We start from the raw sequence: 56576 nt of genomic DNA, 5'->3' as shown, positions 1-56576 counted from the left end.
AAAGCACAGAGTTGTGCCCCCTTGTCGATCCGGGGGTCTTGAGAATGAAGACGGTGCACTGAAAAAGCGTCGGTAGGTAATCAATGCTGTTGGAGGAGAGCCTCCATCTCCCCATGAAGACGCGTCCTTTAAGCCGGAGGGCCGCGCGCATCGGATGGCCGGAGGGCCGCGCGCACCAAAGTTCTTGCAAGTTCAAGAGGCGTGCAAACCGTTGTGAAGGGCGGGTATCAAGTCAGCCGGAGGGCGCTTGTTTGCTCGGGGTGTCGCGGAGGCGGCATAACGTGGGGTTGCGTCCCGAAGAAGTGGGCGTCCCTTTAGCCCGAAACCCTATCATTGGGGGAGTGCAGCCAGGGGTTGTACAAGGAAGCGATGGTGGGCAGGCGAGCATACAACTTGGAGGAGACAGGCTTTGGAATGTTGGACGCAGCGGAGTCAGCGCCGCACTGCGACGAGGGCGTCGCAGGATTTGGGTGGGGGAGAATGTCACGATCCGATTCCTAACGACGCCATGAGCATAGAAGATACGCATGCTGGTTGGCTAAGAACATTCATTGACTGGGAATGGTTCCAGGGAAGGGGCGTGCAGGACCACAGGATGGTACCTCTTCAGAGTTCAGGCAGGTCGACTCGGTTCAGTTCGAGGTGCTTGTCGCTAGTCTTGGACTTGACTATGAAGAAGGGAGTTGGCCATCCCTGCACAAACTGGTCGGGAGCTGGAGCCGTTCCCCTGACGAGGCCATGGCAGGCCGAAACCAGTCAGCATGTATCCTTGGGAGGGCAGGTCGTGGTGGCTGACCAGGGCGCTTGCGCGAGCTGAAGTAACGCCTTGGTGCCGCACGGGCCGTGCCGCTGCGCCAAATCTCTAGGCCCGTGACACTAAGCCCACTAATTTTTTTTTAATTTTTATTACTATACCCAATTTTAGTTCAGTTCAAAAAAACAAATTATTATTAGTATTAGTCCATTCAAATATTAGCCCACCCAATTCATAATTATTGGATCGGTTCTTGATTCCACCAATAATTTTATTTTATGTTTTTTCAAACCCAATTCAGGGTGCCTGGCATCGGAATTTAAACCCGTCCCTGGATATTTTTTTTTTTTAAAAAAAAATTTCGAACTTAAAAAAATTTAAGATAAATCTTGTAAAACTTTTTATTTTATATTTTTTTATAGTAAAAAAATTAACAATCATAATAACAAAAATGTTAAAATTTTAAATTATCATAAAAAAATACAGAAAAAGAAAAAATATAACTAATAAGAAAATATGTATTTATATCTTAGATATTAATTTGGGCGAGATTGTGCCTTTATGCAAAAGGAAATAGGATAATTTTGGAACACGTTTGACAACTCATACACATAATATTATCTCTCTTAAAAAAAAAAAAAAACAGAAGAAAAGAATTGATACCACCAGTAAGGTTCTTCCAGCACAAAGAATATATATATATATATGATTCCACAGAAAATATGCAAAATATGACATAGAAGTGCAGCAAAAATAAACAGCTAACACACAACAAGATAGCACACCTTCAGCTAGTTCTAACAATTAAGTAGCCCTCTGGGCATTCTTGAATTTTGGCCTTAAAAGATGATCATCATATATGGCTCACATCATGAAGATTTTGTCTTGCAGTTCACCTATAATTTCACTTCGCATTTATCAAATTCATCATAGATGGGGATGTTAAAGTACAATTTTATTCACCTTGTGCTATTTTCGCGTTCCTCATTTCCTTCTTTTGTCTAGTTGCTGGTTAATCTTCAAGAAAGTTTCCGACATACAAAATCAATCCCTCAGAGCAACAATGCTTTGATCTGCAGGAAGAGAAATATCAATGATCTAAAATAAATTAAGCATAATTATCAAATCTGACGTGCACAATATATTTTTCCATGATTTTTTTTTTGATAATGTAGTCATTAAAGCAAGCAGAATATTAAGACTAAAGTGCCAAAAAAAAAACCCCTGAACTTTACTCTCTCCCAAAAAAACCCCTTAAAACTTTTTTTTTTTTTTTAAACAGAAAACCCCCTAAACTAATTCAATTGTTGCAAAAAAACCCAGATGACACTGTTCCGTTAAATTTTAGCCTTTAAAAAGTCACGTGACTTATGCCATAAATTAAAAATGACAATCCTACCCTTATATACAGTAGTACATATATATATATTATATATACACACATGTATCTTCCCCAATTGTGTACTCTGTAGAGATCCAAGGCAAAAACCAAAATCAATGAATTAATGTTGAGAAGGAAACCGGTACTGATGGATGGCAGTGGTTGGGACGGTTCAATTTGAATTATTTGAATTGATTTGGATCAGTATGAATTATTTGAATTTTCAAAATTTTGTTGTTCATTGCTTCAGCAATGATAGTGGTGGCAGTGGGTTGTAAGGTTGGATTGAGTAATTGGTTGAGTTCAGAAGTTTGTGGCTCGATTGGATGGCGTTATGGTGGCGGTAATGGTGGTTGCAGAAGTGGTGGGTGCTGGCAGTGGCTCGATTCAGTGCGTTTTGGGGTTCCATTGGGTTTGCCTATGTGTGATTTAATTGAGAAGATAGTGCATGGTTGAATTGCGAGTAGCATGAGAGCCCAACATCAGACTCCATGATTGCCGGCCCCAACGAGAAACTCTAAGCATCAACGAGCAGCAAACAGGTGAGAGACCAACCTTAAACTCCATGACCGCGGGCGAGAAGCTCTATGCATTAACGACACAATCGCAATCTCATTCCAGTGAACCACAAACTGATACAACAAACCCAGTTGACTAAACCGTGAGCATCTTTGAAGACCCAAACCAGCTGCTGGAGATTGCAATTGGCCTATGGAAAAAATAGAGCGTAGAGAGGCAAAGCCTCGTGTAAGGTCATGTTTGGCGAAAAAATTAGTAGTGTAATGTTGCAATGGAATGATAAGGTGATAAGGTAGTGATGCGTTGTCAAATTTCTATTGGATTGTTAAAGCAACTGAGGTTAAGATAGCACCAATACGGCGTAGTGCTACTAAAGGATAAAATTGTAATCCTTTTTTTCCGGTGCCTGAGGCCTCACATGCTGTCCTTAAATGCAACTTTATCATAGTTCAGGGGGCATTTGTTAATTCAAGGGGGGTTTTGTGCAATTGGCTAAAAGTTCAGGGGGTTTTTTTGCACTTTACCCTAATATTAATTATGATGTGCATGATATATTTTTGCCTAAATACCATTCTTTTTCATGAACCATCTTAGGAAATCCATAGAGTATTTTGAATATTTGTTTAACATAAAAGTTTAAATAATTCAAACACAGAGTTTTGTTCAATTAAAATTCTATAACTCAAATACACTCTACCATCTTTCTTCATATAAAACATAATAAAAGCAACAAAAGAGAGAAAATCCAACTCAACTCAACTCAAATATTTTTCCAATTTTTAAAGTCAGTTACATGAATTTTGTTTTGTCATTCCACTCTCATTCGAAACCACGCGCTAATTTTAAGGGCATACGTCAATCACACAAGGTGCCAGAAGTACTCATCCTGCTTTAATCAAATATTAACGTTGTCTCCAGTTTCTTCCTCGCCATGCATAATTGAGCCTAAGTAAAAAAAAAAAAAAAGTTCTCTTTTCAGTAGCTCTTGACCCTTGATCTTTACTGCATTCCTACTTGTAAATTTATTTTGGCTACTAGAACTAAATCTTTTTCATACCCGCAATCACCCAAAAACCACGGGTATCAAGTAAGCTCAGGTTGGAGGCTTGATAATCTTAGGAGTTGAAAAAAAACCTCTAGCTCATGCCCAGAGGCCTTACACCAACTCAGCTACCATGTGGGGGTTTGTAATTCTATTTTTCATGAAAGTTACATTTCAGAAATTCAGTTTTAGTCATACTTACCTTAAACCCTCTTGATTCTAGAGTTTCTGTCTAAACCTTGAGTGTAGCCCTTACACCTGCTCTAGTTTTCTCAATCTAAACGATGCCATCACAACTAGCATAAACCATAAAAACTCATTTGTGTGGTTATTGACCCACCAAAATATAGTTAAGACTTTTACACGACACACAGTCAACAGGTTGTTGAGGCCCACTCTTATCAATATGCTATAGCTAATAGAAGAAGATCCAAGAGATATGGTCCACCCCTGCTTGGATGGGCTACCAATTTTTTGGATAATAAGAATTCTGCATTCCTTGCAATTTGATGTATGAAAATTTTCCCATTTAAAAGGATAATCCTAACTATTAATATGCCTTTTATGGCCCCACTTTATTTTCTTATATCAGAACATCTTGATCTTCAGCCAACATCAGTATATAACTAGAATTCCCTATAATGGTTGAGCAGATCGTTTAACATTAGTGCATGAAATGTAAACTTTTAAATGACATCATGTCTGGTATCTCAAATCCATGACAAATGGTCATCAAACAACTGGTTAAAGCCTCATATCTTAAGAAAGCCTTAGAATAAACTGCTTCAGATGCCGGAACGGATTATGACTGTTGAAATATCTGTATTATTATTATTATTATTTATTAGCTGTTTTCAGCCTTTTATTAGGTGTTTTATGTAAGATCCCTATTATCATGAGATCACATAGATAACATCCCCGTAATAATGGGATCACGTAAATAAGATCCCCATAATCATGGGATCACGTAAATTTTGGCATATTTCCGGTTTTTCTTTGATTTTGTTTCCTTTCTTTATACTCTATTCTTGTATATAAATATAGCTCTCGGTTTGAGTAAACCAAAACCCAAAACTTTTTTTTGGTATCAGAGCAAAACAAAAACGTTCGCCTCCCCATCCTCCTCCCCAACTCCGCCACCTTCTCTCTCCCTCTCTCCATTTTCCCTCACCTCCGACGCACCTCCATTTCCTCCCAGCCCTTGCGCCGAACCCCTCGTGTAACCCTCTGTTATTTTACTCCTTTTTTAGGAGAATTCCCTTAGGTTTTTTATGAACTAAGGGTTCTTCTAGTGTTTTTTTCTTTGTGGGCTGCCTAGTGTTTGTTCGGCAGCATATTTGGAGGAAAGCACCGATTTTTCTGGCCTTATTTTTTTCTCTTTCCTCCTACTTTGATGTGTGGACCAGCCTTATTTTGGTACTATAACTAATTCTAGTAGCCAAAATGATACTTTATCCTCAGTCTAGCATACTTTATCTTCGACACATAAACTCCAGCATAGCGTGTTACTAGTGTGCTCTTGAATGGGCGCAACTTCGTATCTTGGTCCTGTTCTCTTCAACTCTATATTGGAGGGAAATGGAAAACTGGTTGGCTTTCGGGTCTAGTCAAGGAACCGGAAAAGGCGGATACTAAATATATTGCATAGGACATAAGTGCACCATTCTGGGTTAGATCTTCAACTCAATGGAGGAGTGTATCTATAATATGTTCATGTTTCACACTTTCGTTTTTCGTCTGTGGTAAGCCCTTAACAAGATGTATGCCCATTCCCGCAACGACGCTCGTATCTTTGAACTCTATCACGAGATTGCTCATGCATCTCAGGAGAGACTCAAGTTGTCAGTATCAGAGTATTTTGGGTACCTCCAGTCTATGAACCTCTCTCCGATTTCTCTGAAGAAGCTGCAACTCTTTTGGTCAAGAGACTGGACCGCCAACATACTTATCAGTTTTTAATGGATTTACAATCTGAGTATGATGCTCTTAGAACTCAAATCATAAACACCTCTCCTATGCCTAATTTATATGATATCTTCGTTATTATTGACCAAGAGGAGCATAGACGCCAGATCTCTCAGCGAGTAGCTTTACCAGAGACTCCGGTTAATCAGATGGCTTTTGCTGCTGATTCTAGACTTTCAGAGAGAAAAGTTATTTGTTAACATTGTGGAGCCACGTGTCATGTAAAGGATCGTAGCTTTAAGCTTCATCCGAAGCTAAAGCAAAAATTTTCTCGCAATCGTCCTTCTGGCCGTGACCGCATTGCCGCAGTAGCCGATACTATTGGTGAGTATACTACTCCACATATTGTTGTCCCTCCTGCTTCAATTCCTCCCAGACCATCTTTTCAGGACTTCAATCAGTTACAGTCCCAGGTTGGTTAGCTTCAGAAACAGTTTGGAACTTTATCTACCAGGGCTGGCTCTTCTATTACCACGACTACTATAGCTATAGGTACTCCTTTTGCTTTTCATGTTAAAGCGGGAAAACCTACTTAGATTCTAAATTTCGGGGCCAATGATTACATGACTGTGGGTTGTCATTATTTTCTACTCCCGTTACCCATGTTAATCAAGCTATTAGTCTAGTTGATGGGTCAACCACCATTATTCGTAGTAAAGGAGATGTTCATTTATCCCCTGATATTATTTTGCCATCTATTCTTCATGTTCCTAATTTTGCATTTAATTTTCTATCTGTTGGCAAACTTTCCAAATCACTAGACTATGCAGTGATTTTCTTTCCTCATTACTGTATTTTACAGGACTTATGTTCGAAGAGGATTTTTGGCAAGGGATATGAGCACGATAGCCTCTACTACTTTAGGGATCCTCCACCAACACCTCCTCCACTTGCTTCAAGCCTCTGTTTTCTAGTTTCTAGATCGTATGATTTTTCTTTTCAGACTTTAAATTTATGGTATGCTCGCCTTAGGCATGTAAACTTTCAGTATTTATGTCTGCTTTTTCCTTCATTAATAATGGCTTGTAAGGATAATAAGTTTCAATGTGAGATTTGTGAGCTTTCTAAACATACTAGAACCAGTTATGTTTCTCATATGCATCGTGCACCTAGTATGTTTGATGTCATACATTTTGATGTTGGGGGTCCTTCTCCTGTTATTGCTTTTTCAGGGCATCGTTATTATGTCACATTCATTGATGATTATTCCAGTTGCACATGGGTATATTTACTTAAAAAGAAATCTGAAGTTTTTCCCTTGTTCACTCAATTCCTCCAAATAATCAAAACTCAGTATAAAACTGTTGTTAGGAATATTAGGTCTGACAATGGTCGTGAATATGTTTCCAATGAGTTTCGGTCTCAACTTAACCAACATGGTATTCTTCATCAACTTACTTGTCCATATACCCCTGAACAGAATGGTGTGGCAGAGCGTAAAAACTGCCAACTAATGTCAGTTGTTCGATTTCTTTTAAATGGTATGAATGTGCCAAAGTCATACTGGCACATGACGGTTCTTACAGCTACTTTTCTCATTAATCGTACCCCTAGTAGAGTATTAAATGGTAAGGCCCCCTTATAAGTGCTTCAGCTTGACATTACTCTTTTTTCCATCATGCCTCAGGAGTTTGAATGTACATGTTTTGTTCAGAATCGTAGCCCTTCTCGTACTAAACTTGATGACAAGGCCATTAAATGTATCTTTTTAGGATACTCTTCAATGTCAAAAGGTTACCGGTATTATGATCCTGTACACAAACACATGTATCACTCTCTTGAGGTCACCTTTCATGAGCATACCCCTTTTTATGGTTCTAACACTATCTTGCAGGAAACTTCTACTCCCGATCAAGAGGCTTTTCCTCTTACTCGTCCTCTTCCTATTTTTCAAGAAGAGTCTTCTCTTGTGGTTTCCTTACCCCCTTTGCTGGTCTATTCTCGTCGCCTTCGTGCTCTGCCTCCACTGCCTTCATCCTCCTTAGATACAGGTTTAGGTACATCTCCTCTCTCTCCTTTACATTTCTTGAGACTCGGTATCCCACTCGGGACCTCAAACCCCTGCTCGATTTGGATTCACTTGTAGTACTGATCATCCTATTTCGCAGTATATCTCTTATGATGGTCTTTTAGGATCTTACCGAGCCTTTTTAAGCAAACTTGATTCCACTTCCATTCCCAGAAATGCCTCTGAGGCTCTCCGGAATCCCAATTGGATGTCTGGTATGGTGGTAGAATTGGATGCTTTGCAGCAAAATGAAACACGGGAGCTCGTATCTCTCCCTCTTGGTGAGAAGACTTTTGGCTGCAAATGGGTATTTAATGTTAAATATCTGGCCAATAACTCTATTGATCGGTATAAGGCCCGTTTGGTGGCCAAAGGGTTTACTCAGATTCCTGGTAAAGACTTTAATGATACCTTCACTCCAGTGGCTAAATTGACCTCAGTTAGTTTGCTGGTCTCCCTGGCTGCCTCTCACAATTGGCCTCTTCATTAGCTTGATGCGAAGAATGCTTTCCTTAACGATGTTCTTCTTGAGACTATTTATATGGATCCTCCACCCGATTTTTGGGTTGAGAGAGAGTATGCTGGAAATGTCTGTCGATTGTAAAAGTCTTTGTATAGGTTAAAACAATCTCCGAGAACTTGGTTTAGCCGCTTCAGTGATGTAATTCTATCCATGGAGTTTGTTAGATGCCATTCTATCATTCTTCTTGTCTATGTTGATGATATCATCATTACTGGCAATGGCATCCCTGGGATTGCTCAAGTAAAGCTTCAATTGGCTAAAGCTTTTGATGTGAAAGACCTTGGGCAGCTCAGATATTTCTTGGGAATTGAGATTGCTAATTCAAAGCAGGGTATCTCTTTTTTTTTTTGGAAGTTAAAGCAATAACACACACACCCTACCTCCACCGAGGTTCGAACCCTCGACCTCCCCTTTGGGAAGGAAGTGGTGATATCGTTGGGCCAATTGGTCCTTTGGTAGCAGGGTATCTCTTTATCGCAAAAGAAGTATGTCTTGGATCTTCTTCGAGACACGGGTATGCTTGGGTGTAAACCTACTTCCACTCCTACAGATCCTAATATAAAGATCTCGGCTAAGTCTGGAGATCTCCTTTCTGATCCCTCGCAGTATTAGCGCTTGGTAGGAAGATTGATTTATCTTACCAACACTCGTCCTAATTTGGCTTTTGCTATTAGTGTTGTGAGTCAGTTTATGCACGCTCCTCGTACAACTTATATGGATCCGGTATATCATATTTTTTGATATCTTAAGTCCTGTCCTAGACTTGGATTATTCTATTCTTCTAGCAGGCAGGTTGGGCTATCCTGTTTCAATGATGCACACTATGTTGGGTACAAGACTGACAAATGTTCCACATTTGGCTTCTGTACTTTCTATGAAGATCATCTTATATCCTAGAAACGTAAGAAGCAACCTGTAGTTTCGAGATCTTCAGCAGAGGCTGAGTATCATGCCATGGCTAGGGTACTTGTGAGATTCTCTGGCTTCGATCTTTCTTGGAGGAACTAGGTCTAAGTGAAAAACAGTCCTCAGACTTGTTTTCTGATAATAAGTCATCCATCATGCTTGCTTCAGATTCTGTTCTTCATGAGAGGGCTAAACATATAGAGGTGGACATTCATTTTATCAGAGAGAAGGTTCATTTAGGAATTATCAAGCCATGCTTTGTTCGGTCCTCTAATCAATGCGCAAATGTGTTCACCAAATCCGTTGGTCCATCTTTTCTTCATTCCTCGATTACCAAGTTGGGCTTGATTGATATCTTCACTCCAGCTTGAGGGGGAGTGTTGAAATATCTGTATTATTATTATTTTTATTTTTATTAACTGTTTTCAGCCTTTTATTAGGTGTTTTATGTAAGATCCCTATTATCATGGGATCACGTAGATGAGATCCCCGTAATCATGGGATCATGCAAATTTTGGCATATTTCCTATTTTTCTTTGATTTGATTTCCTTTCTTTGTACCCTATTCTTGTATATAAACATAGGTCTCGGCTCTCAGTTTGAGTAAAGCCAAAACCCAAAACTTCTTCTTTTATGACCTTGCAAACTTCATAAAAATCCACAACAGATACATACTTGAGCTCATATGGACTTGAAACTTATTGATCAACGCTTATGCATGAAAGTTTTGAAGTATGCACCGAGCTAAAATCTGAAACTACCTGTAAAGAATGTTATAGATTGTCTCATCTTCCTGGATTATGTATTCTGGATCCTGCTTTCTTGCAGTTCAGTACCGTCTGTAGGTCCCACCATCGAACTTCCAATTGATTGTTGTTGTTGTTCTCGTCCTTCTTGTTGTCGCTGCTGCCGCTGAAACTGGTTAGGGTGATGGTAGTGGGCTCGTTGCTGTTGTTGCTGCTGACGCTGCACTCCACCACTAACATGCTGATGGGGAGATTGTAGATCTCGGCTTGCTCTCCATCTCAAGTACTCAATGAGAAGTGAATTTGTGCTGATTGCAATCCCAAAACCAGTAAATGAGGAAAGTAGCACGGAGAGAATTGGGTTTACATTGAGCTGCATATTTTAGCAACTGCATAAGAAGTCTCCCATTTTTAATGGTGAAAAGAATTATAATAATCAAGTACCATAGTAAAAGAAGGAAGAAACCCCGCTTACTACAGTATAAAAAATGTGAGCGAACAGGATCACAATTGCAAACTGGAATGAAGCATAAGCCCATATGTAACTCTTGCTCACTGCCATGACCAAATTTTGTAAGGTCTCTAAGTTCATGATAATCAGTGGACTGAAGAATGATCCATCAAGTGACAAGCAAAAGGAGTAAAGAAATATACTAAAAACACAAAGCAAAATTCCAAAGAGAATTTGATAACACTATCCTCTGTAGATCCCGTAATAATTGCAATTGCCAAAGCTTCCTCCCTTTTTTTTTTTCTTCATTTTTTCTTCCTTTCCTTTCTAGGTAATTTTTAGCTTACATTTAGAACAGTTACATTATTCATTATAAATCCACCTAATACCAACTTCTTGTTGTTTTACTCCAAACCATAGAGAAAAACCCACAACTGATAATGAAGAAAGAATTAAGAAAGCAAACGCAATAGGTAAGAGTGGAAATAAAATGTTTCTTAGGCCCAATTAGGACATAGAATTTGCTCTCCATTATAGTTCAAATTCTTGTTCTTCATGATTTTACCATGTTCATGCTTTGTTTAATAGTCACTACTCTGCTCCTTGCTTTGATTGGTATTCATGAAGACTCTAAATTGATTCTTCAAAGCTCTCTCCAAAAATATAAAACATATCAATAGTGTATAGAGAATTAAAAAGATATCCCAGAACGACTATGGCCCTTCATTTATAGCCAATATAGGAGTCTTACGTGAAATAGGAAAGTGAAGCCACTTAAAATTCTGATTTGAGAGAGTTTCCACAATCAATAGATCAATGCATAGTTCGATTGAGTGAAATTGTTTCAGTCGTGTTCAAAGGATATGTTAACCTGGTTTGATCAAAGCTTACTACAATGATTTCTAGCAATGGAAGCTTCACTTGAAGCTCACTATTTCTCCAACAATTTTTGGTTATAAAACTCTGATTGATCCATCAATCTTTCAATCGATGAGCTAAATTTTTGAAACACATATTCAAACATCAATTTGAGCGTTCTAATGATCAAACCTAGGTCATTGAAGGTTCTTTTATCTAATTTGTCGGAAATCATATCTATAGGTTGACTCGATTGTGGCAGATTTATTGGGTCTTCATTATAGGCTTATGTTTAGGGATTTGATTTTTATTCTCGATTTGATTTTTATTCTCTTTCCATATTTGTAAATTCCCACTTGTATATAATGATAGTCAGGTTCTCAAATTGAGTACTCCAGTTTTACCAAATCACTTTGATCACATAATTGATGAGTTATCAGTTTTTTCTTCCAATTTCATACCCGTTACCCAATCTGTGTGTCTTGCGGATGGCTCTACATCTTACATTCACTATAAGGGTGATGTTTGTCTATCTCCTGATATTGCTCTTTCATCTATCATTCATGTACCTAAATTTGCCTTTAACCTTTTATCTGTTAGCCGGCTTGCAAAAAACCTTCAATGTGCTGTGATATTCTTACCAGATCATTGTCTTTTGCAGGACCTTCGTTCGAAAAGGATTTTTAGCAGGGGTTATGAGCGTGATGGGCTTTACTACTTTGGGGAACTACCAGGAATGGGTCTTCAAGCTTCTGTCCTACCTGTTTCTAGTGCTTATGATGTTTCTTTTCACACTTTTAGTCTACTACTTTGGGGAACCACCAGGAATGAGTCTTCAAGCTTCTGTCCTACCGGTTTCTAGTGCTTATGATGTTTCTTTATGCACTTTTAGTCTATGGCATGCCCGTTTGGGGCATGTAAACTTTTAGTATTTACGTTTATTGTTTTCTTCGTTAAATAAAGCATGTAAGGACCATAAGTTTCAATGTGAAGTTTATGACTTTCTAAACATACTAAAACTAGCTATATTTCTAATATGAGTTGTGCTCCTAGTATGTTTGATCTTATCCACTCTGATGTTTAGGCCCTTCCCCAATTACTGTTTTTTCTGGGCATCGATATTATGTGACATTTATTGATGATTATTCTCGTTGTACTTGGGTTTATTTATTGAAAAAGAAATCTGAAGTGCTTTTTTTATTTACCCAGTTTCTTCAAATGATCAAAACCCAGTATAACGTTGTTGTCTGTAATATTAGTTCTGATAATGGGCGTGAATATGTTTCGAATGAATTCTGGACTGAACTTAATAAAAAGGGAATTTTACATCAACTCACTTGCCCCTACACTCCTTAACAAAATGGCGTGGTTGAACGCAAAAACCGTCATCTTATGTCTATGGTCCGATGTCTTTTGAGTGGTATGCATGTGCCTAAATTCTATTGGCATATGGTTGTTCTTACAGCTGCTTTTCTGATTAATCGTACTCCCAGTCGAGTTTTGGGTGGTAAGGCCCCACTTCAGATTCTTTAGCCTGATTATACATTGTTTCACCTTCTGCCTCGTGTTTTCGGATGTACTTGTTTTGTTCATAACCGTAGTCCTTCTCGTCATAAACTTGATGATAAATTTATTAGGGGTATTTTCTTGGGGTATTCTGTTATGTCAAAGGGCTATCGTTGTTATGATCCTGTGGCCAAACATATTTACCATTCTCTTGATGTGACATTTCATAAAATTGTTCCTTTTTATAGTACTAATTTTGTGTTACAGGATTCTCTCTCTTGTGGTCTGGAGAAGGGGATCTCTCCTATTGCCCATCCTGTTCCTATCTTTGAAGATCACGTTGTCTTGGAATCTCCTTCTCCACCCATGTGGGGTTCCCCTCCGCCTTTGCAGGTCTACTCTCGTCGCCATCGCACTCAACCTCCCCTGCCCGAATCATCTTTCGAATTAGGTCCAGGTAACTCTCCTTCTCCTGTTGCTCCTACCATTCTCGAGCATACATCCCGTTATCCTATCTGTGTTCGTCACCCTCCTAATTGGTATGGTTTCTCTAGTAGCACTAACTACCCTATTTCCCAATATGTCTCCTATGATAGTCTTTCAAGTGCATATATATCCTTCCTAGACAAGATTGGGTCCGTTTAGATTCCTCAATCAGTGTCAGAGGCCCTCCAGGATCCCAATTGGGTGTCTACTATGACAGCAAGAATGGATGCTTTAGAGCATAATAATACATGGGAACTTGTTGCTTTACGTGCTGGGGAGAAAACGGTTAGCTGCAAATGGGTCTTAAGTGTGAAGTACTTAGCTGATGGTTCTATTGATCGGTATAAGGCTCAGTTGGTGGCGAAAGGCTTCACTCAGATTTCGGGCAAAGACTTTGGTGCTACCTTTGCTCCTGTGGCAAAGTCAACGTCTGTGTGACTATTTGTCTCCTTGGTTGCTGCTCATTCTTGGCCTTTGCATCACTTAGATGTCAAGAATGCATTTCTTAATGGAGATTTACTTGAGACCATATATATGGATCCACCCCCTGGATTTCAGGTTGAGAGGGAGTATGCTGGGAACGTTTGTTGGTTACGGAAGTCTCTTTATGGTCTGAAGCAATCCCCTAGAGCGTGGTTCAATCGTTTTAGTGATGTTGTTCTATCAATGGGCTTTGTGCACTGCCACTCAAACCATACTTGCTTTATTTGGCGTCGCTATGATGGTCGCTGCATTATGTTATTAGTATATGTGGATGATATCATTAACACATGTGATGATCCTTCAGGGATTTCTTAGGCAAAACTTCATCTTCAAAAGTCCTTTGATGTGAAGGATTTAGGTCCCTTTCGATACTTTCTTGGAATTAAGGTTGCTACATCCTGTAGTGGAATTTCCTTATCTCAAAGGAAATATGTTTTGGATCTTCTTTAAGATGATGGCATGCTTAGGTGTCGACCCGCTTCCACTCCTATGGACCCTAATATCAAACTCTCTGTTGAGTGAGGGAAATTACTTCCAGATCCATCCATGTATCAACGTTTCGTAAGTCGTCTTATCTACTTGACTAACACAAGGCCCGATTTGACCTTTGTTGTTAGTGTGGTTAGTCAATTCATGCATGCCCATCGCTCAACTCATATGGATGCAGTCTATCATATTTTAAGACATCTTAAGTCGTGCCCTGACCTTGGTCTGTTCTATGCCTCAGGAAATCAGTTCGGACTCTCATGCTTTGCTAATGCAGACTATGCTGGATGTAAGACAGTATAGACGGTCTACCTCTGGCTTCTGTACTTTCTATTGTAATCATCTCATATCATGGAAGAGTAAGAAGCAAGCTATTATCTCCAAATCCTCTGCTGAAGCTGAGTACCGCTCAAAACACTCGTGAGCTCCTTTGGCTTCAATCAATTTTGGGAGAGTTGGGTCTTGTAGAGAAAGGTTCTTCAAAGTTGTTTTGTGACAATAAATCAACCATTATGCTTGTTTCTGATTTTGTGTTACATGAAAGGTCGAAACATATTGAGGTAGACATTCACTTCATTCGAGAGAAGGTTCAATCAGGAATCATTAATCCTATTTTTGTTCCCTCTTCAGAACAAACTGCAGATGTGTTCAAGTTTGTTGGGCCTTCTCTTCTTCAGTCTTCCATAGTTAAGCTGGGCTTGGTTAACATATTTGCTCCAGCTTGAGGGGAGTGTTGGAAATCATATCTATAGGTTGACTCGATGATGTGGCAGATTTATTGGGTCTTCATTACAGGCTTATGTTTAGGGATTTGATTTTTATTCTCGATTTGATTTTTTATTCTCTTTCAATATTTGTAATTTCCCACTTGTATATAATGATAGTCAGGCTCTCAAATTGAGTACGCCAATTTTACCAAATCACTTTTTAATTCAATAATGTAGCCTAGATTCTAAGTCCGCTACGTTCTCATCTTATCTTAACCTCCGGTTGTGATTGAGCATAAGAGATTTTCGACATGTTCTTTGTAATTCTTCATCTACATTTTATCTTTTCTAGTTGTAGAAACAATTACTCAAGATATTTTGATCAACTTGTAACTTAGTTCTGAGTAGGAAATTTCCAAAACATGATTCAATAACCTAACCTAGTGAAACGATTACTTTCTCTAAAAACTTGAAAGGTCCCATGACTTCCCCTTAATTCCACACTAGTTCTAATAAATGTGAAGATATTAAAACCACTAACTAAGTGGATCGTAAGACGACATAATAACAAGCAAAAATAAAAATCCTGATAACAACTTACAATAGTGAACTTAAAAATGTAAACATAGAGAAGATAGATCGGATTACTGGGCCCTCTTGCCCTTGCCAAGCCTCTTAGTGCATCAAGTATCTTAGGACTAAAGAAAGAAGGTCATTATCCCGTGCTGAGTTTATATCCCGTGTTGTTCCGTGCTATTCCGAGCTAATGGAAAGAGTAGACTGAGTTTATGACTAAATTTGGGCATTATTTGCACGAACAGGTAAATGTTAATTCCAACACTCATTTTCATGCTTGTCAGTCCAAACTTTAATTATATACACCAAGCAATGGTCCAACTATCTTATGACTAAATGTTTTAATAAAGTAAACGATTAATATCATTAAAGTATGCTATGACAAACGCAACGAACCCAAGTTGAATCAAAAATCACGACAGAAAAATAAACACGCCACACAAAGAACACAAAGATTTATACGTGGTTCGGCAACAGCCTACGTCCACTGTTGGGATCCGGCGAAAATTTTCACTATGTGTTAAATCGGAGATTACAAGTTTTCAATCCCTCGCTCTGTTTCTGTATGAATTTCAGAGTCTCTCTCTTGCACCACTCCAAACCCCGAGCGCCCTTATATATTGGGCTACAAGAGACTAATTAAAGTCCATGACCCATAAGCAAAAAATGGGTCAAAAAATTTTACTCGGGGATTCGGGGGCGTAGCCCACACAAAGCTCATCCAACGAGGGTTATAAGCAGGTCGCAACGCGACCCGGCACTAAATTCGGGCCACAATATCACAAAGTATATGGTCACACTTGCTATAAAACTTAAAACGTGAGTGGGGCGTGCAGGAGCAATTTAGTTAAGTATTGATGTGTAGACCTAGAGAGAAGTAAATAGGTTTACTTCTCTTTCTGAATGAATAGGTACCCAAATCTTTGTTACATGGACTATCTTATATCCCTTCACGTACCATGTCAACATGACGGGACATGGGTAAGGGTATCTGATGGAGATCGTGAGGTGTTCCACACCTATGTCAGGCGTAGGCATAGGATATTTTATCAGGGATATTTTAGTATTTTTAATTTTAGTAGAAAGTGATTATTGTTAGCAATTATTTGGATTTTATTTTATTTTCTCTTATTATTGGGTTTGCCTATAAAAGGCCTTGATGTAATAGACTTTAGCAGTTTTTGGAAATTATTTATTATTGCTTTCTTTGAGTTCTCTCTATGTTTTGTTCCTTCTCCCTTTTCTGTTCTTGCTTTTCTCACCCATTCAGTCTGTCCTGCCTATCTATTCACTCTGTTCTCAGCGCCCCCCCCACCCACCCACCCCCCCCTCTCTCTATTTTCTCATCCCCTTCTTCTAGTATATCTATTCTTCTATTTTCTCATCCCTTTCTTTCTTTCTTTCTGGTTACTTGTCTTGCGACAAAATTGGATATGTTCCGACATACAAACCCAAATTGGACAACATCCTTGCCTCTCTCTTTTTTGATTATTTTCTATTACCAGTCAGTATTCAATTTTCTAAAATAATTTATGACAAATTCATCCTAAATTATTTTTAATGGCCTCTTTGTTCCTTACCATCTATGAAAACTAATATTCTTCTTCTTTCCGGTGCATCTATAAGTCTTCGTTGTATGTGTCCATACCTCCTGTCTGTTCTCTTTTATTTTTTCACTAATAGGCATCATCCTAATTTCTTCTTCACACTCTGATTACTCATCTTATCTCTTCTAGTCACTTCTACCATCCATCTTAACATTCTCATTTCAGCTACATGAATGTGTTGTTATTGTTTAGCTTTTAATGTCCAACACACGGCTCTGTATAAGATAGTTGGCCTGATAAATTTTCTGTAAAATTCCTTTTTAATTTATTTGATTTTGTTTTATCATATAAAACACTAGCATGTCTCCATTTTGTCCAACCTTATCCAATCCTGCTAATCATATCATCATCTATCTCTCCACATGTTGTATTGGTCACACTAAATAGCAAAAATGGTTATTTTGGGTCATCATTTGGCTTTGAATTGATATTGTTATATTGTCAATCCTTGACTATGTTAGCAACAAACAACATACATCATGGAATTTCTCCTTGTAAATCTTTTGTTATTCCATCTAAAATTATTGTGAACACATATGAGCTTAGTACTGACCCTTGGAGTAATCATACTTTTTATAAGAAACTCACTAGTATCTCCACGTGGAACGAACTTGAGTTTTTGTATTCATAAATATATCCTGAATAATCTTTATAAATTTCATATGGATTTGTTTCCTTTGTTAGTCCCACCAAGTAATATCTCTTAGTACTCTATTATATGTTTTTTTTTCTAAGTCTATGAAAAACATATGCAAATATTTCTATTTAATCCTACAATCCTACAATCTTTAACTAATTTCTTATTAAGTAAATGGCCTCCATTGCGGATCTTCCTTGCATAAATCTAAATTGATTATTAAATAATTTGAATTAGTTCCTTAATATTTGTTCTATTATCCTTCCCCATAGTTTCATTGTATAACTCATTAGTTTAATATCTCAATAATGGTTGCACTTTTGTATATCCAATTTATTTGTTTAAATTGGCACTATGATACATCTCCTCCAGTCATTAGGCATTCGTGCATTCTTTAAGAATGTTGAATAAATTTGTTAACTACTCAATTCCTACCTTTCCGAAAGTTCTCCATGCCTATATAGGTGTGTTAGCAGGTCCAACCTACACTCAATTCATTTAGTGCAGAACATAGTTCAAAGCTATCCATAACAAACCCAAGTACTAGGTCTTCAGATGTCCCTCTCTTACCAGTGCAGCTCGGCTTTTATCTCCAAATCTTCACTTGACCTCGGCAAATTGACCAGCGAACTAGACACCTAATAACATTTTGTTTATTTATTAGACTCTTTGTTGCGGAAATTGCCAACACTTCGTCATTTTCTATCAACCAACCCTAAGTAGCCCACAAGTAGCAAGTGCAACACTGGTAGTTCTTAGGTGTGCACACAGCACAAGTATTTGAATGATGGGTCAGAAAGATGGAAACAACCATAAAATGATGCTTGAAATGGCATTCAATACAGTCCTGTAGTCTTCCCTGGTGCAGATTATTGGATTTCAAGGTGGCTTCAGTGAAGTGATTAGATACACATGTTTGCAGGAAATTCATTTTAACTTTATGACACGACTTTTCATATATCTCAGTACAAAAATCAATAAAAAAAAATAGTAGGAACATACTAAGAATTACATTAGCTGTGTTAGATTCACAGAGACAAATATATGTAATATATAAAAAGATGAAAGAATTTGGTAAGTTTTACCCATGGTAGAAGCTATCATGGATGAAAGGAGGCCTAAAACACAAGAGAAAGGTAAAGAGATTGCAAGAGCACGAGGTCCCAGATCAGTCACCTGCTCCAATTAAATGCATTAATACCATATCATAGGTTAAATTTAGAAACATAATGAGATATAAATGGAAAATATATTTAAAAGGGAGAAGGAAAAAAGACAACATGATGCACATATATAAATAAAACAAAGAACCATGCACTTTGCAACTGCACGTTGTAACTTCTTAATTTAAAATGGTGGGTTTTTTCTTAGATTACCGTTTTGCTGCTTGCTTAGCTTCCAAAAGAGTTTGGCAGGATAATATAGTTACTATTACTAAAACAAGTTGATTTTGGAAGAGGAAATTAATGCTTCCGATCCCTCTCAAGTGAAGTCTAAATATTTCCTGTCTCATTATTCAGGCACTTGACCTTTACATATAGTGGTTAAACAGAAGAATTCTTGCCTAAGTTCATTAGGTACTTGTTCTCAGGATTTGGGATATGACCATCCAACTAATGGACAACCTAATGATCAGGAATAACTTGATCAAACAGAATGTATGCCAATTGGTCTTTCCCCTAAATGTCAAAAGGCGTGGCAATTTGTGTTGGTGGGTCGTGTTCACGTCGTGTCAAGACATGGGTATCATGTAAAATGGGTCGACACGAACACGACGCCATTATAATTCGTGTCAAGAAACCTTGACACGAACACAACATGACTATACACCGGTATCACGACACCACGCGTAACCCATTTAATAAGTGGGTCAAGACTCAAGAGTTGACACGACACGAAATGACACGATAAGACATGTTTAAGTCATTTCTAACATGAACACAACACGTTTATCCGAAAAATTTAGCTAAATGGGTCATTTTTAATATGAACATGACACGTTTAGTTAAACGAGTCATAAATGGGTTGGTGGGTCAAACACGAACACGACACGTTGATCTACAGTGTCATAAACGGATTGGTGGGTCAAACACGAACACGACACGTTGATCTACAGTGTCAATATGGATCTACCCAAACCCACTTATTCTGTGTCGTGTTTGAGTCGTGTTATTTACCCAATAGGTAGACAACCTGGATACATTGACATAAAATAGCAATAATAATAATAATAAATAAGGAAAGAGGATACCAGAAGTTGCTCAAGAAAGCAGAAATACGCGAGCATGCTGACCATGACAAGAACAGGTACATCCTGCCACACCCTGTCAAGCATGAAACAAGTAAAACATCTGACTTAGCACTCCAAATCAATTCACACAAGGCCATGCAATAAATCTGTAAAATAAGTAGGGGTATTGGAAATAAAAAATGCCACTTAATAGAGAAGGACGTACTGATTTTTCAGTTTTAGATAAGGAAACCGGAAACAATATTGTTAAGTCAAATTTCAGTAGATGTTACTCATGTTTACTATTATAGTTCAAAACTAATTTGTTACTGTTAACAGCCATTTACTATAATCCTTTAACAATTACGCATATAACCTCTAGATATACAACCTATGTGAAATTACCCAAAGACATAATCATCTTGGGAGCATTAATGGGGTGAGGATTTATGCAAGCCATATGAAACCATAACCATCTAGATTCGGCCAAAATTTAACTGTTGGTCCGTATTATGTCTTAGCAACATTGCTGGTGGGACAAGATGGGAGGATAGGGGGTCCCTTGATGCTTGATAATGTCATACAATGATAATACTAATGTATTTTGCTTTGGCACCTGAGACAAGAACATAGACATATGTCATGCATTCAGGAACATTATTCTAGGCTTACATAGATCATGCATTTAGATATGACAGTTTTAATTGTGATAATAGGAAATGATTGATGAGGCACTGTATTAACAAAACTTTGAAGTTTATTCATTATATCACCAAAATGTTGAAGTTTATTCACTGTATTACCAAAATGTAGAAGTTCATTTACTTTAGGAAGTTTCCTAAGTCAGAATATACATTTATCTTTTGAATCACTAAGCCATGTCCACTAATTCATTCATCTCCTCAAAAATCCCTCCATTTTATTATATCTTTTAGTCTTATTTTATATTTTGTTTCCTCAAAAAAAAAAAAAAAAAGAAGAAGAAGAAAGTTTTGGGATCACTAAATATGCTCTTTTGACTACATGTAACAAGTATTTCATAGTAACTTTAACGCCATGGAAAATCCAGGTAGATGACTATGCAGAGTTTTTTACAAATTTTCTAATATAAGCAATCTTCCAAACAATATTTTTCTTGTTAACAATACAGATTTTTTTAAACGAGATTGATTATCCATTAAAAACCAATGCAGCACAAGTCTTAAAACCTATTTGGCTGCTCTTATAATCTGGTTATTGGCAAATTTTGTTAACAAAACAGAGATAATTTTAAGCGTTTATTTTCTTCGAGTCAAAAGATAGGACAAAAATAAGTTCAAATATTTTTAAAACCCTCTTGGTTATTTGAAACATAGTTTTGAGTCATTTTGAAAATCCTAAAAACTGTATTGATTAAAATTGGAAAATCTGGAGCATAATAGAACTGCTCATACAAAATAATGCCCTAGCATTGATGATCAAGCTTCAAGCACCAATGCTCATCAGTCAGAGAGTCGAGCACCAATGCTCAACAGGTGAGCACTGGAGCTTGAATTAGGAACCACGGATATTTCAACTCTCCTATTGTGTCCATGTCAGATACTGATACTCCTCGAATACTCATGAATATGTGCCTGATACTTCCTAAATGTACCATCATTTTAAAAATATTTTTTTCTTATAAAAAAAATCATTTTAAAATGTATTTTTTTTTCTAAAACATATCCAATACTTCGACCACGTATCTGATACTTCTCACATACTTCAAAATACATATTCAAAATGTTTTGAACATTAAATGTAACTGTTGTAAAGCATAAAACGGAAGCAAAAAGATAAATAAAACAAGTAGAACACAAATAATACGTGATTCAGCCACTAGGGCCTATATCCACGGCACAAAGAGCCCAAAGGGCTACATCATTTTTATAATACTTTCTCAATTCATATACAATACAATGGCGGAGGCTCCTTTATATAGGAGAAGAAATTATGAGAATGGAAATAATTAGAAAATAGAAAACAATGAGGATTTTTCTCCACTGATTCATCTAATAACACCAAATCTTCAATAATAGGGAACAACATGAAAGATTTTTCTCCACTGATTCCTCCATTAAATCTTCAATACTCTCCCTCAAGTTGGAGCATGAATGCCTAATTTGTCATTGAGATGACGAGTAACAACAAGTGTGAATGATGAAGAGAGAAGAGAGAAGACGAAGAACAACGCTATCAACCACACTGACAACCCAAACAAGTCGATAAAAACTGCTGAAGACACAACAAAGATGAAGACAATGCTACCGAACATACCGGCAGCCCAAACAAGTCAACAAAAAACTGTCAGAGGCACGACAAAGGCGAAGACAATGCTACCGAACACACCAGCCCAAACAAGTCGATAAAAACAGCCGGAGACACGGCAAAGGTGAAGAATAATACTGCCGGACAAACCAGCAGCCTAAACAAGTCATAAATAGCACCGAGAAACCCTTAGCAACATTTCAGATGCTAAGGAAATACCCAAAAATAGGGTCCGAACCTAGGAAGAGAAATTAGGCTCTGATACCATGTTGTAAAGCATAAAACAGAAGCGAAGAGATAAATAAAACAAGTAAAACACACAAATATTACGTGGTTCAGCCACTAGGGCCTACATCCACAGCATAAAGAGCCCAAAGGACTACATCACTTTTATAATACTCTCTCAATTCATATACAATACAATGGTGGAGGCTCCTTTATATAGGAGAAAAATTATGAGAATGGAAATAATTAGAAAATAGAAAACAAGGAGGATTTTTCTCCACTGATTCCTCTAGCAACACCAAATCTTCAATAATAGGAAAGGTTTTTCTCCACTGATTCCTCTATTAAATATTCAAGAGTAACTCTTCCAATAATAATATCGTAATATAATTGTTAAGAGAAGTTTAATATTTATCTTTGTTTGAGAGATGGAGAGTTTTTATGTATTTGCATTTTTAATATTATTTTTCAGGTTTAAGGGACATACCCACTTAAGCCAACCCCTTGGGGCTGTATTTTTCATATTTGTTAAGGGTAGTCTTGTCTTTTCCCCTTTTTTAGTTAGGGCCTATTTTTTGTAATGTATATACATGTTCACGATTGAATAACTTAGATTAGACTTCATTTCTTACATGATTTCAAAGCAGCGCCAATTTTGCCCTCGCATCGCAACCAAGATCGCAGCCCCACGCAATCCTAATCGCATGGAACCAGCATTGCAGCCAAATTGCCCAAATTGCAATCTTGAACTTCAACGATTACATTAATTCCCTGTCCGACATCGTCACATTGCATCGCATCTCTGTTCAACCTTGGTTTGTGAATCGCAGCTCCCAATCAGTCACAAAACCCTATCTCTTTGCAGAAACAAATCTCCCTTTCTGGTTTGCATTGCATCAACAACCTTTCTTCTTCTCTTTCTGTTCGCATTGACTATATGCTTTATTCTCTATTGAAATTGAACAACTGTTGGGATTTGTGGGTCTTGGCGTAGCAAATTCTTACTTGAATTGTAGAGACATATGTTCCTTGTGTTATCTGAAATTTTATTTATGCTTTATACAATTGGTGAATGCAAATGTATTAGGTTTCGATTCATTATGGAATTGAATGTGTCCACTATGTGGTAGCGATCAATACAAAAGTATAAATAGCAATCACAAATAGTTCATGGTCGGTAATTAAGGATGGACTCTTAATTGACTAAGACTTGAACCGGATCCGCAATAGATTGAGATATATTGTGAGTGCCTTCGTATGCAATTACTCCCTATCATCTTCATGGCATTTGACTCTCAAGCATGAGAGAAGTATAAACTCTTTGACTGTTCCGCGGAGCCTACGAGATCCTATGACCGACACTTTGGGTAATTACATAATTAATAGTTAAAGGGTTATATTATCAATATTTGCATCCATTTTACTTGTATTTATTTTGTATTGATTATATGGCTTATCACAAAGTAAATTCAAAGGCCTTTGTTCGTTTTAGACAAAATAGTTTCTTTATGTATTTATTTACTAAATTATTATTTTTGCCAAACAAATGTTTTGTTGTGATCAAGCCAGGAAATAATCAAGGAACCAAAATAAATATATTAATTGGGTAAATGGATTGATGGCTTTAATTATCCGATAACTGATTATGAATAAAGTAGTCAAAGTGCAACATTGACTTCGTGGTTATTTACTATTCGATTGGAGGTCAATTAATTTCTTTTAGTGGAGTAGAAATTAATTTATGAATTAATTGAATTGGGTTCCTGGTTGACAAACCGGGTTAACAATTATTAATTCATTTAAGCCAAGAGAATAGTAAGCCCAAAGGATTCTCACCTATAGCCCAACTTGATATTGGAGGCCCTTAGAGATAGCACTTTAATTGTAAAGATTGAGAATTACTTTTGACACACCATGTGACTACAAATACATATATGATATGTACTGTTAGTAAGCTTTTGAGCATCACTAGTGTGTGAAGATAAAGACTCTCTCTCTAGAATTTTAGGGTTTGGTGTTCTCATCTAATGGAGGTTCCCAAAAGCCTATGCATCCAAGGTCATTCATGGAGGTTATACAGGTGATTTTCCAAAGGCAAGACAACCATGGTGAAGATGGTGACCTAAGGAGGAAGAAGGAGCTAAAGTGATCTTCATAAGGGAGAACATTCCCTTTGTGGATGGATTTGAGGCTTAGTCAAGCCTCTTTGTAAGTTTGCTAAACTTTATCTGACGAACAGCATCTTCTTCATGCATTAAATTAGCTTCTAGAGATGAATAAAGATCCAAAGATGAAAAGCACTCAAAAAGTTTTCTAAGAACTCCATTTCCCCAACAGCAGCAACATCTCATCGTAACAATAGATTAATTCTCACCATGCATCGACTTTGTTCAAAACGATGACTTTGTTCTACTTTGCATCGCACCAATGTCACTCTGTTTTTATTCAATTTGTCTACTGTTCACGCCACAACTGACAGATAAAATCAGTCGCGTATTAGACTGTGATAATTTACTTTTAAAAGATGGCCAATGGGAATTTTGACTGTCTCCATGCTATTAGTGTGAACTGTGAAATTGACTAGTAAATTATGTGTACTGGGCATACATAATGAAAAAATAATAATAATAATTGTGGGGCAAAAACATGTGGGTTAAGGTAATGTCACTGGGACTTGGACCATTCCAGCAGATACCAAAGCTGAGAAGTACACTGAATTGCTATCTGCTTGGGAAGTAAATAATGCGAAGATAATCACTTGGATAAATTATTCTATCGATCAGCCAATTGGTGTGCATTTGGCTAAGTTTTCCATAGCCAAAGAAATTTGAGATTATTTGTCCAAATTATATGTGCAATCTAATTTTGCCAAACAGTATCAGTTGGAGTAGGAGATTCGGACTGCTAGACAAGGTGATAACTGATAAGTCATTAGAGTATACAGGAGTTCTATTCAGTTACAATCAGGTATTGGGATCAGTTAGCCCTTAGGGATAACTTTGAGTTCCAAAGGCTGCGAGAGGAGCAGAGATTGGTGCATTTTTTTATGGCTCTTAGGGATAACTTTGAGTTCCAAAGGCTGAGACTTTCTGTCAAGTTTGAAGACTTTGAAAGTCGCATCTTGTATTCGTAATGTGGCAAATCTTGTTAATTTAAAGGAATTGTATGTGAATGGATTGGTCAAGCTGGATGAGGTCCCTGTTAGACTTGTTAGTGTTGGGAAGTTATCCAAATTGGAGACATTGAGCTTAAAAAATAGCAAAATTAGGGCCCTACCAAAAGAGGTTAGTGGCTTTTCTCAGCCAAAGGTGCTCATCATAGAATTGTGTGAATATTTTCAACCCATCTATGGGTTACCCTCAAGTTTGGTTGAATTATCCGTTCGAGCTTGTCAATCACTCAAAAGATTGCCAGATCTCTCATATTTGAATATTTTGTTCAAATTGTGGCTTAGACGGTGTGCAACCTGACAGACCTTCAAAGGCTTGGTGAAAAGTTGTACCATCACTCATTTTGTCCCTTATTTTCTTCTTGATCTGTGAATGTCTGGATATCATTTTTAATTTCATTGTCTTTAGTTTTACTTACTGGCAAGATCCAATGTAGGTCCAACTTTCAATTCACTTATGATATCCAGGTAGTCCAAGGGGATCACCACAACTGCTCTTCTTGGGAATTCATAACTTTAATGTGCATCACCTCATTCAAAACCCAAGAAAAGGGATCCCTTTCAGGGAAGGCTATATGCAGTTTGATTAGGATGTTGATGGGATGCAGAGTTTCTACCCTTTCCTTTTACCCTAAGTTCTAAGAAAATAAAATTTCCCCCTTCATGAATTAATTGTATGTTTGTACAGAAAAAAATGATCTGTCAAAAAGACAATGACAAAGAAAGATGTTAATATGTATTTAACTTTTCCAAGTTTAGTGGACTTGCCGGTACCGATTGACTTCTCTCTGCTGTAGTACAGTTGCCGGCCGTCTCATTTGAGTCTGAGGATTTTGTATTTTCAATAATGTCACTGGAAGATTCTGAACATCCTGCTTGCAAACATCACAGGTTTTGTTTCCTTTGATGCTAAACCACTTGATAGCACATTCTTGGTGAGCAAGTGCAAGATCTCCTTTGCAGCTGCACTCCATCTTAAGAGTTTCACCTCCTTCTGCTAGTTCAACCAAACAAATTCTGCAAACTGCTTCTTCCTCGGGAATGTCTTCAGCAGTATCTTCATTGACTGTAAAGAGAACAAGATACAATAAGTAGTTAACAAGAAATTCCAAAAATAAAATATGCAAGCGATTGATTGCTTATGTTTTATGAGTTGAGTGAAAAATAATCCATCGATATTTGCAGAGATGCATCACAAAAGATATCTAACTCATGCAATGCAAAGTTCAAGTTGGTGACTGCTTTACAACCGTACTTGATCAGAAATTCTTTGGAAGGTATGTCAAACTTGCCCATAACTAGAACTCAAATGATCCAGAGTAGAAACTTTAGATTTTGCTATCAGGTGGCATACCTATTACTATAAGAAATCGTGTAATATGGCCAAGAATTTTCAGCTACAAGTTGATTCGACCAATTTATGAACACATTATTATGCCGCAGGATTTTTTGGTTAACTTCACCCTCTAAATAAATTACAAGGTACAGTGCATTTTTATTGGTTTTTATTCAGCTACTGATGGGAGATACAACAGAATTTTCAGTTCTTTGTTCAGTCATATTAATGAAAATAAAATACCCTGGAGCAATTTTACACCAAGATTACATTATCAATCCTCAGATTTTTTTTTTTAAAGATTGTATTAGAAGGCGTTCAAACGGGGAATGCATCCCGCAAAAGCAGCACAATGGCCAAATGGGGCCCCTAAACTCTCAATATGTCCATAATATCTACTATCTATCCCGTTGCTTTACAATTTCTCCCAAGGACCCAACAAAAATGAGAACAAATAACGGAAAATTTCAGCACTCCAATAGGAGATTCCTCGCCATCAAAAGATCTCCTATTCCATTCCTTCCACAAACACCACCAAAAACACAAGGGTGCCCTCCAATAGTCACAGGCTTGGGATCCCACTATACAACCTCTCCAAGCCTCAATCATGTCGCTAGAGGACAAAGGCACAACCCATTGGACCCCAAACAACCCCAAAAGCAACTCTAAACAATCCCTCGCCATTGGACAATGAGCAAGAGAGGTGATCAATCGACTCACCGTCACTTTTGCACATGCAACACCAATTTACAACAATCTGTCTTCTCCTTAAATTGTCCAGCGTAAGAATCCTCCCCAGGACAGCTGTACAGGCAAAAAAAGGAAACCATAAGAGGGGCCTTAGGACACCATACGACCTTCCATAGGAAGGGAGGCCCCAAAGAATCTGACAAGCTTGTATAAAAAGTGCGGACATCAAACCTCACCTGTGAGGAAGGCACCCACACCAAGGAGTTGGGCCTACCACCATCCACCTCCTAGTGATAAAGAAGCTAAAGAAAACCAATTCCATCATCCAATTCCCAATTGTGAAAGTGTCTCGAGAAGTGCACATCCCAAGTCATCTTTCCACTATCAAGGCGATAACAGTCAACTGAGGCGAGTCTTTCCCAAGCAATCCGGAAAGCATAGGAAAGGTGCATGCCAACAAACGATCGCCACACCAAGATTCCTCCCCAAGCGAATGCTCCTACCATCTCCGACCTTGAACCTGATATTTAGAGAATCCATCCAACCCTTTTTGGATGAATTTCCAAAACACTACACCCCGAGGTATCCTCACCTCCAAATACCTCCAGCCTCCCATCTCCTCCCCATATCTATAACATGCTCTCCTCCAAAGTCTCTGTCTCTACTTCCCGAATCTCCACAGCTACTTCCCCAAAAGAGCCTTATTGAAAGGCATCAGCCTTCTAATTCCCAGCCCTCCCAACTGGATCGGCCTATAAATCTGCTCCCTGCAAACAAGATGGTACTTAAACTCTTCTCCCAAAGCTCCACAAAGGAAGTTTAGCTGGAGCCTCTCAATCCTCTCAGCGAGGATGGAATTTGAAAGAGAGATTGAAAGTAAGTAGGAAGACGTGACAAGGTTCTCTTCATGAGGGTGACTTTCCTGCCCTTCAAAAGATATGGCTTCTTCCACCCCGCTAGCCTTCTCTCGAACCTCTTAACCATGGGATCCCAACCTCCCACTCACCTCGAAGGCAACCCTTGTGGCGATCCCAAATAAGAAATAGGGAAGGACCCAACTACACACCCAAAAATGTTAACAGGGATGGAAATCTCCGCAACATCCCCTACTGGAACCAGTATACTCTTTCTCACATTGATTTCAAGGCAGAGAATGCCTGAAAACAAATCAATACACACCTCAGATATCTCATCTGAGACTCAACTGCATCGCAGAAGACTACGGTGTCGTCTGCAAACAAGTTGGAAATCTGCAAATAAGTGAGGAATCTTCAACTGACTAGAGGAATCTCTGCACACTCTGAAGCCTCTATTAAATCCCAACTCAACTGCCCTCCTCATCAATCTACTGAGCACCTCCAACACAATAATTTACAAAAAGGAAGAGAACGGATCCCCTTGCCTCATCTGCCTCAGCTGCCTCAGCTGCCTCAGCACCCGCTAACTAATGAAGAAACCAGATGGAGACCCATTCACAAGGACCAAGAAGCACACTGAGGAAACACAGAACTGCACCCACCTCCTTCACCTCTCCCCAAACCCCATCCTCTCCATCATGTAAAACAAGAAGCTCCAACTCACGTTGTCATACGCCTTCTCAATATCAAGCTTGCAAAGCATCCCAGGCTCAGGAACCACTGTTCAGTCTAGAATCCACAACCAGTGGCAATGAGAGATGAGTCCAGTATGTAGCACCCACAAACAAAAGCACTCCGAGACTCTAAAATAATGCCATCCATCACATCCCTCAAACCTCAGATATAATTTATATAAAAATCATTAATAAAAATACCAAAATGAACAAGAATCAAAATAAGTAATAAAGGCAGGGTTAGCTACTCGATATGCTAGAGAGCTTCACTCTCTTATCTTTCTCTCTCTAGGGTTTTCACTCTTTCTTATTTTCATTCTGTTTTTGGTCTAGCCGTCGCCAAAGATGATCGGTGACAGGTAATCCTGTTCCTCTTATGCTTCTGTCTGATTGGATTCTGGACGGCGGTGCTTTCCCGGCGTTCCATAGGATCAGGATTTTCTTTTGAGTTTTTAAAGCGGTTGTTCAGCATTTGGCTATCCATTTCTGTTGTGGATGGCAGGGGGTTTTGGTTATGGTTTTTGAGAAGGAATAAGGTGAGATTTGTCACGAAACTGAATTGTATGGGAAGGATCATTTCTCAATAGGAATAAGGCCTGCTTCCATCGATAGGCAGGTGATGGTTGCTCACACTATATCATATTAGAGTGTAAGGTAGCGATCTCACGAACTTACAGAGGGTAATAACAAATTCTAATGGCGAATGGCAACCCATGTTCGACAACCACAAGTATCATACCACATGTTCATCAACTGAATCATGCATATCCAAGCAACTTAAAAGCAATAAATTCCTAAATATGCAAGTACACACATATAAGTTCTTAGTTTATTTAACTTAATGAACAAAAAAAAAATGGGAAAACGAAAAGTGATTGGCAAACTTGATAAAATTTATCCTTCATTTTAGCTAGCTTGTCGATCTCTCAGAAGGATTTTGCTAAACTTTAAGTACTGACTAGAGAATATCTCTTCAATTCAGTGAACCAAAAATAAATCTTGGGATCCTCCATGTCTTTCCAATCGAATAGATTATGTTCCAATGAATTCAATCAAATAAAACTAATATATATACACTGATCCAACAAGTCAATTTCTCAAATGAGACATTCTGTTAGCCGAGATATCATAGGCGCAAATCATGAATTTGACACTATTTACGCATATGTCTAGGCATAGAATATGCAATGATTTTATTTAGTTTCCTTTATTGTAATATTAACATGTGCTCTTTTTAGTATATAAATATGAGAGTTGTGAATGAGTGTTTATACATCTCATTCAAACCTTTTACATATTTCTCTTCTCTTTCTTCTATATTGTATTTCTAATTGGTATCAGAGCCAGGGTGGTCCGACTGCAATGAGGGCATTGTGAGTTCGGCACCACCCATTCGGGAATGGTCTAATGGCCATCCGAGAGGTATCAGGTAGGCAGGGCGGTCCGACCTCGGCACCACCCATTCAGAAACGGTTTGAGGAGACAGTCGTTTCCTTTTTATGGTCTGAGGAGACATAGTTATTATTTTTTATGGTCTGAGGAGACATAGTTATTATTTTTTATGGTCTGAGGAGACATTATTGATTCTTTCATCTACATTGTTTAAACATATGTATGAAGGGGAATGGTCTGAAGAGACATTGTTGATTCTTTCATCTACATATTTTAAACATGTGAAGGGAAATGGTCTGAGGAGACATGGTTGGTTGTTTTGGGTCTGAGGAGACATTGTTGGTTGTTTTGGGTCTGAGGAGACATTGTTGGTTGTTTTGGGTCTGAGGAGACATTGTTGAATATTTATGGTCTAAGGAGACACTTTGATTTGTTGATCGGCACTTCATTTGACAGAAAAGCATCGCTAATCAATTTTGCACGTGTTGGCAAGATCGTGTTTAAGGATGCATTGTCTAAGTTGGGCGTCTCAGACATCCACGCACCAACTTGAGGGGGAGTGTTAGCCGAGATATGATAGGCGCAAATCATGAATTTGACTTTATTTACGCATATGTCTAGGCACAGAATATGCAATGATTTTATTTAGTTTCCTTTATTGTAATATTAACATGTGCTCTTTTTAGTGTATAAATATGAGAGTTGTGAATGAGTGTTTATACATCTCATTCAAACCTTTTACATATTTCTCTTATCTTTCTTCTATATTGTATTTCTACTCATTCATTGACCATTGTTGTGCAGATAAATTTCTGTCTGCTTCTATTTCCAACAGAGAATGGTGGTTTAGGCATTCAGCAGGCTGAATTGGATCAGATATCTATTAATTTAGCCAAAGACAATACAATTCCTAAACAAGGTGCAAGAAAATGATAGTCAATCATGAGATGAGATGAGATGCGATGAAAAGGCAAAAGAAGTAGAGCGTTCCATGTTATGGGAAGATTTAGAAAACGTCCAATGTGATACTGCACCTAGTAAGTACAAATCAAATTTATCATGTTCAATTTTTTTTACAAACAGTGGAAAGGAACACGTACCTCTTTCTGTCTCCAGAGATTTATTTGGTGAGGCACTTTCAACCATTGCAGGACGAGGGGTGGCCAGTATTACACGGATCAAACCTCCAGTTGAATCGGTCCGCCTTAAGCTTTTGGTTTTCACATTTACAGGAACCGAAAATGAGCGCATCATTTGCTGTTGACCTGCTGGTTTCTGTAAGAATACAAATTTAACTTTGCAGAGTACAAAGAAATGTATTAAGGACATTTGTAATCATCTGACGTAAGAAAAAAACCACCATACACAACTCTTGTTAATCCAATGAAAGACTAGCAAGAAGCACAATGATTTTTAATTTATTAAGTAATTAAAACAGGGAAAGAATGAATGAACAAATGAAACATACTGAAAAATCAGAATGGCCATCCAAATTCCTTTCCTGTGCAGACTCAGGACCTGAATTAGCAATCGGTGTCACCGGTAAAGAATGTGCTGATTTTGTTGTAGAGAAAAGAACCTTGTTGAGAGAAAACGACCTCGAAGTCGAGGGCTTATCTGATGACGGTTGCGTGTCTGGGAAGATGAGAACCGTCTTCTCACCATCCTTGGATAAATTTTTTACCCTGAAGCTTCTTTGAGGAAGAAGACTTCTTATTGACGATCTGAAACTCATGGCTGAACTTGGTCTAGGGGGCAGTCCGGATCTGCTAGAACTGGGACTTGGCACCAAAGGGATATCTATCCTTGTAAAATTAGAGAGTGTATTATCCAGGGACCTTGTGGGTATTTGCAGAGACGAGAGATTCGGCCGTCTTGAATGGTGCTGCGCTAACGAGGATTCTTCTCTTTCTTCTTTCTGATTCCATATACAGACAAAACTCAGAAGGTGTGCAGTTGATTTAAAAGATACAACTGTAACCATGACAATTATGGATGCACAGGCAAAAGAAAATGAGAGAATGAAATGTTCCATATACTTGGAAATACATATGATATATTTGACACCACAATCATTAACAACACTATACTCCATACTTTTGAAGAGTCCATGTAACATAGCTCTCCTCTAATATTTAATTTTTTTAAAATGTTTTTAATTACTTCATCCCATATTTTTTTGTCAGCCTCTTTGTCACAAACAACTTTTCCTCTTCTGACCAATGCATTTTTGGATCCACGATGTATATAATCATATCACCTAAATCTATTTTCTCTAATATATCAATAATAGGCGTTATTCCTAGTTTTCTTTAATTTCTAATCTTATTACTTCTAGTCAGTCCTATCATCATCTGTTATTGCATCCTCATTTCCGCTACATGAATTTGTTGTTCTTGTTTCTTTTTCAACGCCCAACACTATACTCCATACAATATAGTTGGCCTAAAAGCCATCGCATGATATTTTCCTTTTTATTTATTTGATATTCATTTGTGATTGTTGAAATATCTGTATTATTTTTATTTTTATTAGGTGTTTTATGTAAGATCCCTATTATCATGGGATCAAGTAGATAAGATTCCCATAATCATGGGATCATGTAGATTTTGACAATTTCCTGTTTTTCTTTGATTTGGTTTCCTTTCTTTGTACCCTATTATTGTATATAAATATAGCTCTTGGCTCTCAGTTTGACTAAGCCAAAACCCAAAACTTCTTTTTGGTATCAGAGCAAAACAAAAACCTTCGCCTCCCCAACGCCGCCACCTTCTCTCTCTCTCTCTCAATTTTCCCTCACCTCCGGCAAACCTCCATCTCCTGCCAGCCCTTGCGCCAGACCCCTTGGGTAACCCTCTGTTTTTTACTCCTTTTTAAGGAGAATTCCTGTTTGGATTCAAACCTCAAATTTGAGAGAATACTTTCTTACTTCTTCTACATAGATTGACAACATATATATACAGAAAGAAAGACAGCTAAACTAATATGGAAAAAGTCAACTAAATCCTAGATAGTCAATATTTACAGCTGGACATTTGTGTCAGCCTATACAGGCTGTACATCTTCTAGAAGTTGGCAGATCTGCGCCAGCCTGGAAGTCTTCTGGTAGATTTTCCAACACTCCCCCTCAAGCTGGTGAATACATATTACTCATTCCCAGCTTGCTTATAATTGCTTGAAATGACTCAGTTGAGAGTCCCTTCGTGAAGATATCAGCTCAGTCCTTTGTCAAGTTTTTCTTTTATAAAATGACGATCCACTTCCACATGCTCGGTCCGGTCATGCTGTACTGGATTATGAGCTATGCTCATTGCTGAATTGTTATCACATTAGAGTTTCATTGGCCCTTCCCATCTAATTCTAAGATCACTTAGTATTATTTTTATCCAAAGAAGTTCACATATCCCATGTGTCATAGCTCTAAATTTCGCCTCTGCACTAGACCTTGCCACTACAAATTGTTTCTTACTTCTCCAAGTTACTAAGTTTCCTCCCAAGAACGTACACTAGCCTGATGTTGACCTTCGATCTGTAACAAACCCTGCCCAATCAGCATCTGTATAGGCTTCTAGGACCATTCTTCCTGTTTTTCGAAACTGAATACCTCTGCCTGGTGATGATTTCAAATATCGTAGCACTTTAAAGATTGCTTCCATATGTATTTCCTTGAGATCATGCATGAACTGGCTTACCACACCAACCGTATAAGCTAAATCGGGTCTTGTGTGTGACAAATATATCAATTTTCCCACTAGGCATTGAGATCTCTCTTTATCTACTGGAATGTTTTCTCTTCCCTCATAAAGTTTCTGACATGGCTCTATTGGGGTCTCTGCTGGTCAGCATCCTATCATCCCTGTTTCCCTTAGTAAATCTAGGACGTATTTTTGCTGTGAAATTACAATCCCTTCTCTAGAGTGTGCAACCTCGATCCCTAGGAAGTATTTGAGTTTTCCTAGATCTTTAATTTCGAACTCTTTTGCTAGTTGCTCTTTTAGTATCTCCATTTCCTCAAAGTCATAACCTGTTACAACAATATCATCGACATACACTATAAGGGTTGTTACCATGTCCATCTTTGAATGTTTGATAAACAATGTATGATCCCCTTGGCTTTGGTTGTACCCCAAGTTCCTCATTGCTTTAGCAAATCTTCCAAACCAGGCCCTTGGTGACTGCTTAAGGCCATATAAAGCTTTCTTGAGTTTGCAAACTTTGTTCTCCTTGAATTTTTCCTCCAAACCTGGTGGCACTTCAATATAAACTTCTTCTTCCAAGCCTTCATGTAGAAAAGTATTCTTTACATCAAATTGCTGCAACGGCAAATTAAGATTAGTAGCTAAGGATAACAAGATACGAATAGTATTCATATTTGCAACAGGTGCAAAAGTCTCATGATAATCAATTCCATGAGTCTGAGTATAGCCGTTTGCTACTAATCTTGCCTTATACCTCTCTAGTGTTCCATCTGCCCTGAATTTAGTTGTGAACACTCATTTGCACCCCACCTTTTTTCCTACCGGAAGATCATCTTCCATGTATTATTTTTCATTAGTGCATTCATTTATTCCTTCATAGCTTTCCTCCAATTCTCATCTCTAAGTGCCTCTTGAACAGTTTTGGGTGTTTCTATAGAATTCAATTTTGAGACAAAGGCTTGATATGGAAAGGATAGATTGTCTAAAGAAACAAAGTTGGTCAAAGGACGCTGAGTACATTGTTTTTTTCCTTTCCAAAGGGCAACGGGCAGATCAAGATCATCAAGAACATTAGAGTTGGAAACAGTACCTTTTTCCGGTTCAATAACTGGAGCATGTAGAGATTCTGGTTCTGGTTGCATCCTCCTTGAGTATACTTTGAGTGGCACTGTATGATCCTCCCTCTCTCGCTTTTGTTGATAATATTCAAGGCCTGGTTGTTCTTGTGGATGTTTAGGTTCAATTTCAGGAGCTGTTTGAGGTATAAAATCTGATTTCTCAGGTTGGACCACAGCTTTTGTGTAGTCATTTAGGACAGGAAAAAATTCCTTATCTTCTGCAAAAGGCTCCCCTTGAAGATAAGGATTAGTGAAGAAAGGTGGTTGTTCATTAAAGGTTACATCCATAGTCACAAAAAACTTCCGAGAAGCCGGATGATAACACTTATAACCCTTCTTTGTAGAAGAATAGCCGACAAATACACACTTAAGAGCTCGAGGATTAAGTTTAGTTCGTTGGTGAGTATGAATATGAATAAAGGCTACACACCCAAACACTTTTGGAGGAATTCGGCTAAAACCATCAAAGTGTGGAAAGTAACTAGAGAGGAGATTCATGGGACTAATGTAGTTGAGAACTCAAGGGTAGCCTATTGATGAGGCAAGTAGCGGCTAAAACAGCCTCTCCCCAAAAAATCTTTGGAACATCCATTTGAAAAATTAGAGCCCTTGTAATTTCTAGTAAATGTCTATTTTTGCACTCGGCTACCCCATCTTGTTGTGGAGTATCATTACACGAAGAATAATGAATGATTGCTTCTTTTTGGAGATATGGTGTGAGGAATTAATTGAAATATTCGTTTCCATTGTCTGATCTCAATGTTTGGATTTTGGCATCGAACTGGGTTTTTACCATTTTGTGGAAAATGGGAAAGATAGTGCTAACATCCGATTTCTGTTTCATGAGGTATACCCGTGTAAACCTCGTTCAGTCATCAACAAATAAAACAAACCATCTTACCCCTGAAACACTGTGAACTCTGGTAGGTCCCCAAACATCGGTATGGATCAAACTAAAAGGAACAAAACTTTTCTTATTACTCAAAGGAAATGACGCACGATGATGTTTAGCATACTCACAAACATCATAGTGAAAGTTTTGAACATTTAGTTTTTCAAATAAAGCAGGAAACATTTTTTTCAACAATAAGAAACGTGGATGACCAAGACAAAAATGGGATAACCAAACTTGATCCTCATCAGATTTAGGGCCTTTTGACAGGTAGGATAGAGGATTAGAATCTACTGTGCCACTTTCAGCTTCAAGGAAGTATAGTCCCCCATTTTCTCTAGCATGCCCAATCAATTTCCCCGTAAGAAGGTCCTGAAAAACACATTTATGTGATGTAAATGTCACTGAACTGTTAAGATCCTTAGTAATCTGAGAAATGGACAATAAATTCACTGATAGTTTGGGAATATGTAAAACATTTTTTAAATTTAAGGACGGAGTTAAGGAGATATTCCCTCGACCGGCTATAGTGACTAACGTTCCATCAGCAATTTTTATTTTCTGATTTCCTGGACAGGGGCTGTAAGTTGAGAAAAAAATTGATGAATTGGTCATATGGTCTGAAGCCCTGAATCTATGATCCAAGGACTAGAAAACTGATTTTTAGTGGCACTTAGAGCTAGAGAATACTTACCTGTTTGTGCAAAATGGCTGTACCCCTCAGGTTTTTCTAGTCGTGAAATAAAATGTTTGAGTTTATCTATCTCCTCTTTATTGTACTCCATTTCTCGGCCAGCAGTCTCTTCCGGCTGTTTCCTTCCAGTTTCAGCATAGTTGGCTTGCGGTTTGTAGCCTGAATTTCCTCCTCTGCCTCCATTTCCTTTCCCAAAAAATTTGGAGGCTTACCATGAAGTTTCCAGCAAGTCTCCTTGGTGTTTCTATTCTTCCGGGAATAACTATACCAAAGGGAATCTTTATCAATCGGTTTCTTACCCTCAAATCTTCCAGAATTTGCAACATTGGCAGCCACGCCTCCATTTTATTTTGCTTGGAGATAGTTAGGCAGAACTATCTACAAATTTTCCTTTTTCTAACATGACACTTCTACGGCCTTCTTCTCCCCTTACAATTGCAAAGGCCTCATTCAAGGAAGGTAGTGGTTCTTTCCCTAGGATTTGAACCTTTACTTGATCTAACTCCATATTTAAACCCGCCAAGAAATCAAAAACTCTTTCTCTTTCAATAAACTCCTGATGCAATGTGGCATCTGTGCTACACTTCATTTTAAGATTCTGGTATTGATCTAACTCGAGCCGTAAGCCTTTTATAACATTATAGTACTCGGTAACAGAAAGATTACCTTGCTTTGTGTTATGGATCTTTGTCTTGAGATCGAAGATTTGTGCTGCATCTCTCAGTTTGGAGTAGGTTTGACATACAGATTCCCAAATTTCCTTTGTTGTTGGGAGAAACATAAAAGTGCGGCTTATTTCTGGCTGCATCGAGTTCCATAACCATGACATGATCTAAGAGTCTTCTTTATCCCAAGCAACAAACTTAGGATCATCCTTACTCACCATCGGTCCAATGAGATGACTCAATTTCCCTTTTCCCTTTTATATAGGTTTTTACCAACTGTGACCACTCTAAATAGTTCCCTCCATTGAGTTTGAAGATGGCTGATATATTCTGGAATTCACTAGGAGCAGACTGTTGGTTTGTGGACTGATTTGTAACAGAGGAGTTAACTTCTGATTTACCCAACATGATAAAGAGGTAGGGAAGACTTGAATCTAAAGAAATGAACGAAAATCACCCTAATCAACAGGATGAAGGATAGAAGGAAAGGCAATGAAGGCCGAATTAAGGAAATCTGTCTTGACAATGAAGGTCAATATTGATTTTAAATGAATCTGGAAAATATACCTTGGGCAATGAAGGCACAGAAGAAAGAAAGAAGACGATTAAAGTAGTAAATTTTCTAGTTCTGATACCATGTTTGCATTCAAACCTCAAATTTGAGAGAATACTTTCTTTCTTCTTCTACATAGAATGACAACATATATATACAGAATTTTACAATCTCCTAATTTTGACAGAACGAAAGACAACTAAACTAATATGGAAAAAGTCAACTAAATCCTAGATAGTCAATATTTACAACTGGACATTTGTGTCAGCCTATACAGGCTGTATATCTTCTAGAAGTTGGCAGATCTGTGCCAGCCTATATAAGCTGGAAGTCTTCTGGCAGATTTTTCAACAATTCCCTTAGGTTTTTTATGACCTAAGGGTCCTTCTGGTGTTTTTTTTTCTTTGTGGGCTGCCGATGTTTGTTCGACAACATATTTGGAGGAAAGTGCCGATTTTTCCGGCCTTATTTTGGTACTATGACTAATTCCAGTAGCCAAAAGGACACTTTATCCTCGGGCCAACATACTTTATCTTCGGCACATCATACACCGGCACAGCGGATTACTAGTGTGCTCTTGAATAGGCACAACTTCGTATCTTGGTCCCCATTCTCTTCAACTCTATATTGGAGGGAAAGGGAAAACTAGTTGGCTTTTGGGTCTAGTCAAGGAACCAGAAAAGAAAGATACTAAATATATTGCATGGGACATGGACAGGTGCACCATTTTGGGTTGGATCTTCAACTCAATGGAGGAGCATATATATAATATGTTCATGTTTCACACTTCCCTTTTTCGAATGTGGCAAGCCCTTTACAAGATGTATGCCCATTCCCGCAATGACACTCGTATCTTTGAACTCTATCAGGAGATTGCTCATGCATCTCAGGAGACCCTCAAGCTGTCAGTATCAGAGTATTTTGGGTACCTCCAGTCTAGGTGGGAAAAATTAGCACAATATAAACCTCTCTCCGATTTCTCTGAAGAAGTTGCAACTCTTTTGGTTAAGAGACTGGACTGCCAACATACCTACCAGTTTTTTATGGGTTTAAGATCTGAGTATGATGCTCTTAGAACCCAAATCTAAACATCTCTCCTATGCTTGATTTATATGATGCCTTCGCTACTGTTGACCATGAGGAGTACAGACGTCAGATCTCTCAGCCAATAGCTTTACCAGAGACTCCAGTTAATCAGATGGTTCTTGCTACTAATTCTAGACTTTCGGAGGGAAAGATTATTTGTCAACATTATGGAGCCACGGGTCATGTAAAGGATCGTTGCTTTAAGCTTCATCCCGAGCTAAAGCAGAAATTTTCTCCCAATCGTCTTTCTAGCCGTGGCCGCACTGCCACAGTAACTGATACTATTGGTGGGTATACTACTCCACAGATTGTTGTCCCTCCTGCTTCAACTCCTCCCAGACCATCTCTTCAAGACTTCAAATTAGTTACAGTCCCAGATTAGTCAGCTTCAGGAGCAATTCAGAGCTTTATCTACCAGGGCTGGCTCTTCTAATCCCACAGCTACTATAGCTACAGGTACTCCTTCTGCTTTTCATATTAAAGTGGTAAAACCTACTTGGGTTCTGGATTCCGGAGCCAATGATCACATGACTGGTGAGTTGTCATTATTTTCTACTCTTGTTACCCCTGTTAATCGGGTTGTTAGCCTAACCGAAGAGTCAACCACCATTATTCGTAATAAAGGAGATGTTCATCTATCCCCTGATATTATTTTGTCATTTGTTCTTCGTGTTTCTAACTTTGCATTTAATCTTCTATCTGTTAGCAAACTTGCCAAATCACTAAACTGTGATTTTCTTTCCTCATTACTGAGTTTTACATGATCTGTGTTCAAAGAGGATTTTTGGCAGGCGATATGAGCACGATGGCCTCTACTACTTTAGGGATCCTCCACTGACACCGCCTCCACTTGCTTCAAGCCTTCAAGCCTCTGTTCATCCAGTTTCTAGGTCTTATGATTTTTCTTTTTAGACTTCAAATTTATGGCATGCTCACCTTGGGCATGTAAACTTTCAGTATTTACGTCTGTTTTTCCCTTCATTAATAACGGCTTGTAAGGATAATAAGTTTCAATGTGAGATTTGTGAGCTTTCTAAACATACTATAACCAGTTATATTTCTTATATGTGTCGTGCACCTAGTATGTTTGATCTCGTACATCTTGATGTGTGGGGTCCTTCTCCTGCTACTGCTTTTTTGGGGCATCGTTATTATGTCACATTCATTGATGATTATTCCAACTGCACATGCGTATATTTACTTAAAAAGAAATCTGAAGTTTTTCCCTTGTTCACTCAATTCCTCCAAATAATCAAAACTCAATATAAAACTATTGTTAGAAATATTAGGTTTGACAATGGTCGTGAATATGTTTCCAATGAGTTTCGATCTCAACTTAACCAACAGGGTATTCTTCATCAACTTACTTGTCCATATACCCTGAACTTAATGGTGTGGCAGAGCGTAAAAACCGTCAACTAATGTCACTTGTTCGATATCTTTTAAGTGGTATGAATGTGCTGAAGTCATACAAGCACATGGCGGTTCTTACAGCTACTTTTCTCATTAATTGTACTCCTAGTAGAGCATTAAATGGGAAGGGCCCCTTACAACTGCTTCAGCCTAATATTACTCTTTTTTCCAACTAGTTTGCCAAAGACACAATAATGAATAGGCCTTCGCATTGCAATTAATTATGTATTTCACATCAACAACTTCTCTTGAGAAACCACCTCCCCACAGGCAAAAATCAGCCTACAACAGTTTTTTTTTTTTCCTTTTCCTCCTAAAATAAATATATATATATATATATATATAAAAATAAAAATAAAAATAAAAAGTCAAAACAAATGTAAAGCAGTGACTATGTCAATGTTTTTCTCTTCGGTGACCTATGCCTGCCAATTTTTGGTGGTCACAATAGTCAAGTCAATCTGCAGCTAAAGGTGAGTCCAAAACCCCACTAAATATCACAATAGAATTCACAAAAAAAAAATCTTTACAAGTACCCAAAAAAGAGTACACCGCTAGCACCAACAAAAATATATATTTCATTTCTATTTTCAGCTCCATAATAGAAGGAAAAAAAAAAGCTTAGTTACAATCAATTGACAGCACACATACACACACACGTATATAATTCTCTCACCTGATGACAGTGGTCGGGAGAATCTTCTTCATCTTGTTGACTTGTTTGTTCACCAACCCCAGAATTCTCCTCCATGTTTGGTTTTACACTTTCCGGAAGCAAACAACACTGAACGTGAAACCGAAGCTAAGAAATTAAAATTAAAACCCTAATTTCAACGCAAAATATGTCTATTGGTCTGCTGCCCGATCATACCCAAACTCTCCAGTCTCGACAGCTTAATTTGGATTGAATTCGAAAACCAACAAATCGAACTAACGAGTGAATTGAAGAGAGAAAACAAACGAATCGACGTTAGAGAGAGAGGATGAAAACAAGAAAAGCTTTTGCAAAAAGTGATCATATTTCCCTTTTATATATATATATATATATATATATTCTTTTATTCTTTCTAACCCGCCAATCCATTTTTTTCATTTTTGATTTTTGATTTTTTAATAGTAAACCCCCGCCAACTTGTTCATCATCTCTGTACTAAACATTTTATTCTCGACCATAATGGCAACAAAATAGGTTTTGGGGCCCACCTCTTGTCCACCACTAAAATTGTTTAGTTATAACTTATTTGTTGGTATTCCATCCCTGCTCTCGTTTGAAAATTAAAAAATAAAAAGTAATAATAATATCGGCTCTCATTTTAAAGTTTTTTTTTATTTAAATTGTCAAAATACTCAAATTTATAAAAAGGATTTTTTTTATTTATTTTGATAACGACCCACTATAAATTTACAAACTACGGTTCTTGCGTATTTAGTTCTTGATAATTTACTATTTAATCATCTATAACTTAATCAAATTTTACAATCAATTTATAAATTCTCAATTTAATTTGTTATCAAAATATTTGTATCACAATTAACTAATAGGATAAAGTATATTCCGGATAGCACTTTGACCCCTTTTTTAAAATATATATATTATTAATTCTCTTATTTTTTAAAAAAAAATGTGTGAAAATACACGTCAAATCATTTTCTTTTTTATAGGTTTTTGACATAAAGTAATGCTTTAATGTCAGTTTTGCCCTTTTAGCTTTTCGAAAATACCCTATAAGGTGTGTAATATATATTCTCATAATAAAGGGATGTTATGTGCATATCAACTATAATTAACCCACTTTTGAAGATTTTTTCTATATATATATATAAATTTAAATGAATTTATATCCTAGCTTTGTTGAAAATTACGACAACTCATCTTTCAAAAATTGAGGTTAATTAATTGTTTAATTGTCATGTTATCCTTAAGAAAATTGAGGTCATTTTTTGTTTAATTGTGTGATACCCCTCGATTCTAGAACCACGGGTGATCAAGTCCGGGCACAGATCCGAAGGATACCAGACAATCAATATATAAACAATCAAGAATAAAACTGAATTAAGAATAAAATAATTATACGCTGAAAAGAATTCTAATTGTAAAACCTCCAAAATAAAAGTTTTAATATAAATAAATTTCAAATCCGTACAACTTGGGAATCCATCTAGTGGACCCCTAATATTTCCAACCGGTAAAACATTTACAGAATTAAAATCCAAAACCAAAATAAGAAAGAAAATCCTATGTAGTCGGAAGAGTGAGTGACTGTATCTGCATCACCACGATCAAACCCTAAGCCTGGTACTCACGAACACCTGAAAAATAAAGGTGGGTCAGGCCCACATGCAAGTTCCATCCTACTACAATCCGTACATAAACCCGATACGCAGATACATCCTAGATAGCTCGGCAATATCTACAATAGTCCATAGATATATAAATACACACTATAGGATGCTCACTAGCCTATAACATAGTTCAGCCTGGGTAGAAGGTGACATATAAAATACGCTTTTCAGCGGCCAAGTACCTAGACCTACTAGGGAACATTTGCTATATCTAGCTACTCAACCTTTGCGATATACGCACCCTAACCGTGATCAGGAGACTCAAGCTCGTATCACAGTACCATAAATATATATATAAATTCCTTCCTAATGCCGAAAGATAAAACAAGTATCCATTATGTCGTTCAACTTTTTTAGTTGACAGGACATGTATCCATGTAGGAGTTAACTATTTTAGTTAATCCATTCCGTATGTAAGAAGGGGTAGGACTTAGCTTTTTGATCTAATCCATCCCTGATATGTCACCGTCCCATACCGGTACATATAATGCAAATGATCCATAAACGATGCACATTCATTAGAACATCAAATAAATCCAGAAACCAGCATAATAGAAAACAGATTTTATTAAGATCCTATTATGCATCCAGTATATGATTATAATCATTAATCCTCCAAATAAATTGTTAAAGTATTGATAAACAATTTATATTATCCACATCCATACAATTGATAAAACAGAAGTTAAACAGTTCATCAATTAACATCCATAACCTGTTATAATGATCAGTCAGAAATATGAACTAAATACATTATACTAGATATCCCAAACCCTCCTCTCATACTATATTATTTAAATTGCCAATACAAAGACGAGTAATTAAATCCTCCACAATCCTTAACAGCATGAAAGTTAGCATTTACACCACATGACGTCCCTTTGATCATCCACTCCAAAACCTGTGCCTGATATAATATGACACTCTAAATTCCAAACTGCTCATTATATGAAACCCCAACAGTATTCCCATACTAGTCCATTTAGTTCGCTAAACCAAAACTAGCAACTAAAATTCCTACTACTCCTGACAGCATACCATTTAATATCTAAGTTAATACTGTCTATGCCCATATCTTACACCGAACTTTCTAGCCTCCATTAAAGTATATAAATAATTTATATAACATCCCAAAAGTAATTCGATACCAGTCAGTTTAAGTTATTAAAACAAACTTATTAACTTAAACATTCATCCTTCCTTGACAGCATGCCTATTCTACGTTTCTGTTTCCTGATGCCCCTTAAGATTAGCACCCTAGCATAAACCAACTATTTAAGGGTCTTAATAGGTTAATTTTAACATATTTGAAACCCCCTTTAATTTTCAGTATTTGCGTTTAACCCCAGAACTCCGAAAAAATTGCAGAAAACACCCCGTAGGGGTTTTTGTCCCATGGGAGCCGGCTCCCCTTTATTGGAGCCGGCTCCTAGGCTTCTAGAGCCGGCTCTCCCTCATGGCGAGCCGGCTCTCTCTTCATGGGAGCCGGCTCCCACCATTTAGGAGCCGGCTCTCACCCCTGAGAGCCCCTCTCTGCTTCACTGCTTCGTCTTTGCTTCCGGCAGAAGTTCCAACTGTCTGTCCTAAGTTTCTTAAGGATTTTAAGAGTTCAATTTAAGCCCTAATACTCCTAGAAACTCCTTTGATTTCCCTAAGAATAGTTTGGCAAAAATTTAATTTGAAGACAAAAACAGTTTATGCAAACAACCAATTCAGTTCTTCTTCGCTTCCGGCGAAGTCCAGTGTCATATCCCAAACTTTTGTAGCATTCTTTGGATTCTATTTAAGTTTTTACAGTCCTAGAACCTCTCATACTCCAGTGTAAATCAAACGACAGAAATTAAACTCACAACAGAATAGTTTAAGCAACAACGGGTTTAAACTTTAAAAACAGAACAGATTTCAGAAATCATCTAGCAATGCATAAAATCCGTTTTTAATAGTTTAATTAAGTTCCTGGAGTTTATATAAGATGCACAGAACACAAGTTTATGGGGAAAGAGATAGTCTGAAACTTGCCTATGAGATTTTGAATTAAAACCTCTACGCCGTCTCTACGTTTCAGAATTCCCCAGATTGTTTTCCTCCTTTGATAAACCTTCTATTCCTCTGTTGTTTCTTAACTTACCCACGAGCAACTCCTCTGCTCGTCCTCTATCCTTCCTCCATTAGCCTCACAGATTCTCTCAAGAACCCTTTCTGTTTTCCTCTCAAAATACTATTCCGTGAATCGGGTTTTGTTTTTGTTTTTTGTTTCTCCAACCCTAGCAGACCATACAGTTTTATATATATATAGGCTATTATTTAACCTATGTTTAATTCAATTAAATTTAGCAGTCGGCTACACCATGAATAAATGAAACCCTAACTTAAATTAAAATAACCCTAAAATATAACCATATAAGTCATAAACAAGACACGTCAGTTAAAACTAATTAAATTAAAATAAATAAATAATTAATTTAAAATACCAATTCAATTAAACAATTAATTTAAAACCAATAAATAATTAAAATAAATCAATTAATCTAAAATAAATAATTCACACTTAATCAATTAAACAAACCAATTCACTATATAACAATTACATTAAATACACAAAAATAATAATAAATCAACTAATTTAACCAAATAACAAATAAGTCCAATAATTTAAATAAAAATGAAAAACAAACCAAAATATTCCCATTTTATCCTTTTGAAAACTAAGGGTATTACATTCTTCCCCACTAACAAAAGAAATTCCGTCCTCGGAATTCACGAAACTCTGAATTAATAACTTTACAGAATTCATTTCCGTTTTCGTGTGGCACAGCCGCTTATATGAGCTCCACCAAATTCCTAACATAATCAACAACATACCAAGTTTCTATGTAAAAGAAAAATAGTAAAAAAAATGTACAACTCCTAGGTTGTATCTAGCAACGATCCAATCTTACCCAATATTTAATGAAGGGTAACCATCCCTCGTCCTTCCAATTCCATAGAACTAACACATAAAAGTCCTATGCATCCAGCGCTAGTTATTTAGTAACGCTAAACAATAGGCTACATCCTAACTCGAGTGACAACATCCTGGAAAAGTCAGTGTAAGACACAAAACTGACCTTCCTCTCAAAACATTGTTTCCAATATGAAAGTCCTCCCAACAACCATTTCCTGATAGAAAACACTCATGTACGAGTTCAACTATCTACAAAATCCGACTGCCGCCTCCAAACCGTGCGCAATCATTACCAAAAGAGAGCATGGTTCTCTAATGTATCCTTACATAAAGTCAAGGTCTTATTAGATAACCTCGCTTCCATGTCGGACCAACCAGTAAGAGATCGACACAACCCGACTATCTAAAATCCCATACATTGTCGCACGAACCTCCTTGTGCCAACAATAGCACAGATAATATCTGAAACGGTAAGTAACGCTTTCAATTACCCATGCCAACCTAGGATATGTATCCTAAGCTTATATGCCATGATTAAATAGAATATCACGATCCCATTTCCCGTCTAGAGATGCGAAGCATAGTTGTTGCTCCAACACCTTCAAAAAGCTCCTTTGACATAGCACCGGTTATCTTCCATATTGAATAACCACATGCTATAACTCCGTTATCAGCACAATGTACCAAAATAAACTCCACTAAAGTGTAGTCCATAAGCGAACTTGCTCTATCCACTACTCTTAAACCATATGGAATTAAAATTCCAACAAATGTCAGTAATTTCTACCAACCATCCCCTCCAGTGATATCCATTTCGATTAGTCCTACTCCCATTTCGATATAAGAAAGGACTAAAACCTCCAGTGATATCCAAGTATCAATTTCCCACCTTACTAACAGATGATACTCTTGGAGACAGTTATGTACATGTCCTTATCCGTACCGCACCAAAACTAACATTGTATGTCGGGATGCAAACCATAACCAGTTGACTGCACCGTAAAATTTATGAATTTTACAGCTCAGTCACTCCAACCTTCCTAGAAGCAGAAAGATAACTACCAATCTTTCTTCAGTACCTTAAACTCATCCGAGTAAGGTACTACCTCCTGTGGGGTCAGCTCAAACATTCTAAGTTGACCACTTTTATTTCCCTGGTAATAGCAAGTGGTATTATTTTCACATGCTAAACCACAATGGATTGCGCAATAACCACCGAAGGTTCAATTACCACATCGGTTGATAAGATCACCTTCGTCCCTATTACTTTCACCAGACGAAGCTTAATGTAAAGTGTGAATCACCACATCTATCCAACTAAGCCGTCTCGTGATCCGTGCTATTCGTAGGAACTGATATCTTACTAGTTCCCAAACCAGACAAAATGAAGCTGATTTAATTTTATCAGCCAATGATATCCCAACCAAAATCCTGACCCTTTTATAGAATCGGCAATCTCTCATCTAGATCCATGGAAACTACTCTGTCAGTCCCGCTCTAGCATGAGAAGTGGCCGCAAGGATCTAATGATCTCTGACGGTCCATCTAGATTATTTACCAAACATCAGACTTTGAGACAGATATTAGATGTTCGGACTCATCTTCAAGTCTTTGACATCTTACTTTTCTAGCACAAGTAAGTGTCTATTAGACATCCCGTCTAACTGCAACCGTATATGGAAATCTTTTCATCCTCCAAATAGTCAACAATTTCCGAGCAACAACTACTTGTTGCGAACAGTAACCTAAAAAAAAAAATTTCCATATTATTTGTGCAAATGAGTGACTCTGCCTCCTCCTTGATATGCAACTCCAGCACCTCCTCCTAATGACACTCCCTGATGAAAATAAAATTCTTGATTCAGAATTGACTAGTAAATCCGTCTACTATCCTCAGTCGGTGTCATTCCAACAAGTACTTAAACCAGTACCAAAATCCCCCTGCTGACTTGGGACTACCTCTTCTAAAATCTCCAAGAAGATATTCAGCTAAATCAGTCCCTCCGGTAAAACATCATGGCGTTACAGTTTATCAAATGAATCTATATCATTTGACTCGAACTGCTGGTTTACCTATCCCATCCTGAAAACGTATTATAACTACGCATATTTAAGTTCACTAAATTGGCTAAGGGTAGGTATACTACCAAATCCTTGGACCCCATGCCCAAAATCCTAGTATAGTTATCGCTATTCCTCCAAAACGGCAATTAACTGATACTTGACGAAAAAGAAACACATAAAGTACACACAATAAAACACAATAAACTCCTACGTAAAACATCGTTCCTCCTAGCAAAGAAAATTTCTTTTAGAAATCAACTTTACTCGATTAGTTCACAATCTCCTTTCTATAGTTTTGGAGGTAATCACCCAACCTCGAAACATAGCTCAAAACCAACTCCATTTGCCTTAGCAAATGCCAAAGGCTTAACCTTCATCCTCCTTATACACAGGATACAAACCGTCTAATGTAGCTGTATAAAGCAACTTAGATCGTCCAAACCTAATCCCCATACTCCCCGGAACGTGCTATATAATCTTTGCTTCGTTCTGAGAAGAACTTCATCCGATTCCCAAACCCCTGAAGAGTTCCCTTTATCTACTTCATTTAAAGGTAATACACAAAGTTAACTATCCACCTCAACTTTATGAGTATCGTTCACTATACTATTAGCGAACAAGATCACTTTCACGTGATCCTTGATTTTCAACATCTAATACCCTTTTTCTTGGGTTTGTTGAAATCTCCTCCATTAGAATCCTCTTTGGACTCCTATTCCTCGGTTGTCTCCTTTATGAGAAAAACTAAAATCGTGTTAGTCCCTTTATACGGGGACCTAAAACACACTCCTATATCCCTCATTGGCTTATATTTCTAAAAGTAATGCCAACCGGAACTAAACCTTAAATCCCAAGTTCTGCTTCTGATAGAGAACTCGATAACGTACTCCTCTACTCCTTCGGTCTGATTTGCTGTCGCCGCAGACCCCATCCTCCTTCTAGTGTCAACCATTCCATAATTATGGAATATAATTGACACCAGGAGCTCCTCCTAATGAACCGTAAAAGAGTACAACGAATCCTAATATGGCTCTAACTGTTTAAGAGACGCAACGCGGAAGACTTCTAACGGAAGACACTCCTAAGGACACTAGAACCTGGAGTGCTCTGATACCAACTGTGATACCCCTCGATTCTAGAACCACGGGTGATCAAGTCCGGGCACAGATCCGAAGGATACCAGACAATCAATATATAAACAAGCAGGAATAAAACTGAATTAAGAATAAAATAATTATACGCTGAAAAGAATTCTAATTGTAAAACCTCCAAAATAAAAGTTTTAATATAAATAAATTTCAAATCCGTACAACTCGGGAATCCATCTAGTGGACCCCTAATATTTCCAACCGGTAAAACATTTACAGAATTAAAATCCAAAACCAAAATAAGAAAGAAAATCCTATGTAGTCGGAAGAGTGAGTGACTGTATCTGCATCACCACGATCAAACCCTAAGCCTGGTACTCACGAACACTTGAAAAATAAAGGTGGGTCAGGCCCACATGCAAGTTCCATCCTACTACAATCCGTACATAAACCCGATACGCAGATACATCCTAGATAGCTCGGCAATATCTACAATAGTCCATAGATATATAAATACACACTATAGGATGCTCACTAGCCTATAACATAGTTCAGCCTGGGTAGAAGGTGACATATAAAACACGCTTTTCAGCGGCCAAGTACCTAGACCTACCAGGGAACATTTGCTATATCGAGCTACTCAACCTTTGCGATATACGCACCCTAACCGTGATCAGGAGACTCAAGCTCGTATCACAGTACCATAAATATATATATAAATTCCTTCCTAATGCCGAAAGATAAAACAGGCATCCATTATGTCGTTCAACTGTTTTAGTTGACAGGACATGTATCCATGTAGGAGTTAACTATTTTAGTTAATCCATTCCGTATGTAAGAAGGGGTAGGACTTAGCTTTTTGATCTAATCCATCCCTGATATGTCACCGTCCCATACCGGTACATATAATGCAAATGATCCATAAACGATGCACATTCATTAGAACATCAAATAAATCCAGAAACCAGCATAATAGAAAACAGATTTTATTAAGATCCTATTATGCATCCAGTATATGATTATAATCATTAATCCTCCAAATAAATTGTTAAAGTATTGATAAACAATTTATATTATCCACATCCATACAATTGATAAAACAGAAGTTAAACAGTTCATCAATTAACATCCATAACCTGTTATAATGATCAGCCAGAAATATGAACTAAATACATTATACTAGATATCCCAAACCCTCATCTCATACGATATTATTTAAATTGCCAAAACAAAGACAAGTAATGAAATCCTCCACAATCCTTAACAGCATGAAAGTTAGCATTTACACCACATGACGTTCCTTTGATCATCCACTCCAAAACCTGTGCCTGATATAATATGACACTCTGAATTCCAAACTGCTCATTATATAAAACCCCAACAGTATTCCCATACTAGTCCATTTAGTTCGCTAAACCAAAACTAGCAACTAAAATTCTTACCACTCCTGACAGCATACCATTTAATATCTAAGTTAATACTGTCTATGCCCATATCTTACACCGAACTTTCTGGCCTCCATTAAAGTATATAAATAATTTATATAACATCCCAAAAGTAATTCGATACCAGTCAGTTTAAGTTATTAAAACAAACTTATTAACTTAAACATTCATCCTTCCTTGACAGCATGCCTATTCTACGTTTCTGTTTCCTGATGCCCCTTAAGATTAGCACCCTAGCATAAACCAACTATTTAAGGGTCTTAATAGGTTAATTTTAACATATTTGAAACCCCCTTTAATTTTTAGTATTTGCGTTTAACCCCAGAACTCCGGAAAAATTACAGAAAACACCCCGTAGGGGTTTTTTTCCCATGGGAGCCGGCTCCCCTTTATTGGAGCCTGCTCCTAGGCTTCTAGAGCCGGCTCTCCCTCATGGCGAGCCGGCTCTCTCTTCATGGGAGCCGGCTCCCACCATTTAGGAGCCGGCTCTCACCCCTGAGAGCCCCTCTCTGCTTCACTGCTTCGTCTTTGCTTCCGGCAGAAGTTCCAACTGTCTGTCCTAAGTTTCTTAAGGATTTTAAGAGTTCAATTTAAGCCCTAATACTCCTAGAAACTCCTTTGATTTCCCTAAGAATAGTTTGGCAAAAATTTAATTTGAAGACAAAAACAGTTTATGCAAACAACCAATTCAGTTCTTCTTCGCTTCCGGCGAAGTCCAGTGTCATATCCCAAACTTTTGTAGCATTCTTTGGATTCTATTTAAGTTTTTATAGTCCTAGAACCTCTCATACTCCAGTGTAAATCAAACGACAGAAATTAAACTCACAACAGAATAGTTTAAGCAACAACGGGTTTAAACTTTAAAAACAGAACAGATTTCAGAAATCATCTAGCAATGCATAAAATCCATTTTTAATAGTTTAATTAAGTTCCTGGAGTTTATATAAGATGCACAGAACACAAGTTTATGGGGAAAGAGATAGTCTGAAACTTGCCTATGAGATTTTGAATTAAAACCTCTACGCCGTCTCTACGTTTCAGAATTCCCCAGATTGTTTTCCTCCTTTGATAAACCTTCTATTCCTCTGTTGTTTCTTGACTTACCCACGAGCAACTCCTCTGCTCGTCCTCTATCCTTCCTCCATTAGCCTCACAGATTCTCTCAAGAACCCTTTCTGTTTTCCTCTCAAAATACTATTTCGTGAATAGGGTTTTGTTTTTGTTTTTTGTTTCTCCAACCCTAGCAGACCATACAGTTTTATATATATATAGGCTATTATTTAACCTATGTTTAATTCAATTAAATTTAGCAGTCGGCTACACCATGAATAAATGAAACCCTAACTTAAATTAAAATAACCCTAAAATATAACCATATAAGCCATAAACAAGACACGTCAGTTAAAACTAATTAAATTAAAATAAATAAATAATTAATTTAAAATACCAATTCAATTAAACAATTAATTTAAAACCAATAAACAATTAAAATAAATCAATTAATCTAAAACAAATAATTCACACTTAATCAATTAAACAAACCAATTCACTATATAACAATTACATTAAATACACAAAAATAATAATAAATCAACTAATTTAACCAAATAACAAATAAGTCCAATAATTTAAATAAAAATGAAAAATAAACCAAAATATTCCCATTTTATCCTTTTGAAAACTAGGGGTATTACAAATTGTTACAACATGGTATGAATGTTGTTGAAGTGAATAAAGTAATCTTAGCATATGGTGCCATTGTTACTGTCAAGGGTACCAGATTTTGGGTAGAAAAAGAGCCTTAAATTTAGAATGGAAAATACATTCTTCATATCATCTAGATTTCAAAGCATAATATAAATAAATAAATCAATCGAAGCTCAATCCCAACATACCTTTTTTTTTTTTTTCTGTGTACTTATTATCATTTATCAAACACCAACCTCTCACAATCCCTATAGACACCGCATTTTGCCCTACCCCTTCTGGTTAATTTCGATAGATCTTCAATTGTTAGATCACAATTTTGACATCGTTATCGCTCTCAAAGCACCCAAAAACCTAGGAAAACACCTAAGGTTTATCCCGTCCGGAGGTCTATAGCATCCAATTGTTTCAATTCAAATAAAAGGGTCAAGCAATCATTTCACATTGACCGAGGCATGTTCTCAGCAAACAGACCCCGGCAGTGTGTCCGGAGCACTTGAAAGCCCTAAGCTTAACCCTGAGAACATAATGTTCAGGATCCCGTAGGAGTAGAACGATCAAAAATGGCCAAAGGAACATTCTAGAGGTCATTAGATGACGTCACACGGTTGACATCATCATTTATGGATAAAAATCCCAGAAGAAACATACTTTACATGGATCGCCAGTGTGGCAAGTCAGAAAGGACAACCAACCATGCCTACAGATGTGGTTATTTGAATTTCAAACTAACGATAAGAACTCGCACCCACAAATGCGGCTATTTAGATTTTGAACTAAAAGTCCGAATCCGCATACATAGAGGTGGCTATTCAAATTTTGAATTTAAATTCCAAATCTGCACCCATGGATGCGGATACCTCTAAAAGAGCCAGAAAAAAGGCTAGCCACAAGTACATGCGTGGCTAATTTCATCCCTAACATACTCAAAACACGACTTCTAGACCAAGCTACCCAAATCTTTACAAATGAGTCCCTACATGATTTTAGTAAGCAAAATAATCCCTCAAATGAGTCTATGTATAAATAGAGACCCATCCCTCTCATTTTAGGGGGACTTTTTCATTCATAAGGTTACTCGTGTACAGCCCCCAAGCTGCCCAAATGGTCTCTCAAAGAGCCACATTCCTCATCTCTCTTCCTCTTATATAAAGAAGAGTCACTCCATCTCTCCCTCATCCAGAGCTTCCCGTAATGAAGAAATAAGGTAAAAGATGATGGCCAAAAATGAAGAATCCTCCGTATCTATCTTGCTGTTATGATTTATATTTTCGTACTTTTATGTTTCTACTTCTATGCTTTAAATTTCTGTATTACATAGCCATATTTGCATGGTTACAACCCGTTGTCATTAGCTTCCCCCTTTGGCATGAGCGAACAAAAGGATTGAGCCTGTGACGTCCCAAATTTTTCTATATTTTTCGGCCAATTTTTGTTTTGTTTTATTTTATTTGCGCATGGGGATGCGTGTCACGGTGTCCCAGGAGTTGTGTGGGATGTTTCTTCAGGTTTAGAACCCTTAGAAACTCCTTTAGGTTCATTTTGGTCAGTTTTAGTGTTCATGCCGAGAGGTGCCGGGTGGGCCCTGCGGCAGATTTCTGTCTACAGAAAATTTCTTGACACCACTGTAATGACCCGGTCATTTTCTTCCTTTCCTTTTCTTAGATTTTCACGGATATATATATTTTTTTTTTCCCGTTGATCTTTTCCCTTCTGGGTTCAGTTTCTCATCACTTAATGTCATCTTGAGTGCTCGGGGATGGTATTCGAGACTCTTTTCCTTGGATTGACAACTTCCTTTGAGGACCGCGTCATTTTCACATTTTCATTTTTTGGACACTATTCATTTTTCGTCCTTTTCCCTATTTTGTCTTTTCCCTGTTTGTCACTTTGTTGGCATAACCACACCTTTTTGTGTTCGGGGTTGGTTTTTGACTTCACGTGTCTTTATTATAAGTGGTTTTCACGAAATACGTATCTTTACTTTTACAGAAAAGTACTCTGGTTGCTCCCGGTGTTCATAGGAGCATGGATACATAGTTCTTCAGAAACATTTCCTTTTCTTAGGGTGTTTTTCGTAAATATTTTTTGGAGATATTTTATTTAAGGGGTTTTTAAGAAAATATTTTTGAAAGATATTTCCATTCTGGGCCAGTTGTGCAGTTTTCACTTTCTAGAGGGGCCATTATGCAATTAATGAAAATTATTACTAAATGCCTTGTTTTGAGCCTGGATTCTCGTACGGGAATCATTTTCACTTTTCGTCAAGTCACATACTCTTAGAATTCCCTTCTGGTTGTTCTTCTCCAGTTTCAGTTTCTGACACCGGTTGCCGCCAAACTAGTTCGGGGCATATCTTTCTGCTCGGGACTCGGTTTTTGACGCTGTTTCTTCCGTTGTTTATATTTTCTCATTCTGGTTCTTTTTTGTTCACGGAGTTTTTCATTTGAGTGCGTCTGCTCCAATTCCACTTATCCGGACACGGCGGTGCCCGTTCGGGACACTTTTAGGGTTTTTCTATAAATAGGGGGTCTTAGAAAGAAAAAGCATATTTTTTTCTCTCTCTCCTCTCTCTTGGCCTGCAGCCATGGCAGCCAAGGAGCTGCCACCCTTCTCTCTTCTTTTTCGGCCACTTCCCTTAGGTAAAAAGGTATAGTGCCTCAGTGTTTTATGTTCGCCTTGTCGTGCTCTACCTTTCCCCCTTATTAGAATCAATTTTTGGCCATTTCTTGAGTTCGGGTTTGAGGTCAAGTTGTGATTTAGATGGGGCTTCATTGGGATTCTTGTTCATCATGTTGTCCCCGACAAAACTTAGAAGTTTCGTCGGATTCGGAGCGGTTTCATTTTGGTGGGGATTTGAGATTTCATCTCAAATGGAGGTAGGGGGTGTTATAATTTCATATTTTTGTTGTCTTGCATGTTTTTTTATGCTTATACAACTTGTATGCATGCTTTTGTTCATAATTTAGAATTTAATTTAATTATTTTCTATAGTTAAGATTTAATTCTCATGATGATGTATAACTTAGAATTAAATTGTGGCATGCTAGAAAATTAGGCTTTGATATGTTTGTTAACATATATTAAATTGGGATCATTTGAATAAGAATTGTACTTTTTATTTAATAATTTTCTTTGGTGAAAGTTTAATTCCCATGGACGTACCTTGCATGGAAATAACTTGTGATATGCTTTTAAATTAAGTCTTGACATATTCCTTAACATACTTGAATTTGAGGGCATTTGTGTGAATATGAAAATTTAGAGATTTTAATTAAAGAATCAATTAAAATCTTTTTAATGGTTCCATTGGCTTAATTAAGTTTTTAACTTGATATTCGTGATAACTAGGACTTGTGGACTAGCATATATTAATTTGAGACCATTTAGAGTTGATTTGGAAATTAGAGATTTAATTATCATGATTTAATTAAATTCTATCTCATTGTTCCATGGATTTAATTATGTTGTAGAAGTTGTTTCTATATTTAAATCATGGAATTGGACTTGTTGTGTAGTCACTTGGTTATCTTTTAAGCATTGAGTACATTGTTGTTAAATTTATATTCATGGGAACTTGTTTCTAATATTGAATATATGATTGACTTGTGCAATGAATTGTACATTTTGTGTTTTACATTATATATGTCATTTTAGAATTTAAACTCTAAAGCATGGATTGTGTGGTTTCAATCTACTTGTGCATGAAAGGTGGTTTTCGTGCATTATATAAATTACGTATAAGTTGTGAACTTATTTAATTATTTTAGAGTCTTGGGACATTGTTACAAGTGACATGGCTAGAGTTTGGCTCTAGTGCGGGAGGTATGAGTTCTCCCCATTTGAGATAGTGCGCACTAGGGTGGTCTTCCCAGCAGGTTAATGCTTGGAGTAACCATTTAGTTCTCGGCGGAAATCCGAGATTTGATGTCCAAGTCTTCCACTATTTTATTTCGCATTCAATTCCAAGTTAACAATCATGTTTAATTGTGACTTGTGGTTTTGGCTATTGACGATTTGATGTTGTTAAGTATATCCATACTAAAGTGTTATATTTAGTTGTTTTCACACTTTTAGATTTCAAGTTGATACTTAGAGAATCTATGTCTTGATGTGTGGTATTAGAAATTCTAATTGTACTAAATTGTTATATTTAGTTGTTATTGCATTTTAGATTTCAAGATGGTAACTTTGGGAATTTATATCTTGTTGCTTTGTATAGCATGCTCCTATGTTATTGAAATGGCATGAAGGATGTGATTTATGCTAGAAATGATTTAAGGTAGCTTAGGATACTCCCTGAGTC

The 56576-nt window shown here is 37.4% G+C and overlaps 1 protein-coding gene across 6 annotated transcripts; it reads right to left on the bottom strand.

Moving 5' to 3' along the window:
- Positions 1–1428: 1428 nt before the first annotated feature.
- On the bottom strand, positions 1429–41807 carry LOC132311147 (uncharacterized). 6 transcript variants are annotated; one of them, XM_059808902.1, is made up of 10 exons: positions 41356–41804; positions 34628–34873; positions 32029–32478; positions 31661–31835; positions 26326–26617; positions 19893–19965; positions 18727–18817; positions 10320–10399; positions 9860–10217; positions 1429–1827 (listed from the first exon to the last, which is right to left on the bottom strand). In XM_059808902.1, exons 1-9 carry the CDS (start codon positions 41428–41430, stop codon positions 9897–9899), a joined length of 1803 nt encoding a protein of 600 aa, XP_059664885.1. In that variant the 5' UTR covers positions 41431–41804; the 3' UTR covers positions 1429–1827; positions 9860–9896. The 6 variants fall into 6 exon arrangements, with proteins under 6 accessions (XP_059664885.1, XP_059664886.1, XP_059664884.1 ...); XM_059808903.1 differs by lacking the exon at positions 34628–34873 and adding an exon at positions 35349–36640 and having other exon boundaries at positions 26320–26617; positions 41356–41803; XM_059808901.1 differs by having other exon boundaries at positions 26320–26617; positions 41356–41803.
- Between the last annotated feature and the right edge of the window lie 14769 nt (positions 41808–56576).

This window comes from Cornus florida, unplaced genomic scaffold (genome assembly GCF_030987335.1).
Source record: "Cornus florida cultivar Cherokee Brave unplaced genomic scaffold, ASM3098733v1 CherokeeBrave_3.0.0_Hap2_Chr06, whole genome shotgun sequence".
NCBI classification, from domain to species: domain Eukaryota; kingdom Viridiplantae; phylum Streptophyta; class Magnoliopsida; order Cornales; family Cornaceae; genus Cornus; species Cornus florida.
Note: the sequence above shows the minus strand (reverse complement) of the source record. Positions and strands in the feature narration are given on the sequence as shown.

Excerpts from the sequence above, each read along its gene's own strand:
- LOC132311147 (XM_059808901.1), bottom strand. The coding sequence starts at position 41,430 with ATGGAGGAGAATTCTGGGGTTGGTGAACAAACAAGTCAACAAGATGAA. Across the intron at positions 34,874-41,355 it reads CTCCCGACCACTGTCATCAG|CAATTTGATGTAAAGAATAC; the intron begins GTGAGAGAATTA and ends TTGCCGTTGCAG. Across the intron at positions 10,400-18,726 it reads CATGATAGCTTCTACCATGG|TGAGCAAGAGTTACATATGG; the intron begins GTAAAACTTACC and ends TGGTCATGGCAG.